Source organism: Triticum aestivum, chromosome 1D (assembly GCF_018294505.1).
Source record: "Triticum aestivum cultivar Chinese Spring chromosome 1D, IWGSC CS RefSeq v2.1, whole genome shotgun sequence".
Classification (NCBI taxonomy): domain Eukaryota; kingdom Viridiplantae; phylum Streptophyta; class Magnoliopsida; order Poales; family Poaceae; genus Triticum; species Triticum aestivum.
In genome coordinates this window covers 261,782,221-261,854,309 of record NC_057796.1, presented here as the reverse complement: position 1 = coordinate 261,854,309, position 72,089 = coordinate 261,782,221, and positions in this window count along the sequence as shown.

Below are 72,089 nucleotides of genomic sequence, written 5' to 3'. Positions count from 1 at the left end.
AGGATCAATGGAAGAAACACCAATCATTTTAAGATCTTCATCACTTTTATCTTCTAACGAGATTGGTTTAGCGGCCATTTGATTTACTAGGGTAGCTTGTGCAGCGGATATTTTTCCTAGAAAACTTTCAGCAAAAGCATACTTAGATTGGAGATTGCAAACTTCTCTACTAATATCATCATGTTGTTTTGTTATAGCATTTAGCACAACGGAGTGCTCCTTAAGTTCTTCGGTAAAATATTTATTGCGCTCAAATTGTGTAGTCATATATTCCTTGGTACTTTTCTCAGTTTCAAGCAAAATATTGGGGTAAGGAACATCATAATATTTTCTTTGATGCATCATTACTATGCAAACAAGAAAGCACGCAAAAACAGATCTGAAGAAAACGGCGAACGAAAAAGAGGGCGAATAAAACGGCAAATTTTTGTGAAGTGGGGGAGAGGAAAACGAGTGGCAAATGGCAAATAATGTAAATTGCAAGGAGATGAGATTTGTGATTAGGAACCTGGTAGACGTTGATGATGTCTCCCCGGCAACGGCACCAGAAATTCCTTTTGATGTTTGCTTGGACAACGTCGGTATTTCCCCAAAGAGGAAGAGATGATGCAGCACAGCAACAGTAGGTATTTCCCTCAGTGATGAGACCAAGGTTATCGAGCCAGTAGGAGAACCAAGCAACACTACGTAAAAAACACCTGCACACAAATAACAAATACTCGCAACCCGATGTGTTAAAGGGGTTGTCAATCCCTTTCGGGTAACGGCGCCAAAAGTTGGCAAGTAGGCGGGATAAAAATATGATAGATTGGATAAATAGATCTCAAATAAAATAAAGTGCAGCAAGGTATTTTCGTATTTTTGGTTTAATAGATCTTAAAATAAAAGCAAATAAAAATAGACGTGAAGGCAAATATAATAAAGAAGAGACCGGGGGGCGTAGGTTTCACTAGTGGCTTCTCTCGAGAAAAATGGCAAACGGTGGGTAAGCGAATTACTGTTGGGCAATTATAGAACTTCAAATAATCATGACGATATCCAGGCAATGATCATTATATAGGCATCACATCCAAGATTAGTAGACCGACTCCTGCCTGCATCTACTACTATTACTCCACACATCGACCGCTATCCAGCATGCATCTAGTGTATTAAGTTCATGGAGAAATGGAGTAATGCAATAATAACGATGACATGATGTAGACAAAATCTTTTTATGTAGAAATAGACCCCATCTTGTTATCCTTAATAGCGACGATACATACGTGTCGGTTCCTGAAAGTGCTAGTTATCGACTAGAGGGGGGTGAATAGGCGATTTTTATGAAAGTCTTCAAAACATGAGTGTTTCGAAGACAAACAATAGAAATGAACCTATTGATATGCAGCGGAAGGTAGACTACACTAAGCAGGCCATAGTTAAGTATTCAATGAAGTGAAAGCACGAAGACTAATAGCAGCTAGGTAGTAAAGATCAGGACGGAAGATAGTATGAAGCCAAACAACGATAGTAGTCACACAGTAAAGTCAAACAGGTGGTGCAAGCAGGCAATGACTTCACGAAGACAAACTGTAAGTAAAGAGAGGGAGAGTGTTGAGGATATTACCACTGGCCGTAAACCGGCCAGGAGAGGCCGGGTTAACCCCATAAGTAGTTCATCTGTATCTGAAGCCCATGAAGACAGACGGTGACGCTTCATGAAGGCCCAGGGCCCAAAGCCGGTTTAAGGCCTGTAGACAAAAACCGGCATTGATATGTAAACTTGTGTTGTAAGATAGAAGTAGCAGAGACCGAGCCGGACACAATTATGAGGCAGCCTCGGAGTCTGTAAACCGACGGGCGTCAACCCATGTATATAAGGGGACGACCCGGCGGCGGTTCAGGGACAACAGACAACAACTCGAGACCCAGGCAAAGCGTATTCGCTCCCTGGTCATCGAAACCCCATCAATTCCATCACAACTAGACGTAGGCTTTTACCTTCATCGTAAGGGGCCGAACTAGTATAAAACTCTCTTGCGTCCCTTGTCCGCTTTAACCCCTTTAAGCTAACCCGTAGCGATGGCTCCATGACTAAGTCCTTTCTCTAGGACATCTGCCGTGACAAAACCACGACAGTTGGCGCCCACCGTGGGGCTATCGCACGATGTTTTCAAGTTCTTGGAGGGCAACTTCGAAGGACTCAAGGGTTACGCTGTGGGCCGGATGACCAAGAGTCGTCGCGGCAAGCTCTACATCGATGATGCAGGCTGGGGCCCCGAGGGCGGCTCAATCGAGTACGGGTACCGGGTCCCCTTTGGTGGCATACACATTTTCATTGGCAAGATCGGTGAACCGAGCCCTGAGCCGGACATCTGCACCGACCTCGTCGAAACGGCTCAGCGTGCGAGATCTGCCCGGGTCAAGCCTGTGATGAAGCGTGCCTTCGTGGCAGTTATCCATGGAGGGGAATCTGAGGATAGATCAGAATTTGGTGGTGAGACCATCGTTTATTCCGGCGACGAGTCATCGACCGGAGAGACCGAGTCGTTATATCAGTTACAAGATGGCCGGATTGGGGACTGTTCCGATGGCGACAGTATTCCGGACCCCTTTCATCTGCCAAACCGGGTTGCGATCTTCATGGCCGGCACGCAACCGGCGCTCCACTCTTCGACCGCAGCGGCAATGATTTTCGGATCGGCAGCGGCGGCAGCGGCCGGGGCAGGAGGCCCTGTGCGACCGCCAGCTCAGGTTCTATCTGATTTGTTTGACGCGTTGGCAATGCTGATGGCGGAGGTTAACCCGGCGGATCAGGATGCACACAATGCGGAAATCGCGAAAGTGAAAGATGAGATCACCCAGGCCAAAGCCGACTTAGCAGCTGAGGATACCAGGATAGCCGTGGAGCGGGCTGCTTTGGATGCACAAGCTTACTTGATTATACTGGATCAGAGTGCACCGAACAAAGTCCTGAAGAGGAGGCACCGATCTCGCTTGCCGCCGGTTTATGACGCTAGAAATCTCTTTAACACCCTAGGAGCAGGGACCAGTAATCCGCCGGTGGTAAACCGGGCGAAGGCACCGGGGGCAGGGGCGCCGGTTCAGCCACGTTTGGTGGATCCGCCTCGTCAGAACAACATTGTGGCACTGCATGTCCCCACGTCACCGGGTCATTATTCTAACCCGATGGACAACATTGTCGATGCCGCTTCACGGCTGGCGGCCATCCCGATCGAAGGCGATTCTCCGGCGGCGGTCGAGATGCGTCGGGTTAAGGAGCTTCTTCAGGCAGCCTTGGTTCAACAGGAGGCTTATTCGTATAGTCGCGATCGGATTCATTCCACTCCCAATCCAAGCCGGAGTTACAGCAGGCGTATGGATGAACCGGCAGTATCAAGCAATGCGCGGAACCGTGATCCGCCCCGTGGCAATAACCCGACGGGTGGTGCTGGTGATGCTCAGGAGGTGGTGGACCGGGCTCGGGCACGCAAAGAGGCCGAGTTAGCAGCGTAGCATGAGGCCCGTCAGCTTACTCTGGTTCGTCCAACCACATCGGTGGAACCAGGAGTTACCTCTAGTTCTTTGGGAGTGCCATGTCTTGTCCCAGCATTGCACAATGTGCGCCTGCCCAAGGATTTCAAGGGCCCGTGCAAGGTGCCGAATTACACCGCCGATTTATCCCCTGAAACATGGGTCGAAAGCTATGAGATGACCATGGAGATGCTGGATGTGGATGATGCGGCATGTGCGAAATACTTCACCATGATGTTAGAATGGACGGCCCGCACTTGGCTAAAGAGCTTACCGGCTAATTCTATCAAGTCATGGGCCGAGTTGAGAGCCCGGTTTATTCAGAATTTCAAGGATACATGCAAGCAGCCCATGTCGATTGTGGACTTAGCTGCCTGTGTCCAGGAGGAAGGAGAGTTAACAACCCATTGGGTGCACCGGGTTTCGGAGATTTTGCATTCATCAGACCGCATCAACGCTGACACTGCAGTTTTAACATTGGAAGGCAATTGCCAGTTTGAACCCCTGAAGTTGAAGTTGGGACGGCTCAAATGTCATTGTAATGACATGGGAACCCTCATTGCTGCACTGGTGAAGTATGCCGACTCTGATAGTACCAAGGATCCCGAGTCTGACGATGATAAGACAGGGAAGGGAAAGAAGAGTGGCAACGCAAAGGGGCAGCACCACAACCCGGTGGGTCATGGAAACGGCGGCAAGCGTAAAGCGGACCACGGTTTAGACTTTGTGGCTAACACTAATACACATGACAAGGGCCAGCGGCGTAAGGGTAAACCGCCCCAGCGCGGTGGAAGGCCAAGTCCTAATCCGGACCGTTTGTCTTATGTTTTGAACCAGCCCTGTCCAAAGCATGGGACGAAGGAGGACCCGTCCACGCACCTCTGGAAAGATTGTTACATCATACAAGAGATCAAAAGTTATGATTCTTTCCGGTATGATCATGGACCAGGAGGCGGTTCAGGCCCCGGCTCTCATGGGCTGTAACACCCCGGACGTAACTTGCCATATTTGTAACTCCGACTCTTGCCATTTTCGGCTATGTGATATGTTATTCCCTCCGTGGTCGGGTTTTTGTCTTTTGTTTTGCATTTTGTCATGTCATGCATTTTCATATCATGTCATCATGTGCATTGTATTTGCATACGTGTTCGTCTCATGCATCCGAGCATTTTCCCCGTTGTCCGTTTTGCAATCCGGTGCTCCTATCTCCTCCGGCGCATCCCTCTTGTTTTCTTTCGTGAGCGGGTGTCAAACTTTCTCGAAATGGACCGAGGCTTGTCAAGTGGCCTTCATGTACCACCCGGAGACCACCGGTCAAGTTTCGTTCCATTTGGAGGTCGTTTGATACTCCAACGGTTCACCGGGCATCCGCAAAGTCCATTTGTGTATCCAGCAAAAAATCCCTCTAAAACCAGCCCCAAACCCACCAAACTCCCTTCCATGCTCTAGGTCGTTCGATCACGATCGTGTGGGCGAAAACCGCACCTCATTTGGAGCCTCCTAGCTCCCTCTACCTATAAATATGTGGGCATCCCGAAATACCATTCTCAGTCCAAACCCTAGCTTCGTCCCTCCGCGCGCCGGACGAAATTCCCGCGAGTCCGCCGCCGCCACGTGTCGCCGTCGCCCGCGCCGTACTCCGCGGCCTGCCCGGCCCGCAGCTGGCCCGCGCGGCCCGCGCGCCCGCCGCCGCCCTCCTCCTCGCGCCCGAGGCCGCGCGCCTCCGGTCGCCGCCGCCGCGCTCTCCGCCGTCGTGCTCGCCCGCCGGCCCCGCCGCACCGCCGCACCAGTGCCCGCCGCCGTCGCCGTGCCCCGTCCGCCGCCGACCGCGCCGCCCTCCACCTCTCCGGCCTCCTCCTCCTCTCCACGGCGCTGCCCCGCCGCCGTCTCCTCCTCCTCTCCTCGCCGGCGGGCAGGACCTCGACGAGTCCGGCCAGATCCGATCGACAAGACACTGTAGAGGTTGACTTCCCGAACCCTTTTTTTTCTCCAAGTCACTGATTTTTCACAGCATTTGCCCTTGTTCACAGCTCCATAACTCCTTGCATGTAGCTCCGATTCGCGCGTGTAATATGTCAAATTGTTCGTCTCGTGATGCTCTACATTTTGTTAAATTGCACCATGTTCATTAGAGGTCATCTTGATGCCCAAATCTCTGTTGGAAGAGGGCTAGTTGCTGTTATCTGCTGGTTCTTAGCAGAACTTGGAGATTTGTCATTTTTGTATCATTTAATCTGTGCATCTTATGGGCCTGAGCTCTACATGTGTTTTGAAGTATGCCATGCCATCTTTCCAGTGCTGTAGTCCATGTATTTTTGTGATCTCTGTGGTGACTAGCACAAGCATGCAAAGTAGGCCCCGTAATATTTCTGATTTCTGGGACTTGGTGATTTCTCTAAGTCCTTGTCTGCTGTTATTTTGTTGCCATGTAAACTTGATGCTACAGAGAGATCCATGCATATTTTGGAGATGTTCAGTAAGGATGTTTTGTAGATATAGTTGTAATTGATCCATTCCTGCCCTTGTTTGAAATTATGGAGTACCATAGCATGACTCAATCTTGCTCTACTTTTGCTATAAAATATTTCTGGCAGATTCTTAACATGATATGCAATTTTGCCAAGCTTATTGTAGTTGATCCATACATGCTATGCTTTTGTTCTTGCCATGGATAGCTTCACAAGCATGCCAGCGTGCTGTAGGTGTGCTTGGTTTGTCATGCATTGCTCTGTAGTGAGTGCATCAAGCTCACAAAGGGGCCTACATATTATTGTTTCTGCCATGCTCTGTTTTCTGCTAAGTCTGAAACCTGATAACGAAATTTGCTATGTTTACATGCTTTCCATCATATCTACTGGTCCTTTTTGGCTTATTGTCAGTAAGGGACTTTTGTCATATGCATTTAGTAGAACATTGCCATGCCTTGTTTTGCTATGTTAAGTTCCTGTAGCATGTTGATTTCGTGCTCTGAACATTGCTACCTGATGCTGTTTTCTGCCATGTCCAGTTTTTCACTAAGTCTGTGATCCTGTCATCTTTTGCACTTTTGCCATGCTTGTTTGAGCTTGATATGTTGTGATCTAGCCGTATCTCAGTGTTCATCTTTTGTCAAGCATCTCATGTAGATTACTGCCATGTGCTTTTTTGCTATGTTGGAGTGCTGTAGCATTGTTGTTTGTTGCATTTTAAGTGCTATCATGCTATTAATCGCAGATTCGCGTCATTCTTGTTTTGCTTGCCATTTGCAAACCGTGCATCCGTTTCCGGTGATCTTTATATCGATTTCGACCGAAATCATCTCATCTTTCCAGTGGCATGCTTGGTTTGCCAAGTTACTTCCATGTTCATCATTTTCCTTCCGGAGCACGCATATGCATCGCATATCATATCTTGCATATCATACATGTTTTGCATCATGTTGCTTGTGCATTTCTCGTGGTTGATTGTGGTTCCGTTTGTTTGTGTTCTTGTCTTGGGTAGAGCCGGGAGACGAGTTCGTGAACGAGGAACCTGTTGAGTACGCTTACGAGGATCAAGCTTTCGACAACTCTGAGAACCTTGCAGGCAAGATGACCACCCCTCGAAATCACTTCTATCTTTGCTTTGCTAGTTGTTCGCTCTATTGCCATGCTCCGCTACCTATCACTTGATATATCATGTCTCCCATTTTGCCATGTCAGCCTCTAACCATCCTTTCCTAGCAAACCGTTGATTGGCTAAGTTACCGCTTTTGCTCAGCCCCTCTTATAGTGTTGCTAGTTGCAGGTGAAGTTGAAGTTTGTTCCATGTCGGAACATGGATATGTTGGGATATCACAATATCTCTTATTTAATTAATGCATCTATATATTTTGGTAAAGGGTGGAAGGCTCGGCCTTATGCCTGGTGTTTTGTTCCACTCTTGCCGCCCTAGTTTCTGTTATACCGGGATTATGTTCCTTGAGTTTGCGTTCCTTACGCGGTCGGGTGATTTATGGGACCCCCTTGACAGTTCGCCTTGAATAAAACTCCTCCAGAAAGCCCAACCTTGGTTTTACCATTTGCCACCTAAGCCTTTTTCCCCTGGGTTTTCTAGAGCCCGAGGGTCATCTTTATTTTAAACCCCGGGCCAGTGTTCCTCTGAGTGCTGGTCCAAACTAGAGCCCTTTGCAGCGCCACCTTGGGGAAACTCGAGGATTGGTTTTAGTTGTATGGACTGCTCATCCGGTGTGCCCTGAGAACGAGATATGTGCAGCTCCTATCGGGATTTGTCGGCACATTCGGGCGGCTTTGCTGGTCTTGTTTTACCATTGTCGAAATGTCTTGTAAACCGGGATTCCGAGACTGATCGGGTCTTTCCGGGAGAAGGTTTATCCTTCGTTGGCCGTGAGAGCTTATGATGGGCTAAGTTGGGACACCCCTGCAGGGTATTATCTTCGAAAGCCGTGCCCGCGGTTATGAGGCAGATGGGAATTTGTTAATGTCCGGTTGTAGAGAACTTGTCACTTGACCCAATCAAAATACATCAACTGCGTGTGTTGCCGTGATGGTCTCTTCTCAGCGGAGTCCGGGAAGTGAACACGGTCTGAGTTATGTATGACGTAAGTAGGAGTTCAGGATCACTTCTTGGTCATTGCTAGTTGACGACCGCTCCGTTGCTTCTCTTCTCGCTCTCTTTCGCGTATGTTAGCCACCATATATGCTTATTGCCGCTGCAGCTCTACCTTATTACACCTTCCATTCCTACAAGCTTAAATAGTCTTGATCTCGCGGGTGTGAGATTGCTGAGTCCCCGTGACTCACAGATTCTACCAAAATAGTTGCAGGTGCCGACGATGCCAGTGCAGATGATGGGGTCGATCTCAAGTGGGAGTTCGACGAGGAACGTGGTCGTTACTATGTGTCTTTTCCTGATGATCAGTAGTGGAGCCCAGTTGGGACGATCAGGGATCTAGCATTTGGGGTTGTCTTATTTTCATCTGGATTTTGACCGTAGTCGGTCTATATGTTTGTATTTTGGATGATGTATGATTTATACTCATGTATTGTGTCAAGTGGCGATTGTAAGCCAACTCTTTATCCTATTCTTGTTCATTACATGGGATTGTGTGAAGATGACCCTTCTTGCGACAAAACCACTATGCGGTTATGCCTCTAAGTCGTGCCTCGACACGTGGGAGATATAGCCGCATCGTGGGCGTTACATGGGCCGGGTTATGGCGGAGGAAATTCCGGTTCAGGCTTCCACGGTAATCAGGGTGGACATAACAATCAAGGTAATCGGGGTAACCAAGGTGGCTATAATCATCAGGGCAATCAACAGCAACAGCAGTCGGGTTACCAGAGCAACCCGAAGCAGTTGAATAGCGGATAGTATCATGTCTTCACCACTAGCTTGGACAAGTGCGATCAGAAACTTCATAAAAGGGCGGTGAATGTCGTTGAACCGGCAATGCCCCGTTATTTGCGTTGGTCCAAGCAGCCGATTGTATGGAGTAGAGAAGATCATCCACCCCGGGTTGACAATCCGGGTCATCTTGCTCTGGTGGTGGCACCTCAGGTGGGAGGTTATAAGTTCACTAAGGTACTCATGGATGGAGGGAGTAGTATCAATATCCTTTATTATGAAACTTTCCATCGCATGGGGTTAACAGATAAAAATCTTAAACCGTCCAATACGGTATTCCATGGTGTGGTGCCTGGTAAGTCGGCATATCCTGTTGGTAAGATAGCTCTGGAGGTGGCCTTTGGAGATGAGCATGACTCGAGATCAGAAACCTTGACCTTTGAAGTGGTGAAAATCAGCAGCCCGTATCATGCCTTATTTGGACGGCCAGCTTATGCTAAGTTTATGGCACGGCCTTGTTATGTCTATCTGCAGCTCAAGATGCCGGGTCACAAGGGAACTATAACCGTGCATGGGAGCCGCAGGATTGCACTGGAGTGTGAAGAAGGTGATGCGGCTTATGCTGAGTCGGTTTGTGCAATAGAAGAGTTGAAGTTTTACAAGGATAATGTTGATCCGGCAGATAAGACTTCGTTGAAGAAGCCAACTACAGAGCATGATCCAGCCCTGAAGTTTAACTCGGCTGATGAGACTAAGCTTGTTGACTTCGTGCCTGGCGATTCGTCCAAGCAGTTTAGCATTAGCGCTAACTTGGATCAGAAATAGGAAAGCGCACTCATCGAGTTCATCAGTGAGAATCGGGACATCTTTCCATGGAAGCCTTCTGACATGCCAGGTGTACCGAGAGAACTTGCTGAGCACACTCTCAATGTTGATCCCAAGTATAAACCGGTCAAGCAGTTTCTCCGCCGGTTCAATGAAGAAAGACGCAAAGCTATTGGAGAAGAAGTAGCCAGGCTCTTGGCGGCTGGATTTATCGTTGAAGTATTCCATCCTGAGTGGTTGGCTAATCCGGTGCTGGTCCTCAAGAAGAATGGCACTTGGCGTATGTGTGTGGACTACACATATCTCAACAAAGCTTGTCCAGCAGATCCTTTTGCCCTTCCTCGTATTGATCAAATTATTGATGCTACGGTGGGTTGCAAGCGTTTAAGCTTTTTGGATGCATACTCTGGTTATCATCAGATCAAAATGGCAGTTAAGGACCAGGAGAAGACAGCCTTCATAACTCCCTTTGGAGCCTTCTGCTATGTGTCCATGCCCTTTGGGCTCAAGAGTGCCCAGGCAACTTATCAAAGGTGTGTCCAGAATTGTCTGCATAAACAGATCGGCCGCAATGTTCACGCCTATGTGGATGATATTGTGGTAAAATCAAGGAAGAAGGAGACATTGATTGATGACTTGAAGGAAACCTTTGATAACCTGCGGGTTTATAAAATGATGCTTAATCCGGCCAAGTGTGTCTTTGGTGTACCTGCAGGCAAGCTCTTGGGTTTTTTGGTGTCTAACAGGGGCATTGAAGCTAATCCAGAAAAATCAAAGCCATCACCTCCTTGGCTAAACCGAAGTGTATCAATGATGTTCAACGCCTGGCAGGCCGGATTGCCGCATTGAGCCGGTTTGTCGGTCGCCTTGGCGAGAAGGCCATCCCTTTATATCAAATGCTGAAGAAAAACAGATAACTTCGTCTGGAGTGACGCTGCTAATGAAGCATTTGAGGACTTAAAAGCGGCAGCTGGCTAATCCGCTGATTCTCGCTGCTCCAGTGGACAAAGAACCATTGTTGCTATATGTGGCAGCTAATGCTTCGGCTGTTAGTGTAGCTATTGTGGTAGAGCGCAAGGAGGCAGGGAAGGAATATCCGGTTCAGCGGCCGGTTTACTATATGAGTGAGGTACTTATTGAGTCCAAGCAGAGGTACCCGCATTGGCAAAAATTGGTGTATGGGGTTTTCATGGCAAGCTGGAAGCTTAAGCAGTATTTCCAAGGTCATCCCATCACGGTGGTCAGCTCTGCTCCTTTGGGGGATATAATCCAGAACAGGGAAGCAACTGGTCGGATTGCTAAGTGGGCTATCGAGCTCGGGCCTCACGGGTTGAAATACATACCCCGAACGGCGATCAAATCTCAGGCACTTGTGGATTTCATCAATGATTGGACAGAATTACAAGTGCCAGAGGAGAAGCCGGATCACACTTATTGGACTATTCATTTTGATGGGTCCAGGCAATTGGAGGGCTCGGGGGCTGGAGTCATATTAACTTCCCCACGAGGTGATAAGTTTTGTTATGTTCTCCGTTTAATGTTCCCTTGCACTAACAATGCAGCTGAATATGAGGCTTTACTCCATGGTCTTCGGATGGCTAAGGAGATGAACCCCAGCCGAGTTAAGTGCTTCGGTGACTCGGATCTGGTGGCTCAACAAGTGTCTGGCACTTGGGATTCCAAGGACCCACTAATGGCAGCATATCGTCATGAGGTGGATATTGTTGCAGGTCACTTTAAAGGTTATCAGGTGGATCATGTGGACCGGCGGAAGAATGAAGCGGCGGACGCTTTAAGCCGCCTGGGTTCCCAACGTAAACCGGTTCCACCTAATGTCTTCCAGGATGTTTTGCGTAATCCGTCCGTCAAGCTCCCTGGTGAAGAGGATTTGGTTGTTCCTGATCCGGAGGCTCGGTTGGTGGCGGCTCTTCATGTTATCCCGGATTGGACGGTTCCATATCTGGCATATATGAACCGGGGCGAGTTACCAGAGGATGAAACTTTGGCCAGGTAGATAACCCGGCGGTCCAAGTCTATGACTATTATCAATGGAGAGTTACATCATTGCAGTGTGACAGGGGCGTTTCAACGCTGTGTGTCTCCTGAGGAAGGCCGTAAAATTTTGCGTGAGATCCACGAAGGAGATTGTGGTCACCACGCCAGTTAAAAATCTTTGGTGGCCAAGGCATTTTGTCACGGTTTCTATTGGTTGACAGCTCATGCTGATGCCGAGGACTTGGTCAAAAGATGTGATGGCTGTCAGAAATTCTCAAGGCGCGCTCATGTACCGGCTCAAGAATTGAGGATGATTCCAATCACCTGGCCGTTTGCAACTTGGGGGCTGGATATGCTTGGGCCTTTCAAGAGGTCCAAGGACAAGAAGACCCACCTTTTGGTGGCGGTTGATAAGTTCACGAAGTGGGTGGAGGCAGAGCCAGTTAGTAAGTGTGATGCAGCCACGGCGGTTCAATTCATCAAAAAGGTGATCTTCTGGTTTGGCTTTCCACACAGCATTATAACAGACAATGGTACCAATCTGTCAAAGGGTGCCATGAAGGAGTTCTGTCAACGTGAGCACATCCGGCTTGACGTGACATTAGTGGCTCACCCCCAGTCCAATGGTCAAGCGGAGAGGGCCAATCAAGAGATCTTGAGAGGCATCAAACCCCGGCTTATGGTTCCTTTGCAACGGACGCCGGGTTGTTGGGTTGAGGAGCTACCTTCAGTGTTATGGAGCATCAATACCACACCCAACAGATCGACAGGATACACACCATTCTTCATGGTTTATGGAGCGGAAGCGGTTCTTCCTAGTGACATCCATCATGACTCACCTCGTGTAGCGGCATACGTTGAAGCTGACAACGAGAAGGCACGACAGTTAGATGAGGAGCATGACATGGCGGCAGCCCGTTCGGCGATTTATTAGCAAGATCTGCGTCGTTATCATAGCCGCTGGGTTAGAACCAGAACCTTTCAAGAAGGAGATTTGGTGCTTCGACTCATCCAGGATCAGACGGATATGCACAAGCTATCCCCCCTTGGGAAGGACCTTTTGTGGTCAGCAAGAATCTGCACAACGGGTCATACTACCTAATCGATGTTTGAGAGCGCAAAGACTCACGTAAATCGGAGGAGGAGACCAACCGGCCGTGGAATATTGCTCATCTTCGGCCCTACTATACTTGAGCTACAGGCTCTGCTTATGTACATATTATGACATTGTATATATTATGATCAATATAATAAACCGGAACCTCAGCTAAAGCGGGGTATCTGTTGTTTTCTTACATCATGTGTGGTTACATGGAGCTTACAAAGCGGCGTCCGGTTTACCCCTTGATTTAGCTTCTCAAAGCTTGATATTAGATCACTTGGGGGCTTGGTCGTATCCGAACCATAGCTACACCTCTTGATCTGCGCAATGCCACAACATCACTTGGGGGCTTGGTCGTATCCGAACCATAGCTACACCTCTTGATCGGCGCAATGCCACAGCATCACTTGGGGGCTTGGTCATATCCGAACCATAGCTACACCTCTTGATCAGCGCAATGCCACAGCATCACTTGGGGGCTTGGTCGAACCCGAACCATAGCTACACCTCTTGATCAAATTTGGGGCCTGGCAGCCCGTGAAAAGCCTCGACTACAACGGTTTTTATTTGCCTTTCGCTGAGTTTTCTTTGTTTTCATAAGATTTGTGACATTTTAAACCGGTGTTTATCAGCGCGGCTAGGCTGTCAACTACAAGTTGACAGTATACAATCACATTATAATCCGGAGACTATCAGCCCGGTCTAGTTTTGACTCAAAGTCACCTGTATGGAATAAACTGGAGTTTATCACAACCCGAAACGGTTTTCTGATAAACCGGCATCATATAACAGGAGTTACTTCTACTCCGGATTAGGGTTATTACCCTCATTACCAAGTTGGTCAGCCAACACTATGCCTAAAGGTCACAGGTACCATATATTTCCATATTTGGTTATCTTTTACCTTGATTATAAACCTTGGTCATATATATATTTGGGTATCATGACCCGCCCGGTGGTAAACCGCCAGGGCGCTTTAAGCTTCTTATCTGCAGGAACAAGTTGAATAAATAGCTATGGATTATGAACATCATATCTTAAGCATGGCGGATTAACACGCATTAGTTGCAAATAGATATACACGAAGGCATAACAGACCAAGTGTTTTAACTAGCCTGCTACAAGGCGTTTCAGTGCCCAAAGGGATAATTGTTTCTCAATAAGCATTGCAGCAAGTGGAAGACTACGGCCCCCGGATTATGATTGCTTATCAACTTGACCTGACGGCTGCGGATCATCTTGCACCGGTTCATCTTCGTCCCTACCCAGCGGCTAGAAGTCAACAGTTGTCCAGTCGATCCCAGTTAAAGCTTGGAACACAGCTTCGTCGCTTATAAGGGCGGACGGTTCAATGTCAGGGGCATAAGTGTGCTTACGGATTGGAGGGGATCATGTTTTGAGCCTCAGGAGTTGGTGCAACAACCCGCTTGTTATTGGTATCATAACTTGCTTGGTAAAATGAAAGATCAGCCTCTTCAGCAAGTTGACAAGCTAGTGGACGTACTTCCCGGTTTATGGCGCGGAGATCTTCAGTGCAAAATTCTGATCCGTCTTCTTTTAAGCTTGGATAGCCTTTAGCCATGTCCGTCGGATCAAGATCAGGCACCCATGCTTTTTCCCAGGTTAGTGCGGTCAGAGCGCCAGCCCTTGCAGCAGACCTCTTTAGCTCTTCTACCCGGGCAGGCAGCATAGATAGCTTGTCTAAGGTATCCTTGATTAACGTCGGGGGCGGCTTATTGTGAGAAGCGGTGCAGATAATTCGTTGTGCGCCGGTATACAGTTGTTCTATCAGCATGTAGGCAGCCTTCAGCTTCTTCTGAACATCAGAGCCCAGATGACTAATGCGAGTTCCTACATCATTGCAAACATCAGCAAACCGGCAACGCATGGGAAGATATGTTGAAAGTATAAAGCAAGGATGCTTACCGAACACAGCAGCAGTCATGGCATGTATCTGCCGCTTTACACCAGTCAGCTCGTCTACCACCGGTTTGAGAGCTGCTTCTGCGTCTTCAGCTCTTTTCCGCAAAGCGGATTTCTCTGTTTTCCAATCCGCCCGCTCCTTGGCGAAGCTCTCCTTTAGCTTTTCCATAGCGGCTAAGGCACTCGTCAGCTCATATTTTGCTTTGGAAGTTTCGGCCTATTGGGACTTGATGTTCTCTTGCAGATCAGCGGTTTGGCTTTCCTTCTTGTTAAGTTCAGCCTATAAAGAGACAGATACATAATGAGTTGACAGTACATATTTGAAGTACCAAGCACATAACAAGTTATGCCCTTGAAAGAACCAGTCACTTGGTGAGGACAAAGGATTTGTTGGACCAGTTCCAGTTGCTGTGACAGCTGTATGTCTGGTTAGGGAGGCTGAGATTTAACTCGGAAGACCGTGTCTTCACCTTATTCCCCTTGAGCTAAGGACACCCAGTCCTCACCCAATCACTCTGGTAAGTCTTCAAGGTAGACTTCCAAACCTTCACAGACTTCGTTCACCGGCGATCCACAATGACTCTTGGATGCTCAGAACGCGACGCCTAACCGGCTGGAGGATTCACAGTCCTCAAGTGTAACAAGTCTTCAGGTCACGCGGACAGAAAGACTTCAGTGATGCCTAACACTCTTTGGCTCTGGGTGTTTGGGCTTTGTCCTTGCAAGGATTTCTCTCTCTCTCAAAAGCTTCGGAGGTGGGTTGCCCTCAAACGACAAAAGTTGTGCACTAACTCTGAGCAGCCACCAATTTATGGTGTAGGGGGTGGGCTATTTATAGCCACTAGGCAACCCGACCTGATTTGTCCGAAATGACCCTGGGTCACTAAGGAACTGACACGTGTTCCAACGGTCAAATTTCAAACACACGCGGCAGCTTGACTTGGGCTACAAGTAAAGCTGACTTATCCGGCTCTGGATAAGATTTGCTCTCATTGTCTTCGCTCGAAGACATAGGATTTGGTTGAGCATCACTTCAGTCACTCTGACTTTGTTCACTGGGACCCCACTTAACAGTACGGTGGTTCCTATGACTCAACAAAGAAGAAAAGGAAACAACGAAACAACTAAGTCTTCGCGCTCCATACTCTTCACGCGATGTCTTCTCATGTCATAGTCTTCAATGTGAATATCCTCACATACCACCATTGTCTTCAATGTCTTCATACATTTTTAGGGGTCATCTCCGGTAGGTAAACTGAATCAATGAGGGACTACTACCTGTGTTATCCTGCAATTCTCACAAACACATTAGTCCCTCAACCAGGTTTGTCGTCAATACTCCAAAACCAACTAGGGGTGGCACTAGATGCACTTACAATCTCCCCCTTTTTGGTGATTGATGACAAACTGGTTGAAGTTTTCAACGGGGATAAAAGTATGTGAGATTGTAAAGGATAAAGGTATTGTCTTCATAAGTAGCAAAAGGCTCCCCCTGAAGATGTGCATATAAGTAATTTGCTTTTGGAATGCAAATGCACATGGCAGGTTGTACTTGTGGAGATCCTCTTCAACTTATGAAGACAATTCATCATGCATGATTTGATATAACGAAGATAATGACATGCATAATGAAAAATGGACGTCTGCAATATGACTAAGTGCGGGATCTATCATCGCACATGCGGAATTTATCATCGCATCACAGAATAGCAGAAAACGTAGCAGACGACCATCAAGTTTAAGTGTTACAACTCAAAGAACCAAATGTATCAAAAGCGAGAGTTGTAAACACTAGGCAAAATATAAAACAACCGCCCATATGGACCCGCTTGAAGACTATCAACTCATATGCTTCTCCCCCCTTTGTCAGTAAGGGCCAATAAGGTTTGAAGACACAGAGTCTCTACTCGTTCCCAGAAGGAGTAGGTGAAGCTGCAGGGTCGGCGTCGGGGTTTGGCGGTGCAGAAGAACTTGGTGCAGTGTCGGCATGCGCTGAGGTTGGAGGTGAAGAAGTAGCATCATCTTGAAGATCAGCTTCAGCACTCAGCAATGTCAAACTCTTCCAGGACCTCCGACAGGTTTCATGTGTGACAAAGGCATTCTTGGTGGCAAGGTTGCGAATGCGATTGATGTCCACCAAGAGGCTTTGCATCTGCCGCTTCAGCCAGTAGTGATGCTTATCCTGTTTCTGATGAAGGGCAACGAGAAGCTCTCGGTCATTGAGAACACGAGATCGCTTCCGAGCCCTTTGAGCAATTGTGCTTGCAGTGGCTTTAGTTTGAGCACGATGAGGTAAGCGTGTATTGCCAGCCAAAGGATAAACACGAGTGACGGCCTGGAATCCTTCAATGGGCTGGGTGAAGCTTTGGTGATCAGCATTGTGAAGACAAACAGGCTCCTTGGCAGGCTCGGGGTATATGGCTTCAACTGACATATCAACCTTTGGCAAAAAGATCAGATGATTGCGAGCAGAAGGCTGATAGTTGACAGCTGAATGAAGCTTGATAAGGCGCATAACCCATGGAGCGTAGAACTTCAGTCCAAAGAGATCAGATCCTGATGCAGCCAATTGCCTGATAAAGAAGTCTTGAGCGTTGAAGCTGATGCCATTGAAGATGTAAAAGACCAATGTCTTCATCGCTCCTTCAAGCTTTGCTGCAGAAGAATGTCCTTTGACAAGCCAGAGAGTTCGCCTTATGATGTGATAAATAGTGCGGGGCAGATACTCTAGGTCTTCAACATAGAATTCTCGTGGATATTCAGCGTCGTGTGGCAGAGGCTTCATCATGCTCAGCATTTGGCTCATATTGGGCTCTGGCTTCTGAAAGATGCTCTCCAAAGCATTGCGGTGAAGCTGACAACCAGGCTCGAAGAGTTCTCCTGGAGTGGGCAGGCCAGTTAGCTCAATGATGTCAAGAGCTTTTGCTTCATGATGGACATTTCCTGTCATCCACTCAAGGACCCAAGTCTTCGGATCCCTGTTGTAGCCGCGAATGTGGAGGGTAGCATAAAATTGTAGCAGAAGCTCTTCATTCCAATGCTCCTTATCAGTCACAAAGTTTAGCAATCCAGCATCACGGAAGCAGTCAAGGGCTTCTTCAAGGCATGGCAATCCAGTAATGGCTTCATAGTCTAGACGCATATGTGGAAAGATGCGCCCTTGGTCATAAAGAACACAAGAATAATAACTGCACTGCTGATAGCTCGAGAACCGATCTGATGAAATCCTTGGCTTGGAATAGGGGTTCTTGGCACTATCAAAGAAAGTGTTGTGCGCAATGAAGCCATTTGCATTAAAGGACCCTGGTGAAGTGGCAGTACCTGGAAACCTGGGCAGTCTTGGCTTAGGCTTCTGGACCTGAGGCCTGTGCTCGACGTGATAATCAAATTGCGGACCAGCAGCAGGTGGGGGAACCAGAATGGGCCATCTGACAGTGACCACCTGACCATAATTGTATGCTTGCTCGATAGTGTGTGGCCTAGGAGGCGGTACAGGAGCAGTGGCATTGACTTCGGGCTGCAGATTTGCCTCATGTGTAGCATTGGCTTCAGGTGCAACTACTACTCGCACCACATTAACTTCAGGCGCCACAGTAGCTTCAGCCATGACAACGTCATTGGCTTCAGTTGAGTTGTTTGTGGCTGCCTCATTATTGTTAACCTCAACTTGAGTAGCTGGAGGGTCGGACACGTTCTCCTCGAGAACAACTTCAGGGTTGGACGGGGGTGTAGCAACACGTTCTTCTTCCAATCTTGGCTCTTCTTATTCATCGGCTGATGCAGCCGGAATATCTTCAGCCACTTTGGCTTTAGATTCGGAGTTGTTCACAGTTGGAGAGGCTTCAGGAAATACTTGGCGAGATACTGATTGGCGCTCTTCTCCTTCTGGAACACTCGAAAGAGTGACTTGTGGCCTTGGACCTTTGCGAAGCCTGCGGAACGCTGACGACGCTTGAGGAGATGGAGTAGGTTGGGCCTCAAAGTCATCATCTTCAAGCACCGGAGTGGTGACTTGAGTTGGGGGAGTAGTTGGTGATTCTTCTTCACGGGGAGAGTCTTGAGGGTGATCAGCCCATGAATCATCCTGAGCAATTGGCGTCAAAGGACGACCAATGCTGATGAGTTCGCTGTTCATGAGAACAGGCAATGATACCACATTGTGCTCGATCTGAGGAAGGACTTCATCATCTTCTACATTGTCTTGGGGACCAATGTCTTCAGCTGCGGTGGGGTTGACAGCTGGAATGTCTTCAGCTTCAGGAGCCTCTGGGGAAGCAGGCTCATGAACTATCAAACGACGTTCTTGTTGTGCAGATGCAGGACGAGCAATAGAAATTGGCTCGACGACAAGGGGCTCTGTGGAAGCAGCCCGATCTTTCTTCTTGGTTTTACGCTTCTTAGTGGGTGGAGCATCGTCAGTGGTGTTCTTGGTCTTGTGCTTTCTGGCTTTGGCTTCAGCTGCCCTTGTTTTCTGAAGCTCTGAAGCCACTATGGGAACCTTGGGCTTCACGCCTGTCATACTAGCGGGGAAGACAATGCGAGGTTCTTCCCGCCTAGATGTATCAGCTTGGTTCACAGCAGGCTTCATCTGCTTGGCAGCCATCTTGGGGTCGATGCCAGGATGCCCAAGTGCCTTGCGCTTCTCAGCTTCATTGTAAGCTTGAACACACTTGCAGCCAGATGCTTCATTCTCTCTCGAGAACCTTTGGCTTCGTCACGTTTCTTGTGAAACGCCTCCTTGAGCTCATGCAGCATTGTCTTGAAGTTTTGGACGTCTGTCACACTGAGCTTGGCCATATGCTTCTTGAACTGAGCCTTTTCATAGTCGATCTTGTGCTTCAGTTCAACAATTCTCTGAGCTAGAGCCAGCTCAGGAGCAATGGCTCCATGGAAGGAGACGCTGAGGCCAATGGGGAGCTGAAGATCATCAAAACTGAGGTTTGGGCTATCAAACCACTCATCAATGAACTTGTTCAGGATCTCCACATCAAAGAGGGGAAGATCATTGAAGATTTCCGCCTCTTGTTTGCTCTTTATCAGCAGCTCAAGAGCATCATCAGCAAGATCGTCGTCACTCGATAGATCAATGGCATCGTTCTCATTCCTCAGCACGGCAGCAGGGGTTAGAGCTGGACCAGGAGTGTGCATGGGCTTCTTCTTCTTCTTCTTCTCAGACTTGGAAATGCGTGAGAGATCTTCAGACTGCACACTTGATGGAGGAGGAGCAGTGGCCAGAGGTTTCATTCGCGAAGCTTTTGGTGTAGTGGAAGGCTTCGAAGCCTTGGGTTTCTTCAGCTTCTTCGGCTTCGGTGGTGCTGGCGCTTCGTCAGAATCAGCGTCATCTGCAGAGTGATCCACGGCAGCCCCTTGAACCATAATGTGAGTGATGAGACCTTCTAGGTTATCGAAGGGCCCAACAAGATTTGGTTCAGCTTCGCGTGTGCCATCGACACGAGGAGCAGAAGGACCTGGGTTGAAGTCTAAGCCTCGCGACTTCTTGTTCTCTTTGGCTGAGTTCTTGGCAAACTGGAAGTTGCACTTGAACAGACTGTCTTCATGACACCAGAGCAATGAAGACGGGTCGGCATCAGCAGGCTGCGGTCCACGGACCATGCAAGGGTAGAAGCCTTGTTCAATGGCTTCAGCTCTGGACCTGGGTGGAAGATTTCTGTACAAGATGTCTCCCCAGGGTCGCTTGATGGCATTCTTTTCAGCATATTCCTGGGTCACGAACCTGTACTTGTACCATTGTTCTGCCCAATATCTTCGAATCCACTGGATTCGCGTTTTGCGTTGATTGTAGTCCTCTTCTGGATCTATCTTGTACAGCTCATAGAGGTCTGGTGGCAAATCCTTCGATGTTTTCCCACGGTGCTGTCTGCCTCCCTTCCTTGCTGACTTATCTGTTGCCACGAAGTTCAGACTGAATGGCTTCAACACTGTCAAAGGCTTCCGTCTACTGGACAGACAGGAACTGGCTTCGGGAGAGTTGATATGATGCTGTAAGAATTCTGCAAATGAATGCAGACTATGAGAACCAAGGGATTCTCCAACGGACATGTACCTGTGACAGCATTATAGATGCGAGGGAAGGGGAAGAGGTCATATGCATTCTCAGAAGATTTTGAAGATAAATCAGTTTAGAAGACATTGACCTCATAGCGCGAAAACATTCACTTATATGTTGAGAGTTGGTTCCAGATTTGTACGAATCCAAGAATAACTACAAGTGAGGAATCTAACTGCGTGTGAAGCATAAGTGAATATACTAGGCATCATATGAGATGCAGAACAGGATAGATCCAAATTTGTGGAGGCAGAAACTACTTTTGGTAGAGAGGATGAATCTTTCGGATCAAAAAGATGGTAAAAAGAGAGTTTTAATTTACCACACGATGAACTTCTAGACGGAGTAGAAGATGAGGCCGAGCAGTTCGATCTTTCGTGCCCTAACTTGGCGACGGAGGACACCTACGGCGGCGGCGGAGAAGACGATGTCCGCGGTCGGCGTGAAGACGGCGTCGATGAAGTCGCGGCAGCTAAGCGCTTCATCGCCGGCGTCGTCGAGAGCTAGTGGTGGCGCTAGGGTTTGTCGAGGTGGAGAGGTGGAAGAAAGATTTTGACCGCGATTGGATGTGCATTTATAGGGAAAGGGACGGCACAGCGCAATTATGCAGGTGCCCCTGGCGGTTCACATCTAAGGGACACGTGGCGAACATGCAACACATTGGGAGTTGTTCCATGTTCCCACGCACGCCTGGACTGTCGGGTGGTCGTTCCGGCTTCTCCGGGTTTCAGGCAATAAGAATTGAGCATTTAAAATAGATTTAATGTTTGTCTCTGTGTCTTCTGCTGACAAGGACGCAGAGAAGACATTTGATGGTTTCAATAGAATGCATATGATTTGGATAGATAGAGTTTGAGGTAGAAGCATAGAGAGGTTAGGGTCCGATCACATTCACTTAGTTCAAAAGATTCAAACGAGAAGACATAACAATAAGTGAATGTTGTAGAGGACAGAACACTAATATGAGTATATATCACAATAAGACCAAATCAACAATGTGAAGATAAACATGAAGTCATTTTGATACTGAAGACAAATCAAATGCGAAGCCATAGCAAATGTAACACCATGAGAAAACACTTCAAAAAGAAGAATTTGGTGGTGGCGTTACCCATCGTATAGGAAGTATTAGACCCAGACACGGCACACAATTATCGTGGCGCTCCGAAGTCAAATTCCGCATTAGTGTATTCACACTCAGAGTGTAAGTCTTCATTGATTGAAGCCATACATTACTTCGTGTGTTGCACATCTAAGTCATCAACATGCATAAGTGTTAGGATGTGTGCCTGATTACAGGACATTTGAGGATTCCAAGATATTTAGCTCACACCGCAACTTGCAAAACCTTTTCTCATCCAAGGGCTTTGTGAAGATATCTGCCAATTGCTCTTCAGTGTTGACATGTATGATATCAATATCTTCCTTCATGACATGATCTCTGAGAAAGTGATGACGAATTTCAATGTGTTTTGTCTTCGAGTGCTGAACTGGGTTGTTGGCAATCTTGATGGCGCTTTTGTTGTCGCAGTAGCGTGGTACTTGTTTCAGATGGATGCCATAGTCCTTGAGTGTTTGCTTCATCCACAGAAGCTGAGCGCAGCAAGATCCAGCAGCAATGTATTCAGATTCAGCAGTGAAGAGTGATACACAATTCTGCTTATTTGAAGACCAACAGACAAGTGATCGTCCCAAAAAGTGACACGTGCCTGATGTAGACTTGCGATCCACCTTGTCACCAGCATAGTCAGCATCCGAGAATCCAACCAGATCAAACTCTGAGCCCTTTGGATACCATAATCCTAGTGTTGGGGTGTAAGCCAAATATCAAAGAATTCGCTTTACAGCTAAGTGATGCGATTCCTTTGGTGCCGCTTGGAATCGAGCACACATGCAAACACTAAGCATGATATCTGGCCTAGATGCACATAAATAAAGTAAGGAACCAATCATGGAGCGGTATACCTTTTGATCGAACTCTTTACCATTGGCGTCAGGACCCAGATGACTCTTGGTTGGCATTGGCGTCGTGTAACCTTTGCAGTCTTGCATTCCAAACTTCTTTAGGCAATCTTTGAGATATTTCTCTTGAGATATGAAGATGCCATTGCTTTGCTGACGAATTTGAAGACCAAGGAAGAACCTCAGCTGACCCATCATGGACATCTGATATTGCTCTTGCATAATGTGTCCAAACTCATCACTGTATTACTGGTCGGTGCAGCCGAAGATAATGTCATCCACATATATTTGGCACACAAACAGTTCACCATCATATGTCTTCGTGAAGAGTGTGGGATCCAGGGAACCAGGTTTGAAGCTTTTGCTCTTCAGGAAGTCTTTGAGTGTGTCATCCCAAGTGCGAGGGGCTTGTTTGAGGCCATACAGTGCCTTGATTAGCTTGTACACCATATCAGGATGTTTTGGATCTTCAAAGACAGGAGGTTGTGCAACATACACTTCTTCTTCAATCTTTCCGTTGAGAAATGCACTCTTCACATCCATTTGATACAGCAGGATGTTGTGATGATTTGCATAGGCTGGTAATATGCGAATAGCTTCAAGCCTAGCCACAGGAGCAAATGTTTCATCGAAGTCAATCCCTTCAACTTGAGTGTATCCTTGAGCAACGAGACGAGCCTTGTTTCTGACAACTTGACCATGCTCATTTTGCTTGTTGGAATATATCCATTTTGTGCCTATTATGTTGTGCTTGCGGGGGTCAGGACGCTTGACAAGTTCCCAGACATTGTTCAGCTTGAACTGTTGAAGCTCTTCTTGCATAGCTTGAATCCATTCAGGTTCCATGAAGGCTTCAGCAACTTTCTTGGGTTCAGATATTGAGACAAATGCAAAGTGCCCACAGAAATTTGCTAGTTGTGTTGCTCTTGAACGAGTGAGTGGACCAGGCGCATTGATGCTATCAATTATCTTCTCAATCTGTACTTCATTTGCAACACGAGGGTGAACCGGTCTAAGATTTTGCTCTTGCTGATCATTGTCATCGTTAGGAGGATTGTCTTCGGGCTGAGCACTGTCTTCAGGTTGATTGGGTGCAGAAATGATAAGTTCCTCTTCCGGTTGTGCTTCATTTGGTATGATTTCTCCAGTTCCCATGAGCTTGATGGATTCACTAGGTGGAACTTCATCTAGCACATTTGGCAGGTGCTCTCTTTGCGAGCCGTTAGTCTCATCGAACCGCACATCCAGAGTTTCAACCACTTTATAGTGAAAGAGGTTGAAAACTCTGTAGGAGTGCGAATCCTTTCCGTAACCAAGCATAAGACCTTCATGTGCTTTCGGTGCAAATTTTGAAGTGTGATGTGGATCCTTGATCCAGCACCTAGCACCAAATACTCTGAAGTAACTAACATTTGGCTTCTTAACAGTGAGGAGTTCATAGGACGTCTTCTTTATAAGCTTGTGAAGATAAACACGGTTGATGACGTGGCATGCAGTATCAGTGGCTTCAGGCCAGAACTTTCTTGGAGTCTTGTATTCATCGAGCATCGTCCGAGCCATCTCAATGAGTGTTCTGTTCTTGCGCTCCACGATGCCATTCTGCTGAGGTGTGTATGGAGCGGAGAACTCATGAGTGATTCCCAATGTATCCAAGTAAAGGTCGAGGCCGGTGTTCTTGAACTCAGTGCCGTTGTCACTTCTGATATGCTTGATCTTGACGCCATAGTTGTTCATGGCACGGTTGGCGAAGCGTCTGAAGACATCCTGCACTTCAGTCTTGTAGAGAATTATGTGCACCCATGTATATCTTGAATAATCATCAACAATGACGAAGCCATAGAGACAAGCAGTAGTAGTGAGAGTAGAGTAGTAAGTAGGGCCAAATAAGTCCATGTGTAGCAGCTCGAAGGGTTGAGAAGTCATCATGATTGTCTTCGAGGGATGCTTGGCGCTTGTCATCTTTCCAGCTTCGCAGGCACCGCACAGATGATCTTTCTTGAACTTGACACCCTCGATGCCTATGACGTGCTTCTTCTTTGCGAGAGTGTGCAGGTTCCTCATGCCAGCATGCCCTAACCTTCAATGCCAGAGCCAGCACTCTGAAGCTTTTGCTAGAAGACATACGGCAAGCTGTGGTCCTGCTGAGAAATCTACCATGTACAGATCATCTTTCCGGTACCCTTCAAAGACTAGAGACTTGTCAGATTCCATTAGTACAAGGCAATGATATTTTTCGAATATCACAATCATGTTCAAGTCACAAAGCATTGAGACAGACATTAAGTTGAAACCAAGGGATTCAACAAGCATCACTTTATCCATGTGCTGATCCTTTGAGATTGCAACTCTACCTAGACCCAATACCTTGCTTTTACCAGTGTCAGCAAATGTGATGTGATTTTTGTCAGATGGACGTAAAGTTGAGTCCATGAGAAGACTTCGATCACCAGTCATATGATTAGTGCATCCGCTGTCCATAATCCATTCTGAAGCATGAAGTGTCATACCCTAAAGTACAGTTAGGGGGATAGGCTTCACCAAGAGTATTGTGAAGCATAAACATTTAACGGACAAGAGGATTATCAAAGCTCAGATCAAGATTAGGACTGATAGGATGATTGGCAAGCGATTCAGGAACAAAATACATAGTGAGACTATTTGGGCATTTGATCTTGTGCCCTACAAGTTGTTTTAGGTCCCCAGCATTAGCATCAGACGCCTTTGATTTCCGGCTGGAGACCTTTCCCTGCAAAAGAAAGTTAATTCTTCTTAACCACCCACATCTTCAGGGGTGGCTTAGAAGCAATGGTCTAAGTGCAGCATCTGAGAACTTTGGCTTTGAAGCCCTAGAAAATAGCCTTGCAGGAGGTGAATAGTACTCATATGAATAAGCAGAAAAGTTCTTAGTTTTATGAACATAGCGTTTTGAAGAAACACGCTCATATTCATAAGTCTGAGTATGATTTCCCTGCAAAACATTGGCGTTAGGGTGACTCAGGTGAGTCCTCTGTCTGTATGAAGCCTTTGGACCATATGAAGCCTTTGGTCTGGGATTTGTCTTCTTCCCAGGCGGTGTCATGATGACATTCACAGGAAGATTCTCAAGACAACTTTTGGGAACCCAGATCTTCTTCATAGGTGGCCCATTCCTGCAGTTAGTACCAATATACCTGGCAAACACTTCACCATTCTGATTCTTAAACAGTTTATAGTTTGCATCAAAGGATTCATCAATGATAATGGGGTTAGCACAAGTGAAGCTAGATAAGGTGGATGGATCCACTGAAGGTCCCTTTGCAGCAACCCATGTGGTTTTGGGGTACTGCTCGGGATTCCAGTAGGAGCCATCAACATTCATTTTCCTCTCGAACCCAACACCCTCTTTCCTAGGGTTTCGGTTTAGAATCTGCTTTTTGAGGACATCGCACAGTGTCTGATGCCCTTTGAGACTTTTGTACATCCCTGTTTCAAGCAGTGTCTTCAACATAGCATTTTCATCAGCAATAGTAGTGGTATCCTCAGCAGAGGGGTTAGTTACCACATCAACAGTTGAAGATATTGCAACAGTAGCAGCAGTAGAACATTCAGCAACAGAAGTAGCGTTATCACGCTCAAGGCATTTTAGACATGGTGGTTCAAATCCTTCCTGAGCAGGGCTGATCTGTTGAGCGCGAAGTGACTCATTCTCTTTTTGAAGATCTTCATGAGCCGCTCTCAATTTCTCAAGCTCTTGCTTCCTTTGAAGATAATCATAGGAAAGCTTTTCGTGAGTGGTTGAGAGCGTTTCATGACGACTTTCAAGTTCCTGGTACTTAACATGAAGATTTTTATGTCTTCAATTAAGGACTGAGAATGGGTCATTTCCGCGTCCAACAAGTCATCGCTTTTGTCTAACAGTTTTTGAGTATGTTCTATAGCTTTCTGTTGTTCAGTTGCAATTTTAGCAAGTGTTTTGTAGCTGGGTTTGGATTCACAATCAGAGTCATCTTCACTTGATGTTTGAAAGAAAGCATCGCGTGATTTTACCTTGGCACCACGTTCCATGAAGCAGTAGGTGGGAGCAGAGTCGTCCTTGTCATTAGCATCGGCGTTGGTGACGGGGCCATTGTCTTCAATGTTGAAGTTAGACTTGGCAACGTAGGCTGTAGCTAGAGCCAGACTTGCAATGCCAGGGTCGGACTCCTCCTCAGACTCCACCTCCGCCTCCTCAGAAGCAGACTCCTCCTATGAATCCATCTCCTTGCCAACAAAAGCACGAGCCTTGCCAGATGAGCTCTTCTTATGAGATGAAGACTTGGATGAGGACTTGGAAGAAGACTTTGAGGATTTCTTCTTCTTCTTGTCATCAGAGTCATATTCCTTGCTCTTCTTCTTCTTGTTGTTCTCATTGTCCCACTGTGGACACTCAGAGATGTAGTGTCCAGGTTTCTTGCACTTGTGACATGTTCTCTTCTTGTAATCATGAGTGGAAGCTTCATCATTTCTTGAGTTGGATCGTGAAGACTTTTTGAAGCCCTTCTTCTTAGTGAACTTCTGGAACTTCTTCACAAGCATAGCAAGATCCTTTCCAATGTCTTCAGGATCACCAGAACTGCAGTCAGATTCTTCTTCAGATGAGGAAACAGCTTTTGCCTTCAAAGCACGAGTTCGGCCATAGTTGGGACCATAGATATCTCTTTTCTCAGATAGCTGGAACTCATGTGTGTTGAGCCTCTCAAGTATGTCAGACGGATCGAGTGTCTTGAAATCAGGGCGTTCTTGTATCATCAGGGCAAGGGTGTCGAACGAGCTGTCAAGTGATCTCAGCAGCGTCTTGACGATTTCATGCTTGGTGATCTCAGTGGCGCCAAGAGCACGAAGCTCATTTGTGATGTCAGTGAGGCGATCAAACGTGAGCTGGACATTCTAATTGTCGTTTCTCTTGAAGCGGTTGAAGAGGTTGCGAAGAACACTGATCCTTTAATCTCTCTGGGTTGAGACGCCTCCGTTGACCTTGGAGAGCCAGTCCCAGACTAGCTTTGACGTTTCCAAAGCACTCACACAGCCATACTGTCCTTTGGTCAGATGACCACAGATGATGGTCTTGGCAGTAGAATCCAGTTGAATGAACTTCTTGACATCAGCAGGGGTGACACCTTCACCAGTCTTGGGGACGCCATTCTTGACGACATATCAGAGGTCGACATCAATGGCTTCACATGCGCATCTTATTCTTCCAGTAGGGATATTCAGTTCCATCGAAGACGGGGCACGCAGCGGAGACTTTGATTATCCCTGAAGTCGACATAGCTAAAACTCCAGGTGGTTAAACCGAATCACACAGAACAAGGGAGTACCTTGCTCTGATACCAATTGGAAGTGCTAGTTATCGACTAGAGGGGGGGTGAATAGACGATTTTTATGAAAGTCTTCAAAACATGAGAGTTTCAAAGACAAACAATAGAAATGAACCTATTGATATGCAGCGGAAGGTAGACTACACTAAGCAGGCCATAGTCAAGTATTCAATGAAGTGAAAGCACGAAGAGTAATAGCAGCTAGGTAGTAAAGATCAGGACGGAAGATAGTATGAAGCCAAACAACGATAGTAGTCACATAGTAAAGTCAAACAGGTGGTGCAAGCAGGCAATGACTTCATGAAGACAAACTGTAAGTATAGAGAGGGAGAGGATAGAACCAGTCACTTGGTGAGGACAAAGGATTTGTTGGACCAGTTCCAGTTGCTGTGACAACTGTACGTCTGGTTAGGGAGGCTGAGATTTAACTCAGAAGACCGTGTCTGCACCTTATTCCCCTTGAGCTAAGGACACCCAGTCCTCGCCCAATCACTCTGGTAAGTCTTCAAGGTAGACTTCCAAACCTTCACAGACTTCGTTCACCGGTGATCCACAATGACTCTTGGATGCTCAAAACGCGACGCCAAACTGGCTGGAGGATTCACAGTCCTCAAGTGTAACAAGTCTTCAGGTCACGCGGACAGAAAGACTTCAGTGATGCCTAACACTCTTTGGCTCTGGGTGTTTGGGCTTTGTCCTCGCAAGGATTTCTCTCTCTCAAAAGCTTCGGAGGTGGGTTGCTCTCAAACGACAAAAGCCGTGCACTAACTCTGAGCAGCCACCAATTTATGGTGTAGGGGGTGGGCTATTTATAGCGACTAGGCAACCTGACCTGATTTGTCCGAAATGACCCTGGGTCACTAAGGAACTGACACGTGTTCCAACGGTCAGATTTCAGACACACGCGGCAGCTTGACTTGGGCTACAAGTAAAGCTGACTTATCCGGCTCTGGATAAGATTTGCTCTCATTGTCTTTGCTCGAAGACATAGGATTTGGTTGAGCATCACTTCAGTCACTCTGACTTTGTTCACTGGGACCCCACTTAACAGTACGGTGGTTCCTATGACTCAACAAAGAACAAAAGGAAACAACGAAACAACTAAGTCTTCGCGCTCCATAGTCTTCACGCGATGTCTTCTCATGTCATAGTCTTCAATGTGAATATCCTCACATACCACCATTGTCTTCATACATTTTTAGGGGTCATCTCCGGTAGGTAAACTGAATCAATGAGGGACTACTACCTGTGTTATCCTGCAATTCTCACAAACACATTAGTCCCTCAACCAGGTTTGTCGTCAATACTCCAAAACCAACTAGGGGTGGCACTAGATGCACTTACAGTTCCCCTTCTATCACTGGGATCAAGCACCGTAAGATCGAACCCATCACAAAGCACCTCTTCCCCATTGCAAGATAAATAGATCAAGTTGGCCAGACAAAACCCAAATATCGGAGAAGAAATACGAGGCTATAAGCAATCATGCATATAAGAGATCAAAGAAGACTCAAATAACTTTCATGGATAAAAAGATAGGTCTGATCATAAACTCAAAGTTCATCGGATCCCAACAAATACACCGCAAAAAGAGTTGCATCATATGGATCTCCAATAGACCATTGTATTGAGAATCAAAAGAGAGAGAGAGGAAGCCATCTAGCTACTAACTACGGACCGGTAGGTCTACAGTGAACTACTCACGCATCACCGGAGAGGCACCAATGAGGATGCTGAACCCCTCTGTGATGGTGTCTTGATTGGATTTGGTGGTTCTGAACTTGCGGCGGCTAGAATTGATTTTTGTCTACTCCCCTAGGGTTTCTGGAATATTGGGGTATTTATAGAGCAAAGAGGCGGTGCGGGAGGCCACCGAGGTGGGCACAACCCACCAGGGCGCGCCTGGGCCTCCAGGCGCGCCCTGGTGTCTTGTGCTCACCTCGGGCTCCCTCTTCGGTACTTCTTTGGCCCACTGGATGTCTTCTGGTCCAAAAAAATCCACAAAAAGTTTTGCTGCGTTTGGACTCCATTTGGTATTGATTTCCTGCGATGTAAAAAACATGCAGAAAACAGTAACTAGCACTGGGCACTATGTCAATAGGTTAGTACCAAAAAATGATTGTAAAATGATTGTAAAACATCCAAGAATGATAATATAACAGCATGGAACAATAAGAAATTATAGATACGTTGGATACGTATCATCCACCATGTAGACATCGTAGGTGGACATGGCAGCCGGTGATGCAGGGAGCAGCATCGGTGTTAATCGTGGCCCCACTACTCTCGTCCATGTATTCGGTGTCTTCCGAAGTGTAGTCCAACGTGTCGGTTAAGTCTTCGACTGTTGCTACTAGGTGGGTGGTGGGTGGTCCATGAAATTCCCTGTAATTCAGGTCAAGGGGCTGCTAAATGCAAGCTGAGGGTGGATCCTCCCGAATAGCCATCATCTGGATTCGGTCCAGCACATCATTTAATAAGGCGAGGGTCGCTGGACTGGTACGCGGTGGCCGCCGAGGGCCGGTCTCCGACGTGGCAGGGCAAGGAATGATCTGGGCCCGGGCTGGATCCTGGTCTTCAAGGGCCGAGTTGACCTCGACGCCCGGGGTCGGACAGTCATAAGAGACTGAGGACAAGACCTGGTCTTCGGACGTTGTTTCTGTATTGGGGCTCAAAGCCAAGTTGATGCGGGGGAGTTTAACCATGGATGATTCCTGGCTCCTGAACATTGACCCATCGCTGGGGCTCAAGGCCGGAGGCGTCTCATGAGGAGAGGGTTCGGTCGAGAGTGACTCTTGATGTCCGAACACTGATCCCATGTTGAGACCCGAAGCTGGGTCTTCGGCGGGCATCACTAGCATGGTCGAAGGGGATTCCTGGCCTCTAGTCAGGGTGGAGCCGTCCGAGCTCGAGGCCGGCTGAAGCGTTGAGGCCAATCTGTAGATCGGATCGGGAGAAAGCTCCAGAGCGGGCACAATGGGGCCCATAGGGGCACAAGGAGAGGCTGCCAATCCAGCAAATACCAGATCGCCTCGGGCATCCGCAACGTACTCCAATTTGCCGAATCTAATCTGGTGCTCAGGGGCGAAATTGTTGATTTGGTCTAGATTACTAGTTGGGTTGGCGTGCAACACGATGCTACCAAACGCGAAGAGCTGGCCGGGGACAAAGAGGTCCCCAAAGCTGACGCCCTCTCCATGATCAGGCGAGCCATTGATCCTTCAGCGACACAACAACGGAACTCTCAATGAAAGCACCAATGTCGGTGTCAAAACTGGCAGATCTCTGGTAGGCGGTCCCGAGCTGTGGATTTAGGATCAATGGGGAACAAGGGACAATGAACACGGTGTTTAACCAGGTTTGGGCCCTCTCGAAGAGGTAAAACCCTACGTCTTGCTTGATTGTATTTGATGTATATGATATGGTTACAGAGTAGACCTACCTCGAGATCAGGCGAGCTAAACCCTAGGTTGATGGGGCGATGGATGTTGCTCTAGCCCTAAAGACTAAAACCCCATGGTTTATATAAACACCAGTAGGGTTAGGGTTACATGCGATCAGTTACACTGAAGGAAAGACCATGCTAACCCTTGACTTGGAGGGCACACCACAACTCCGAAGATCTCCTGTCCGGCCATGGATCTATGCTCTACCTTAGCCCCATCGTGGCCCATCAGTCCGGCCCATAAGCAATGGGCCGGCGGCCCGAGGACCCCTTAATCCAGGACTCCCTCACACGGTCGTGCCTCTTGCGAAAGCCAATCCATGCCTCTCGTGGAAGAAAAACCGTGTCTCTCGTAGAAAATAAAGAGGAGAAAACGTGTTTTCTTATTTCCGAGAGACACAATCGTGCCTCTTGCAGAAGCAAAACCATGCCTCTCACAAAAGAAAAAGAAAGAAAGAGAAGACACGTTTCCTTTTTCGTTTCTGAGAGGCACGGCCGCGTCTCCACGGAAGCAAAAACGTGCCTCTCATGAAAAAAAGAGAAGACGCATTTTTCGTTTCCGAGAGGCACGACCGTGCCTCTCACGGAAGAAAAAAAAGTGAAAACGTTTTTTTCCCGTTTCCGAGAGGCACAACTGTGCCTCTCGCGGAAGAAAAAAAAGTGAAAACGACTTTTTCCCATTTCCGACAGGCACAACCGTGCCTCTCGCGGAAGCAAAACCATGCCTCTCGTGAAAGCAAAACCTTGCCTCTTAAGGAAGAAAAAACGCGTATTTCACGCAGAAAAATTGTTTTTGAATTCGAAAAGCTAAGAAAGACCGGTGGAAAACCGAAAAGTTGAAAAAAGACCCAAAAAACCGTCTAAAAAGCCGAAAACGCGTGCGGAGAAATAAAAAAATAAAATCCAAAGGAAGCGCCCAGGGCGTGACAAGTGGCAGCGGTTGAGAACAGGCCAAGTGGCATGCTCTCAACCCACCACAAGTGATCGTTGCGAGCTCGAAGAAGCGTTCGTCAACTAGTTGCTCTAGGTCTCTGTGGATGCGGGACTCTTAGCATAGAGTCTCCATCGGGAACCTGTACTGGGCCGTGATACGTCTCCAACGTATCTACTTTTCCAAACACTTTTGCCCTTGTTTTGGACTCTAACTTGAATGATTTGAATGGAACTAACCCGGACTGGCGCTGTTTTCAGCAGAATTGCCATGGTGTTATTTTTGTGTAGAAATAAAAGTTCTTGGAATGACCTGAAATCCCACGGAGACACGTTTTGGAATTAATAAAAAATACTGGCGAAAGAATCGGCATTAGGGGGCCCACACCCTGTCCACGAGGGTGCAGGGTGCCCCCTGGGGAGCGCCCCTGCCTCGTGAGCCCCCTGGGACTCCACCGACCTCAACCCCAACTCCATATATTCACTTTCGGGGAGAAAAAAATCAAGGAGAAGGATTCATCATGTTTTACGATACGGAGCCGCCGCCAAGCCCTAATCTTCCTTGGGAGGGCTGATCTGGAGTCTGTTCGGGGCTCCGGAAAGGGGAATCTGTCGCCGTCGTCATCATCAACCATCCTCCATCACCAATTTCATGATGCCCACCGCCGTGCGTGAGAAATCCCATCGTAGGCTTGCTGGACGGTGATGGGTTGGATGAGATTTACCATGTAATCGAGTTAGTTTTGTTAGGGTTTGATCCCTAGTATCCATTATGTTCTAAGATTGATGTTTCTATGACTTTGCTATGCTTAATGCTTGTCACTAGGGCCCGAGTGCCATTATTTCAGATCTGAACCTATTATGTTTTCATGAATATATGTGAGTTCTTGATCCTATTTTGCAAGTCAATAGTCACCTACTGTGTGTTATGATCCGGCAACCCCGAAGTGACAATAATCAGGACCACTCCCGGTGATGACCGTAGTTTGAGGAGTTCGTGTATTCGCTAAGTGTTAATGCTTTGGTCCGGTACTCTATTAAAAGGAGGCCTTAATATCCCTTAGTTTCCAATAGGACCCCGTTGCCATGGGAGGGTAGGACAAAAGATGTCATGCAAGTTCTTTTCCATAAGCACGTATGACTATATTCGGAATACATGACTACATTACATTGATGAACTGGAGCTAGTTCTGTCTCACCCTATGTTATACCTGTTGCATGATGAATCACATCCGACATAATTATCAATCATTGATCCATTGCCTACGAGCTTTTCACATATTGATCTTTGCTTAGTTACTTTTGCGTTGCCACTGTTACAATTACTAAAAAAACTGCTAATGTTACTTTTGCCATCGTTACCGTTACTTCCATACTACTTTGCTACTAAACACTTTGTTGCAGATATTAAGTCTTTCAGGTGTGGTTGAATTGACAACTCAGCTGCTAATACTTGAGAATATTCTTTGGCTCCCCTTGTGTCGAATCAATAAATTTGGGTTGAATACTCTACCCTCGAAAACTGTTGCAATCCCCTATACTTGTGGGTTATCAAGACTATTTTCTGGTGCCGTTGGCGGGGAGCATAGCTCTACTCTTTAAGTCACTTGGGATTTATATCTGCTGATCACTATGAGGAACTTGAAAGACGAAAGAACTAAGATTTTTCCCTCAACTACGAGGGGAGGTAAGGAGCTGCCATCTAGCTCTGCACTTGATTCTCCTTCTGTTTTGAGTAAACTTGCGACACCTACTCCTGCTATTAATTCTGATATGTCGCATGTTATTGATGATGCCACTTCTGCTATGCATGATGCTTATGATGAAACTACTTCTATGCTTGATAATACCATGCCATTAGGTGAATTTCTTGATGAACAACTTGCTAGGGTTAGAGAGAATGAAATTATTGAAACAGATTATATTGATGAAAGTGATGATGAAGATTCTCCCCCTAGATATGAATTGCCTGATGTGCCTGAGAGTTATGCTATGGATGAAGAAACTGCTAGAGACCTTTTTGCTTGCAAAGATAGGTATGATCTTAAGAAACTGTTAGTTAAGCTGAAAGAAAAGTCTTTGAATGCTAGAATGAAATATGACCCTGCTTTTTCTACTTCACCTATCTGTATTTCTGATAAGGATTATGATTTCTCTGTTGATCCTGAGTTAATTACTTTGGTCGAATCTGATCCTTTTTATGGCTATGAATCTAAAACTGTTGTGGCACATCTTACTAAATTGAATGATATAGCCACCCTATTCACTCACGAGGAAAAAATTCGTTACTACTATATCCTTAAGTTATTTCCGTTCTCATTAAAGGGTGATGCTAAAACATGGTTTAATTCTCTTGCTCCTGGTTGTGTGCGTAGTCCCCAGGATATGATTTATTACTTCTCTGCTAAATATTTCCCCGCTCATAAGAAACAAGCTGCCTTAAGGGAAATATATAATTTTGTGCAAATGAAGAAGAGAGTCTCCCACAAGCTTGGGGGAGGCTTCTCCAATTACTTAATGCTTTGCCTGATCATCCTCTCAAGAAAAATGAAATACTTGATATCTTTTATAATGGATTAACCGATGCTTCCAGAGACCACCTGGATAGTTGTGCTGGTTGTGTTTTCAAGGAAAGAACGGTTGAGCAAGCTGAATTGCTATTGAACAACATCTTGAGTAATGATAATGATTGGACACTTCCTGAACCAACTCCTAAGCCAACTCCGAAGAAAAGGGGTATTCTATTTCTCAGTCCTGAAGATATGCAAGAGGCAAAGAAATCTATGAAAGAAAAGGGTATTAAAGCTGAAGATGTTAAGAATTTACCACTTATTGAAGAAATACATGGTCTTGATAACCCGACACAGGTAGTAAAGGTAAATTCTCTCTATCGATTTGATGAAGGTGATATTCCTTGTAATAAGTCTGCTAGCCAATGCTTGGATGAGTTTGGTAATTTTATTGTCAAACAAGAAAACTTCAATGCTTATGTTGGTAGACAATTGAAATGTAATGCTTATATGGTTGAACACTTGAGTGATTATATGTCTAGAGTTAAAGGTGACCGTAAACTTATTAGTAAACATGCTTCTATGGTCACCACTCAGGTAGAACAAGTGCTTAAAGCACAAGATGATTTGCTCAATGAATTAAATAATAAGAAAAATGATACTGTTATTAGAATTATGACTAGAGGGGGTAAAATGACTCAGGAACCTTTGTATCCTGAGGGCCACCCTAAGAGAGTTGAGCAAGATTCTCAGAGAACTAATGTTGATGCACCTAGTCCTTCTAAGAAAAAGAAAAAGAAAAATGATAGGACTTTGCATGCTTCTAGTGAACCGGTTGTTGACACACCTGAGAATCCCATTGATATTTCTATTTCTGATGCTGAAACACAATCTGGTGATGAACATGAACCTAGTGATAATGTTAATGATGATGTTCGTATTGATGCTCAACCTAGCAATAACAATGACGTAGAGATTTAACCTGTTGTTGATCTTGATAACCCACAATCAAAGAATCAACATTATGATAAGAGAGACTTTGTTGCTAGGAAGCACGGTAAAGAAAGAGAACCATGGGTTCAGAAACCCATGCCTTTTCCTCCTAAACCATCCAAGAAAAAGGATGATGAGGATTTTGAGCGCTTTGCTGAAATGATTAGACCTATCATTTTGCGTATGCGTTTGACTGATATGCTTAAAATGAATCCTTATGCTAAGTATATGAAAGATATTGTTACAAATAAAAGAAAGATACCGGAAGCTGAAATTTCCACCATGCTTGCCAATTATACTTTTAAAGGTGGAATACCAAAGAAACTAGGAGATCCAGGAGTACCAACTATACCATGCTCCATTAAAAGAAACTATGTTAAAACTGCTTTATGTGATCTTGGAGCCGGTGTTAGTGTTATGCCTCTCTCTTTATATCGTAGACTTGATTTGAATAAGTTGACACCTACTGAAATATCTTTGCAAATGGCCGATAAATCAACTGCTATACATGTCGGTATTTGTGAGGATGTGCCTGTTGTGGTTGCAAACGTTACTATTTTAACGGACTTTGTTATTCTTGATATTCCCGAGGATGATAGTATGTCTATTATCCTTGGTAGACCCTTTTTGAATACTGCAGGGGCTGTTATTGATTGCAATAAAGGCAATGTCACTTTTCATGTTAATGGTAATGAGCATACGGTACATTTTCCGAGGAAACAACCTCAAGTCCACAGTATCAATTCTATTGGAAAAACTACAACGATTATTATTGGAGGTTTTGAATTTCCTCTTCCTACTGTCAAAAAGAAATATGATATTCTTATTATTGGGGACATGCATATCCCCGTTGAGGTAACCTAGTGTTATTCGAAAATTCTCCGGTTTCATGTTATTCGGAAAGATTTTGTTAACAAGACTTGATCAACCTTGTTAGTGGATTCCTTTTGCTGAGCATGAGATGGATGAAGTTAGAAAGCACAACTCTCTGTGCCCTCCTTTTACTTTCTGTTAGTTAGATTAAAATAAAGCAAAAATAGTATTTTCTATCTGTTTTCTGAATTATCCTTGCAATAAAAAATACCCCGAAAATAAAAGTTCTCCAAACGTCCTGAAAATGAAGTCTGATTTTTTGTAGAATATTTAAGAATTACTGGCACTAAGAACACACCAGGGGGCCCCACCATTTGTCCACGAGGGCACAGGACGCGCCCCCCTGCCTCGTGGGCCCCACGTGGACCCCTCCACTTATTCCAGCACCCACTCACTTCGTCTTCCTCCAGAAAAAATCCTCCCATAGCTCAAACTCGTGTTCTAGCTCATCTTGCTGCCATTTTCGATCTCCTTGCTCAAAGCTCCATTCACAAAACTGTTTGGGGAGATTGTTCTTCGATATGTGACTCCTCCAATGATCCAATTAGTTTTTGTTCTAGTGATTTATTTATTGCAAATTTTTGCTGCTAAGGTGACCCTGTTCTTGAGCTTGCATGTCAAATTTATATGGTCCAAAGTAGTTTTAATGCATGATATAGTCTCTGGAAACTTGTGGGAGTAGTTGCTATTAATCTTGTTGAGTTTGGTCACTTTTTATTTTGAGTCACTAAAAATTTCAGAAATTTTTCAAAAAAAGAAAAATGCTTAGGAACATGTACCAAGGTGGTTCCTCCAGGAAGCAAGGACCAAGGCTCGCGATACGTGAGCCAGACGATGAACCACCGAGGGAAGCTCAAGTGCGGCCTTGTGAATGGCCGTCGGAAGAGTTTATGGTCCGGGCAGGCATCAAGGGTGAATTTGACGCGTATGTGCGTAATGCTGATCTTGAGGGCTTCGTGTCAGATAAGTGCCCACAATACTACTACCTAACTGATTCCTTTGTGAGAAGGTTTAAATTTACATCCTCGCGCAATTCTCGCACTATTTTATTTGATCTTTAAGATAAATCATATACCATGGACCTAGAAGATTTTAATACTGCTTGTAAACTCCCGCAGTGGGGCAATGTTAGCGAACCTCGCAAATCTGAATATAAAGACTTTCTTGCTAGTATCACTGTGGGGGAATCTAGAGAAATCACACAAGCTACCATAGGGAGCATTCATTTTCCTTCCATACATTATTTTGCTCTGTTTATAGGTAGATGCATTAACGGTAAGATGAGGCTTGTCACATGTGCGTTCCAGATCTTAGTGTCCTCAAGAGTGCGGTATTAGGTGATAAATAACATAACTTGGGAGCCATTGTTGCATGAAGGTTGCATCTTAATGGTACAAGTGGAGATTTGTTTGGTGGAATTTATGCAACTCGTGTAGCTAATTATCTTGATGTACCCATACATGAAAATGATATGGAGTTACCTCCTGCTTATCTAGATTATAATGCTATGGTTCACCATCAGTTTCTTGAGAGGAATGAACAGCCCCTCCAGTATCGACTAATCTTTGACTGACAGCGCACTGTCCATGTAGCCCTGCCTGCTCCTACTTTCTTTAACTTTCAGGCAAAGAGGAGATATGTTATTACCAAGGAGGAGGTGAACAAGTACGAGAGGAGGACGGAGGCAGCTCGCCTCCAAGCTGCAACTCTTTAGGCAGTAGCTGCTGCATCTCAATACAACCCCAACTACGACTTTGGATATCCGCCAGGCCAGCAGTGGCCATAGACCAACTTAGGCCAAAAGCCTAAGCTTGGGGGAGTATGTATTTCTCACCGACATTACATTCATATTCACACACTCATGCTAGTTGTTGGTGCTCATACTTTTTCATTGTACTATCCATGCTAGTTTATTTTCTTTTCTAAGCCTTCTTCTTGTGTGTTTGAAAAACCTTAAGAAAAACCAAAAAAAATTAGTTGTAGCTTTTAGCTAGTTTACTTTCCATGCATGTAGTAGTAGTAATTAAAAGAAAACCCAAAAATATTTCTCGTTCTTCTTTTGCTTGTTGGGAGCTTTCCCGTGTAAATAGTTTTATTTCTTTTCTTATTCTTTGGGGGTCGAGAGGCGAAGACCATGATGAAAATGTTGAGTGGCTCTCATATGCATTATTGTTGATTTAACCAGGAGCCCATATTGCCTTGTCTTCTCCCTTGTATTAAATGCTTGCAGATTCCAGCTTAGTCCAATGCACGTGCACTATTACTATTATCCACACCGTTCGGTCGTGCAAGTGAAAGGCAATAATGACGATATATGATGGACTGATTGAGATGAGAGAAGCTGGTATGAACTCGACCTATCTTGTTTTTGTAAATATGATTAGTTCATCGTTCCTGATTCGGCCTATTATGAATGAAACATGTTTGCAATGACAATTATAGATTATAGTTGCTCATGCCATGCTTAATTTGCTAGGAGTTTATAATGGTTTACCTTGCGTGCCAACATGCTATTAAAATGGTTGTGATTTGGTATGATAGGGTGGTATCCTCCTTTGAACGATTCGAGTGGCTTGACTTGGCACATGTTCACGCATGTAGTTGAAACAAAATCAACATAGCCTCCACGATGTTTATGTTCATAGCGATTTATATCCTACTCATGCTTCCACTCATTGTTGATTAATCTTAATGCATGTTCATGACTATTGTCGCTCTCTAGTTGGTCGCTTCTGAGTCTCTTTCTAGCCTTCACTTGTACTAAGCGGGAATACTGCTTGTGCATCCACTTCCATAAAAACCCCAAAGTTATTCCATATGAGTCCACCATACCTTCCTATATGCGGTATTTACCTGCCGTTCCAAGTAAATTTGTATGTCCCAAACTCTAAACCTTCAAATGAAATTTTGTTTTGTATGCTCGAATAGCTCATGTATCAACTAGGATGTTTGTATCTTCCATGCTAGGTGGGTTATTCTCACGATGAGTGGACTCCGCTCATCACTCACGAGAAAATGGCCGGTAACCGGGATGCCTAGTCCCATGCTCAAATCAAAATAATTGCAAACAAAACTCCCCCAGGACTGTTGTTAGTTGGAGGCACCCGTTGTTTCGGGCAAGCCATGGATTGATGCTTGTTGGTGGTGGGGGAGTATAAACTTTACCATTCTGTTTGGGAACCGCCTATAATGTGTGTAGCATGGAAGATATCGAGATCTCTTGGTTGTTATGTTGACAATGAAAGTATGCCACTGAAATATTATTTATCTCTGTTTCAAAACTCGAGCTCTGGCACCTCTGCAAATCCCTGCTCCCCTTTGCGAAGGGCCTATCTATTTACTTTTATGTTGAGTCATCATCCTCTTATTAAAAAGCACCAGTTGGAGAGCACCAATGTCATTCGCATGCATTGCTATTAATTTACATTGAGTATGACTGTGACTGGATCTCTTTTACCATGAATCACAATGTCTAGTCAGTCCTTGATCTTCAAGGGTGCTCTGCATTTATGTTTTGCGGTCTTAGAAAGGGCTAGCGAGATACCATCTTGTTATATCATGTTATGATTGTTTTGAGAAAGTGTTGTCATCCGAGATTTATTATTATTGCTCGCTAGTTGATTATGCCATTGATATGAGTAAACATGAGACCTAAATGTTATTGTGAATATGGTTAGTTCATAATCTTTGCTGAAAATTTGAATGCTGGCTTTACATATTTGCAACAACAAGATCAAACAGAGTTTGTAAAAGTTTTTCTTTATCACTTTCAGTTTGTCAACTGAATTGCTTGAGGACAAGCAAAGGTTTAAGCTTGGGGGAGTTGATACGTCTCCAACGTATCTACTTTTCCAAACACTTTTGCCCTTGTTTTGGACTCTAACTTGCATGATTTGAATGGAACTAACCCGGACTGACGCTGTTTTTAGCAGAACTGCCATGGTGTTATTTTTGTGCAGAAATAAAAGTTCTCGGAATGACCTGAAAATCCACGGAGACACGTTTTGGAATTAATAAAAAAACTGGCGAAAGAATCAGCATCAGGGGGCCCACACCCTGTCCACGAGGGTGCAGGGCGCCCCCCTGGGGCGCGCCCCCTGCCTCGTGGGCCCCCTGGGACTCCACCGACCTCAACCCCAACTCCATATATTCACGTTCGGGGAGAAAAAAATCAGAGAGAAGGATTCATCGCGTTTTACGATACGGAGCCGCCGCCAAGCCCTAATCTTCCTCGGGAGGGCTGATCTGGAGTCCGTTCGGGGCTCCGGAGAGGGGAATCCGTCGCCGTCGTCATCATCAACCATCCTCCATCACCAATTTCATGATGCTCACCGCCGTGCGTGAGTAATCCCATCGTAGGCTTGCTGGACGGTGATGGGTTGGATGAGATTTACCATGTAATCGAGTTAGTTTTGTTAGGGTTTGATCCCTAGTATCCATTATGTTCTAAGATTGATGTTGCTATGACTTTGCTATGCTTAATGCTTGTCACTAGGGCCCGAGTGCCATGATTTCAGATCTGAACCTATTATGTTTTCATGAATATATGTGAGTTCTTGATCCTATCTTGCAAGTCAATAGTCACCTACTATGTGTTATGATCCGGCAACCCCGAAGTGACAATAATCGGGACCACTCCCGATGATGACCGTAGTTGGAGGAGTTCGTGTATTCACTAAGTGTTAATGCTTTGGTCCAGTACTCTGTTAAAAGGAGGCCTTAATATCCCTTAGTTTCCAATAGGACCCCGTTGCCACGGGAGGGTAGGACAAAAGATGTCTTGCAAGTTCTTTTCCACAAGCACGTATGACTATATTCGGAATACATGCCTACTTTACATTGATGAACTGGAGCTAGTTCTGTGTCACCCTATGTTATAACTGTTGCATGATGAATCGCATCCGACATAATTATCTATCGTTGATCCATTGCCTACGAGCTTTTCAGATATTGATCTTTGCTTAGTTACTTTTCCGTTGCCACTGTTACGATTACTACAAAAACTCCTACTGTTACTTTTGCTACCGTTACCGTTACTTCCATACTACTTTGCTACTAAACACCTTGCTGCAGATATTAAGTCTTTCAGGTGTGGTTGAATTGACAACTCAGCTGCTAATACTTGAGAATATTCTTTGGCTCCCCTTGTGTCGAATCAATAAATTTGGGTTGAATACTCTACCCTCGAAAACTGTTGCGATCCCCTATACTTGTGGGTTATCAGTCCGGCCCATTTACCTCGTTAAAACATCATGTCGAAGTCATGCACTTTTTCATTCTTTTTTTAATGTTTTGCTTTCGTGTTTTGCTTAATTTTTTTACTATTGTTTATGTTTCTGAAAAAAGGGAATCATGGATTTGAAAAATGTCAAACAGTGTAAACAAAGATGTTTTTGATGTATTAGAAAAATTGTACAATGTTAGTGAAAAGAACAAGAAAGATTTAATCATGTGTACTAAAAATGTTCGTGATACTGAAAAATTACACACGTTTAGAAAATGTGCTGATAGTTAAAAATGCTTATGAAATGTAAATAAAAGTATTTGTGTAATTTTAAAAAAATGTTTGAACATTTGTAAAAATCTACATTACATGAAAAAAGGTTCGCGAGTTTCAAAAATGTGTTCATGCCATTTTCAAATAATATTTGCATAATGTTAAAAATTTGTGTGACACTTTAAAGAAATATTCACACGTTGCCCAAAAATGTTATTGACATTTTTTTAAATGTAAAGAAAAGTTTATGTAGGTAAAAAAATATTTTCAACTACAAAAATAAAGATATTTTTAAATAAATATTCACGAGTTTAAAAAATGTTCATGTAATTTCCAAAATATGTCTTTATACTTTTAAGAATATTTATTGCTATTAAAAAATGTATAGTGTATATTCTGAAAATGCCACCATGAATTTGAAAGAGTGTTCAAAATATGTATTTTTTAAGAATTGTAGATCATGCATTTAAAATATGTCCAATATGTATTAGACAATATTTATCATGTGCGATAAAAATGTATATTGTATACTGAGAAAAATTAGACTTGTATTCAAAAAATATAAATTGACAAAGAAACAAAAAATTCAAAGAAATCCGAGAATACGAAGAAAATCAAGAATGAAACAAATGAAAACCAAAGTATACGGAGAGAAAAAGGAGACCGGAGAAAACTATTGAAAAAATATCAAATAAAAAACAAACCCAAAGAAAATCGATGAAAAAACGAAAATAAACTAAAGAAATAGCAATAGAAAACGAAAAAGAAAAAAAGAAAACAAAGCAGAGTGAACGAATCTACAGCGTCACCGGTGCAGTAGTAAGCGATTGTGATAATGGGCTGGTCCATTAGGGCATGTACAATGGTTCTATCTTAGCAATGCCACGTAGGATAAATGATGAGGTGGGGGAGAGAGAAATCATAAGACAAGGCTTGTCTTCTCTCATTTAAGAGAAGACAAGAGATGATCTCTTAGCATAATATGTCTCACCACGTTTTTAGGAATAGCTTGTTATTGAAGATAAGGCTAAGAGATGACCCATTGTAGAGATGTTTTTTGTCATCTCTAAATTACATGCAAAATATAAGATAAGACTATCTTATCAACCATTGTACATGCCCTTAGTTTTCCGTCTCTGGTCCTATGCACTGGGCCAGCACATTAACTTTGACCAAATCAATGCCCTTGAAGAAACTGTGATCGAACCCCCATACTGAAAAGCCACAAACCATATATGTCGTCATCCTGGGACCGAGGGTACCCAGACTTGCCTGCCTGCGGCCCACGGCGTGGCTCCATCGGCGGCCTGGCACGGCCCAGCTTCAGCAACAACAACTCAAGACCCTCGCGAGGGGCCAAGCCTCGCGAAGCGGACGACGCCAAGACCTCCCTGGGGGCGGCCTCCCTAGGCTGGCTCCCGAGGAGCGGAGATATCTATGCAGGGTGCACATTGCAAGGTTCACATGACGTGAGTCGTGACAACCAAGGCCAGGAGGGCGCTGATGACCCACAAGTATAGGGGATCAATTGTAGCTCTTTTTGATAAGTAAGAGTGTCGAACCCAACGAGGAGCAGAAGGAAATGACAAGTAGTTTTCAGGAAGGTAATGTCTGCAAGTGCTGAAATTGTAAGTAGCGAGTATTTTGGTAGCAAGATAATTTGTAACAAGCAAGTAATGATAGTAGCAATAAGTATGCAGCAAGGTAGCCCAATCCTTTTGAGGCAAAGGACAGGACAAAATGATCTCTTATGATAAGCAAAGTGTTCTTGAGGGTACACGGGAATTTCATCTAGTCACTTTAATCATGTTGGTTTAATTCATGTTCGCCACTTTGATAATTTGATATGTGGATGGACCGGTGCTTAGGTGTTGTTCTTACTTGAACAAACCTCCTACTTATGATTAACCCTCCCGCAAGCATCCGCAACTACGAGAAAAGTATTAAGAATAAATTCTAACGATAGCATTAAACTTATGGATCCAATCAGTCCCTTACGGAATAGTGCATAAACTGGGGTTTAAGCTTCCGTCACTCTCGCAACCCACCATCTATTTACTACTCCACAATGCATTCCCTTAGGCCCAAATATGGTGAATGTCATGTAGTCGACGTTCACATGACACCACTAAGGGAATCACAACATACATACCATCAAAATATCGAACACATATCAAATTCACATGATTACTTGCAACATGATTTATCCCGTGACCTCAAGAATAAAAGTAACTACTCACAAATAATAAACATGCTCATGATCAGAGGAGTATTAAATAGCATAATGGATCTGAACATATAATCTTCCACCAAATAAACCATATAGTAATCAACTACAAGATGTAATCAACACTACTAGTCACCACTAGCACAAATCTATAGTTTCGGTAACAAGATTGAATACAAGAGATGAAATAGGATTTGAGATGAGATGGTGCTGGTGAAGATGTTGATGGAGATTGCCCTCCCCAAGATGGGAGAGTTGTTGGTGATGATGATGACGATGATTTCCCCCTCCGGGAGGGAAGTTCCCCCGGCAGAATCGCTCCGCCGGAGGGGCAAAAGTGCTCCTGCCCAAGTTCCGCCTCGAGACGACAGCGCTCCGCCCCGTAAGTATTCTCCTTTATTTTTTTTAGGTCAAAATGACTTATATACCGGATGATGGGCACCGGAGGTGGGCCGAGGAGGCCACAACCCACCAGGGCGCGCCCAGGTGGGTTGTGCCCACCTGGTGGCCCCCCTCTGGTGGTTATTGGCTCCAATATTTCTTAAATAATCCATAAAAAATCTTCGTGAAGTTTCAGCTCATTTGGAGTTGTGCAGAATAGGTGGCCTGACGTAGCTTTTTCGGGTCCAGATTTCCAGCTGCTGGAATTCTCCCTCTTGGTGTGTACCTTGCAAATTATGAGAGCAAATGCATTAGAATTACTCCAACAAGCATTATTATGGATAAAAACATTATAAATAACAGTAAGAAAACATGATGCAAAATGGACGTATCAACCCCCCAAGCTTAGACCTCGCTTGTCCTCAAGCAAAAACCGAAATCAAAAAACATGTCCACTTGCTTTGAGAGAGAGGTGTCGATAAAAACAAAATATGGACATAGAAGCATCATGTTGATTATTATACAACAACAAATTTAAACATAGAACTTGCATCATATACTTCCCATGAATAAGTAACAGTTCATCACATAATTGAAGTATACTTCACAGTCAACTTTGCAACTACAATTCATCATCTTTTCAGGAAGGGTCACGTGTCGGAGCCTTTAGGCAAGTCCACATACTCAACCATCATATAGTATTCTATGATTGCTAACACTCACCGAGTACACATGAGCAAAACGATTCAACTGGACACATAGAAAGATAGGGCTTATAATTTCGCCTCCCAACACACTCACCTCAAGGGTGATGTCAACAATAATAACTCATGCTATCTATATTCAACTGGACATATGTGCCTAGATCTTTCCTCACCACATGATGCTTGCCAAAGGAGAAAAATAAAAAGGAATAGAAGGAAAACTTTGACTCTTTGCGTAAAAGTAAATACATAAAAGTAAAAGATAGGCCCTTCGTAAAGGGAAGCAGAGGTTGCCATTGTTTGTATGCTCAATCCCTTAGTGCAAAAGAACGTCACGTTACATTGCCCCTTAAGATAACAACCTTTATTATGCAGTCTGTCGCTTTTATTCTTTGTCATCCAAGTTCGTGCAACGCTCAATTTTCTCTTACACTAAACAATCTCACACATTTAGAAGCAACTTTTATTGCCTTTTTGCACCGATGACAACTTACTTGAGGGATCTTGCTCAATCCCCAGGTAGGTATGGTGGACACTTGAAAAAGATTTGGGTTTAAGGGTTTTTGGATGCACAAGTAGTATCTCTACATAGTGCGGAAATTTTTGGCTAGCAAAGATAGGGGGCAAGCACCACATGTTAAAGGATCTATGACAATATGACTTCTATGTGAATATAAACAAACATAAACCATTACATTGTCTTCCTTGTCCAACGTCAACAATTTTGGCATATAATATTTTGATGAGGGCTCACAATCACAAAAGATTTCTAGGATCGTATATTTATATGTGAATCTTCACTTCCCTTATTAATTCTTTCATGAGTTTCATCACGGACTAATTCTATGTTTGTCAATCTCTAATAAAATTTCCTACTTATACTTTTCCTTATGTGGTGCTATCACCTACCATAGGATTAGTATATGATCTTATTGATTTATTTCCTTTCTTTTATTTGCATCCTTTCTCTTTTCTTTCTTTCTTACTTCTTTTCTTTATTTGCAACATGAAAGTAAAGAAAGTAAAAACTCAAACTAAACTTTATTATATAAATTGCACACGATTACAATGATAGATAACTAAGCAAACTCTCAAAGAAGAAATGATCAAACTAAACTTTATTTTATCTAAATCAAAATGATCGAACTAAGATAAGTAAAAGCAAAAAGATAGTGGGATGATACGATACCGGGGCACCTCCCCCAAGCTTGGCGAAAGCCAAGGGGAGTGCCCATACCCGACACTTAGTTCTCCTCTGGTGGTGAAGAAGATGGTGGTGGTAATAATTGTGCCTTCAACTTTTTCATATTGTAGTTGAGGAGAGCAATCTCCTCCTTTAAATCATCGACCTCCAACTCCAGCTTCAAGATTTTGTCACATAAATACCCTTTGCTTTTCTGCCTAAAACAAAGAGGAATAGATCGGTTAGCCCTTTTAGGGACCCTGGACTTCTTGAACTTCATGTGCATATCCCCTGGTTGAGGTAGAGGGACATCCTCCTCCTCCGAGCTTGAATCATCGATCCTCATCAAGTGAGCATCCTCCTCGTCATTAGTAGTTCGATCATAAGGAGATAGGTTCCCATAGGTCTTTGGGTCAGCAATAAGATGTGAGACATAGCTCTCTCCATCAGAGTCTTGGGAGGACATATTTTTAGATCTACGCAGAAAACAACAAGAAAAGAGAACAGAGGATTTCTACGCGATACGGTGGTTAACAAGTTCGAGAAGTATATATAGATTTTTTATCTTGGAGGACAAGTACATGGAAGAAAAATGGAGTACGGAAGGTTTCCCAGGTGGGCACAACCCACCTGGGCACGCCCTGGTGTCTTGTGCCCACCAGGGGACGCTTCCTGGTAGTTTCTTTATTTCCAAAATTTTAAAATATTCCAAAACCGATAAGAAATATTTTTGCGGATTTTTTGGAGTCAGTTTACTTACCGTATCACGTACCTCCTTATTTTCACGATTCTGGTGTGTTCTGGAAGGACTCTTTTATGTGTTCTTCCGGTGTCAAAGTTTGGATAATATTGCTTTCAACATTAATAGGCGTACCTGAGATATAATGCTTTATTCGTTACCCATTGACAACCTTCGGGTTAGTACCTTCGGAATTATTTATTTTGATGGCTCCAGACCGGTAAACCTCCTCGATGACATATGGGCCTTCCCATTTTGAGAGGAGCTTCCCTGCAAAGAACCTAAAACAAGAGTTGTACAAAAGAACATATTCTCCAACTTTAAACTCACGCTTTTGGATTCTTTTGTCATGCCATCTTTTGACTTTTTCTTTGAATAGTTTTGCATTTTCATAAGCTTGGGTTCTCCATTCATCTAATGAGCTAATATCAAATAACCTCTTTTCACCAGCAAGTTTGAAATCATAGTTGAGTTCTTTAACTGCCCAAAATGCTTTATATTCTAACTCAAGAGGCAAATGACAAGCTTTTCCATAAACCATTTTATAAGGAGACATACCCATACAATTTTATATGCTGTTCTGTAAGCCCAAAGTGCATCATCTAATTTCATAGACCAATTCTTCCTGGACCTATTAACAGTCTTTTGCAAAATTAATTTTATTTCTCTATTGCTAAGTTCAACTTGACCACTAGACTGAGGATGATAGGGTGATGCAATTCTATGGTTAACATCATACTTAGCAAGCATTTTACGGAAAGCACCATGAATAAAGTGTGAACCACCATCAGTCATTAAATATCTAGGGACTCCAAACCTTGGGAAAATAACTTCCTTAAGCATTTTAATAGAGGTGTTGTGATCAGCACTACTGGTTGGAATAGCTTCTACCCATTTAGTAACATAATCAACAACAACCAAAATATGTGTATACCCATTAGAGGAAGGAAAAGGTCCCATGTAATCAAATCCCCAAACATCAAATGGTTCAACAACAAGTGAATAATTCATAGGCATTTCTTGACGCTTACCGATATTACCTATTCTTTGGCATTCATCACAAGATGAGACATACTTACGAGCATCCTTGAAGAGAGTAGGCCAATAAAATCCAGATTGCAATACCTTATGAGTGGTTCTATCTCCAGCATGATGCCCTCCATACGGTTCGGAGTGACATTTCCGTAGAATTTGTCCCTGTTGATGCTCAGGTACACAATGTCTAATAATACCATCTACTCCTTCTTTATAAAGATGTGGGTCATCCCAAAAGTAATGTCTTAAATCATAGAAGAATTTTTTCTTTTGTTGGTAAGTAAAGCTAGGTGGTAAATATTTAGCAACAATGTAATTAGCATAGTCAGCATACCAAGGAGTACTATTAGCAACATTTATTGCAGCTAAATGCTCATCAGGAAAACTATCATCAATAGGTAGTGGGTCATCAAGCACATTTTCAAGCCTAGACAAGTTATCAGCTACGGGGTTCTCAGCTCCTTTTCTATCAATAATATGTAGATCAAATTCTTGTAACAAGAGAACCCAACGAATAAGTCTAGGTTTAGCATCTTTCTTTTCCATAAGATATTTAATAGAAGCATAGTATGTGTGAATAGTTACTTTGGAATCAACAATATAAGGTCTAAACTTATCACAAGCAAACACCACTGCTAAGAATTCTTTTTCAGTTGTAGCATAATTTCTTTGAGCATTGTCTAGAGTTTTGCTAGCATGATGAATAACATTCAATTTCTTATCAACTCTTTGTCCTAAAATAGCACCCACAGCATAATCACTAGCATCACACATAATTTCAAAAGGAAAGTTCCAATCAGGTGGTTGAACAATAGGTGCAGAGATTAAAGCTTTCTTGAGTGTTTCAAAGGCTTCAAGACAATCATCATCAAAAACAAAAGGAATATCCTTTTGCAAAATATTAGTAAGAGGCCTAGAAATTTTAGAAAAGTCTTTGATAAATCTCCTATAGAAACCAGCATGACCTAGGAAACTATGAATACCTTTTATGTCCTTGGGACATGGCATTTTCTCAATTGCGTCAACCTTAGCTTGGTCCACTTCAATACCTCTTTCAGAAATTTTATGACCCAAGACAATGCCTTCATTAACCATAAAGTGGCACTTCTCCCAATTCAAGACAAGATTTGTTTGTTCCCATCTCTGCAAAACTCAATCAAGATTGCTTAAACAATCATCAAAAGACTTCCCATAGACAGAGAAGTCATCCATGAAAGCCTCAACAATCTTTTCACAAAAGTCAGAGAATATAGCCATCATACATCTTTGAAAGGTAGCAGGTGCATTACATAAACCAAAAGGCATACGTCTATAAGCATAGGTTCCAAACGGACAAGTAAAAGTGGTCTTTTCTTGATCAGGTTGAGATACAGGTATTTGTGAAAAGCCAGAATATCCATCAAGGAAGCAAAAGTGTGTGTGCTTAGATAATCTTTCAAGAATTTGATCAATAAAAGGCAAAAGGGTAAAGATCTTTTCTAGTAGCTTTATTTAATTTTCTAAAATCAATTACCATTCTATAGCATGTAACAATTCTTTGTGGAATAAGTTCATTCTTATCATTAGGAACAACATTAATACCGCCCTTCTTGGGGACACAATGAACAGAACTTACCCATCTACTATCAGCTATAGGATAGATTATACCTGCTTCCAGAAGTTTTAATATTTCTGTTCTTACCACCTCTTTCATCTTCGGATTTAACCGACGTTGGTGATCAACAACTGGCTTAGCACCAGGTTCCATATTAATTTTGTGCTGACATAGAGTGGGACTAATGCCCTTTAAATCATCAAGAGTATATCCAATAGCAGCTCGGTGCTTCCTTAGAATGTTCAGTAATCTTTCTTCTTCATGTTCTAAAAGGTTAGCACTGATAATAACAGGATATATCTTCTTTTCATCAAGATAAGCATATTTCAAAGTGTCTAGCAATTGTTTTAATTCAAACACAGGATCACCTTTAGGTGGAGGAGGACCTCCGAGAGTTTCAATACGCAAATTGTGTTTAAGCAGAGGACGTTGTTCAAAGAAAATCTTATCTATTTCATTTCTTTCATGCATATGTAAATCATTTTCATGGTCTAGCAAGTATTGTTCTAAAGGATCAGTACGTGGCACAGCAATAGAAGCAAGACCAATTAATTCATCTTTACTAGGTAATTCTTTTTCATGATGATTTCTACTAAACTTGGAAAAAATAAACTCATGAGACTCATCACCAAAGCTAACACCAACAGTTTGTTTCTTGCAATCTATCTTACCATTAACTGTGTTCAAGAAAGGTCTACCAAAGATAATGGGACAGAAGCCATCTTGTGGGGAACCAAGAACAAGAAAATCAGTAGGATATTTTATTTTCCCACACAAGACTTCAACATCTCTAATAATCCCACAAGGTGATATGTTGTCTCTATTAGCAAGTTTAATAGTAACATCTATGTCTTGTATCTCTGCAGGTGCTATGTCTTTCTTAATTTCTTGATATAAAGTGTAAGGAATAGCACTCACACTAGCACCCATGTCACATAAACCATGATAACAATGATCTCCTATTTTAACTGAAATGATAGGCATGCCAACAACTGGTCTACGTTTATCCTTTTTATCGGGTTTAGCAATTCTAGCAGCTTCTGCACAGAAGTAAATAGCATGCCCATCTATATCTTCTTCTAAGAGATCTTTAACCATAGCCACATTAGGTTCCACTCTAATTTGTTCATCTGGTTTAGGTGTTCTAACATAGCTTTTGTTAACCACAGTTGAAACTTTAGCATGTTCCTTTATACTAACAAGAAAAGGGGGTTTCTTAATATAAGCAGTAGGAACAACTGGATCAACATTATAGAGTATAGTTTCTTCTTTAACTGGTACCGGTTCTTTAATTTCTTCTTTAATAGGTGGGTAATATTTAAACCACTTCTCTTTAGGGATTTCAACATGAGTAGCAAATGATTCACAAAAGGAGGCTACTATCTCACAGTCAAGTCCATATTTAGTGCTAAACTTTTGAAAAGCATCGGTATCCATAAAAGATTTAACACAATCATAGTTAAGTTTAATACCTGACTCTTTACCTTTGTCGAGTTCCCAATCTTCAGAGTTGTGTTTAATTCTTTCCAAAAGATCCCACCGGAATTCAATAGTTTTATTCAAAAAAGAACCAGCACAAGAAGTATCCAACATGGTTTGATCATTACGAGAAAGTCGAGCATAAAAGTTCTGAATAATAATTTCTCTTGAGAGCTCGTGATTGGGGCATGAATATAACATTGACTTCAGCCTCCCCCAAGCTAGAGTGATACTTTCTCCTTCATGAGGCCAAAAATTATATATATATAATTCTGATCATGATGAACTAGATGCATAGGACAAAATTTCTGGTGGAACTCCAATTTTAACCGATTCCAATTCCATGATCCAATATCATCGCATAGCCTATACCATGCCAATGCGTTTCCCTTAAAATATAAAGGGAAAACCTTTTTCATCACCTCATCTCTGGGTAAACCTGCAAGATTCAACAATCCACAAATTTGTTCTACATATATCAAGTGCATATCAGGATGTTCGGTTCCATCTCCTGCATAAGGATTAGCTAGCAGTTGTTCTATCATACCCGAAGGAATTTCATATTCAATATTTTTAGTAGTTGCAGTAGGTTGAGGGGTAGCTAATTGTGGTTCCGGACGAGGTGAAGATACCCCGAACAAACCCCTCAAAGGATTGTTTTCCATAGTAACAAGTGACAATAAATTTCAGCACACTATATAAATATTTCCTTACCAAAGGCGCTTCACTCCCCGGCAACGGTGCCAGAAAATAGCCTTGATGACTCACAAGTATAGGGGATCAATTGTAGCTCTTTTTGATAACTGAGAGTGTCGAACCCAACGAGGAGCAGAAGGAAATGACAAGTAGTTTTCAGTAAGGTAATGTCTGCAAGTGCTGAAATTGTAAGTAGCGAGTATTTTGGTAGAAAGATAATTTGTAACAAGCAAGTAACGATAGTAGCAATAAGTATGCAGCAAAGGTAGCCCAATCCTTTTGAGGCAAAGGACATGCCAAAACGATCTCTTATGATAAGCAAAGTGTTCTTGAGGTACACGGGAATTTCATCTAGTCACTTTCATCATGTTGGTTTAATTCGTGTTCGCTACTTCGATAATTTGATATGTGGGTGGACCGGTGCTTAGGTGCTTTTCTTACTTGAACAAACCTCCTACTTATGATTAACCCTCCCGCAAGCATCTGCAACTATGAGAAAAGTAATAAGAATAAATTCTAACTATAGCATTAAACTTATGGATCCAATCAGTCCCTTATGGAATAGTGCATAAACTGGGGTTTAAGCTTCTGTCACTCTCGCAACCCACCATGTATTTACTACTCCACAATGCATTCCCTTAGGCCCAAATATGGTGAAGTGTCATGTAGTCGACGTTCACATGACACCACTAAGGGAATCACAACATACATACCATCAAAATATCGAACACATATCAAATTCACATGATTACTTGCAACATGATTTATCCCGTGACCTCAAGAACAAAAGTAACTACTCACAAATAATAAACATGCTCATGATCAGAGGAGTATTAAATAGCATAATGGATCTGAACATATAATCTTCCACCAAATAAACCATATAGTAATCAACTACAAGATGTAATCAACACTACTAGTCACCCCCTAGCACCAATCTATAGTTCCGGTAACAAGATTGAATACAAGAGATGAACTAGGATTTGAGATGAGATGGTGCTGGTGAAGATGTTGATGGAGATTACCCTCCCCAAGATGGGAGAGTTGGTGATGATGATGACGATGATTTCCCCCTCCGGGAGGGAAGTTCCCCCGGCAGAATCGCTTCGCGGGAGGGCAAAAGTGCTCATGCCCAAGTTCCGCCTCGAGACGGCGGCGCTCCGCCCCGAAAGTCTTCTCCTTTATTTTTTCTAGGTCAAAATGACTTATATACCAGAAGATGGGCACCGAAGGTGGGCCGAGGAGGCGATAACCCACCAGGGCGTGCCAGGGGTGCCTGGCACACCCAGGTGGGTTGTGCCCACCTTATTGGCTCCAATATTTCTTATATGATCCATAAAAAGTCTCCGTGAAGTTTCAACTCATTTGGAGTTGTGCAGAATAAGTGGCCTGACGTAGCTTTTTCAGGTCCAGATTTCCAGCTGCCGGAATTCTCCCTCTTGGTGTGTACCTTGTAAATTATGATAGAAAAGGCATTAGAATTACTCCAGCAAGCATTATTATGGATAAAAAGATTATAAATAACAATAAGAAAACATGATGCAAAATAGATGTATCAGGCGCCAGCGGGCGCAGTGTACCAATTTCCTCTTTGGTGCTAAGGAGGCAAGCGCAGGTGCGGCGTCCCGAGGAATCAAGCAAAGGTTTCCATATCAGTGCAACAAGACCAAGACCGCCAGGACGGCAGGCCGGAGGTCATCGCAGAGCCCACCGCAGCGTCACCACTAGAGCTTTTTGCAGGCGAAGGCTACTTTTGTTATGATGTCTTGTACTAGTTGTTTCCCTTCAAATTTGGCCGTTGTGGGATCCCTTCCCGCCTACATTTGGAAAGAGGACCAAGGCCACTATAAATAGGACTTCGCCACCACCGTAGAGAGGGACCGAAGGGAGAACGAATCCATTCCACCCTGATCGATCTACCAGCTCATCGAGCTCAAGAACACCTCACCTCCTGAGGCTGTTCCACCGCTGTACTAGTTCATCCTCAGCCCCTCGAGGCAATCCACCACAAAGCTGGAGTAGGGTATTACACCGCAAGGTGGCCCGAACCAGGATAAATCCCTGTGTCCCTTGTTCTTTGGGTTCGTCAAGCTAGGCCGTGGGATCGTTGAGCAGGCAGACTGGGGAGAGAGAGTGCTTTGCACGCACACCAGAGTTTGAACCTCTCAAGGCTCTGGGGAACCCCGAATCCGACATTGGCGCGCCAGGTAGGGGTGCGTCGAGGCATGTCTTCCCTCGGTTGACCCGCCACCGCTCCATCGCCTCCATGGCTGATGACCGTCGAGCCCGTGCTGAGTGTTGGTCCGCCCTCGCCGCCCGCGTCGCCCAGACGGCACCCGTTGACGGGCCTCCCCGTCGCTCTCCATCGCCTGCCGCCAACGCCTCCACCGGCCCGGCAGGCCACGAGCAGCAAGCTTCATCGCTGCACCCCTCCGTGCGGCGTGATGGGCACACCGCCACCCCATCGCTGACTCCGGCTGGTTCGTCATCTCACGCTCGTCGCGGGCCGGCAGACGCGCAGGCTGCTCTGCTCATGGCATGCGAGCTCCTGCGCTACCGCCCCATCGACGACCTCCACGAAGACTGGCTGGACCGCATCACCGAGCTCGTCAGCGCCGTTGGGGGCTCTCCTGCACCGTCCCTCTCGTTGCCTCGCCCGCCTCCCGCCGCGGCCGACGTAGCCCATGGAGCGCCTCCACCACCTCCCCGTCAAGATTTCATCCTCGGACCGAGGCGCGTGGCCCCACGGCGTGACCCGCCGTGTAGGGCGCCCGCGCGTGAAGAAGAAAGCTGCCAAGAGGTCCAGCGACCGCAAGAAGATGCTCCTGCACTCCCAGCACCACCACGTCAAGATCACGCACCACCTGCGGTGTTGGTGCGTGGGTACCAAGACCAGGCTCCACCTCCACGAGGGGCTCCAGTGACCACCGCGGGCTGCCGAGCCTTCACTCCCGAGCTACGCAGCGTCGTTTGGCCGGGGAAGTTCAAGCCCGACCTGCCTCCTCGCTACGACGGCAACGCCGGCCTCCCTCTACTGCCACCACCACCAAGAAGGAACGACGACCACCACCAGGACGAGGGGCTGGGGGCTTCTAGGAGCCTCGTGCCATCGCCTGCATCTTGGGCGGCGCTCAGGCCCCAGCCTCCCAGCGCGTCTTCAAGCAGTTCGCTCGTGAGGTGAATACGGCCCTCCCCAGGCTCGGGGCCACGCGCCCGCTCAGGTGGTCCAAGTGCATCATCACCTTCAACTCGTCAGACCAGCTCAAGTGCGCGGCAACTGCCGGCGCCCTCCTGATGCTTTGCTCTCCTGTCATCAGCAACGTTGTCGTCACCAAGACCCTCATAGATGGTGGTGCAGGGCTCAATGACCTTTCCATCGAGACGTTCAACCGCCTCTAAGTGCCCTATGATCAGCTGCAGCCCACCAAGCCCTTCTCAGGAGTGACCGACGGCTCCACCACCCCGATAGGACAGATCTGCCTCCCTGTCACTTTCGGCCAGCGCGACAACTACCACACCGAGCTCATTGACTTCGACGTCGCCCACATCTGCCTTCCGTACAACGCCATCCTTTGATATCCAGCCCTGGCCAAATTCATGGCGGTGACTCATCATGGTTACAATGTCCTGAAGATGCCAGGGAATCGCGACATCATCATGATCGCCTGTGAGGAAAAGGTGAAAGATCGTAGATGTCGCCTAGAGGGGGGGTGAATAGGGGCTTTAAAATAATTACGGTTTAGGCTTGAACAAATGCGGAATAAACCTAGCGGTTAATTTGTCAAGCACAAAACCTACAACAACTAGGCTCACCTATGTGCACCAACAACTTATGCTGAGCAAGATAAACTACTAGGTGATAGCAAGATATATGACAAGAAACAATATGGCTATCACAAAGTAAAGTGCATAAGTAAAGAGCTCGGGTAAGAGATAACCGAGGCACGCGGAGACGATGATGTATCCCGAAGTTCACACCCTTGCGGATGATAATCTCCGTTTGGAGCGGTGTTGAGGCACAATTCTCCCCAAGAAGCTACTAGGGCCACCGTAATCTCCTCACGCCCTCGCACAATGCAAGATGCCGTGATTCCACTAAGGGACCCTTGAGGGCGGTCACTGAACCCGTACAAATGGCAACCCTTGGGGGCGGTCACTGAACACGTACACTTTGGCAACCCTTGGCGGCGGTCACCGGTACCCGTCAAATTGCTCGGGGCGATCTCCACAGCCTAATTGGAGACCCCGACGCTTGCCCGGAGCTTTACACCACAATGATTGAGCTCCGAACACCACCAACCGTCTAGGGCACCCAAGCACCCAAGAGGAACAAGCTCAAGGGTACCAAGTACCCAAGAGTAATAAGCTTCTCAACTTGTAACTTCCACGTATCACCGTGGAGAACTCAAACCGATGCACCAAATGCAATGGCAAGGGCACACGGAGTGCCCAAGTCCTTCTCTCTCAAATCCCACCAAAGAAACTAATGCTATGGAGGAAAATGGGAGGAAGAACAAGAAGGAGAACACCAAGAACTCCAAGATCTATATCCAAGGGGTTCCCCTCACATAGGGGAGAAAGTGATTGGTGGAAATGTGGATCTAGATCTCCTCTCTCTTTTCCCTCAAAAACTAGCAAGAATCCATGGAGGGATTGAGAGTTAGCAAGCTCGAAGAAGGTCAACAATGGGGGAAGAACACGAGCTCTAAAGATTAGGTTCATTGGGGAAGAAGACCCCCTTTTATAGGAGGGGGAAAATCCAACCGTTATGCTCACAGCCCGCACAGAGCGGTACTACCGCTCCTACGAGCGGTACTACCGCTAGGATGGCAGAAGCCCAATGAAACAACACTGCAAAGGGGCAACAGGGCGGTACTACTGCAGGAGCGGTACTACCGCCTGCCCTTGCGGTACTACCGCGCGACCACGGATGTAAAAAATAACTGCTACGCCTACAACCGCTGGAGCTAGCTACGAGAAAAAGTCAGCACAGTACTACCGTTCACTGGGAGCGGTACTACCGCGTAAGGGCGGATGTAAAAAATTACATCCGCGCCTACTACCGCACGCAACAGCGCCTGGAGACGAGGCAGCGGTACTACCGCTCACCAGGAGCGGTACTACCGCGTAGGGCGCGGAAGTAAATAATTACATCCGCACCTACTTCCGTGCGCCAGCGTTCTGGGCTAGAGGCAGCGGTACTACCGCTCACCAGGAGCGGTACTACCGCTGGCACCTGCGGTACTACCGCTCCCTTGAGCAGTACTACCGCACGCCACAGAGGCTTTAGCACTTGTATGCCTTCAAAACGCAGCTAAAGACAACAGACGGATCTAATAAAACCAGAACTGCCATAACTTCTGCAAATGAGCTCCGAATTGAGAAAACTCAAGCTTGTTGGATACAAGACAATGAGTAGCATCAATATAGTAAGAAGAGGCAGGGGAGGTATGCCTAACAAAAAGAGGAGGGAAACCTCTAATAGAGAAGAACCGGGAGAACCTCCAACATCGAAAACATCATAGAAGATGCATGTGAACTCCGTTTTCGATGAACTCAAGCTTGTCATCAAGATGACCATAAGCTCCAAAACTCACAAAGAGAACCAAACAAGAACCAAGAAAGATGATGCAAGGATGCAATGGTTTGATCTCTCTACGAACAATACGATCAAGCTACTCATCGAGAGCCCCCCTTGATAGTACGACAATCGATCCTATAACCCGGTCTCCCAACTACCACCATGAGATCGGTAAAATAGAAAACCTATCAAGGGAAAACCTTTGCCTTGCACATGGTCCACTTGAGCTAGATGATGATGATCTTGACTCCCTCAAGTTGGACCAACTTCTTGATTGCGTTGGCTCGATGAAGACTAGTTGATTGCTCCCCCATACTCCACTATGGGTGAGCCACCCTTCCACACATCTTCACAAGTCCATTGTCACCATAATGGATGGCAAGCTTCAAGCATTTGATCTCTTCGTGATGCTTCACTAGAACTTGCACACCGCAACCCAACCCCACAAATAACTCTCACGAAGACCATGGGTTAGTACACAAAGCGTAATTGACAATGCTTACCATACCATGGGATCGCTTGATCCCTCTCGGTACATCTTCTATGCTTTGTGTGTTGATCAACTTGATTCACTCTTTGACTTAGTCTTGATCAACCTCTCACAAGACCAATCTTTAGGTAATTCCTTCAATAGCACCTTGGTCGACACAAACTCTCCTTGAAACCAACACATGTATTCCAAGAAAAGCCTATGGACAAAACCTTCAAATATAACTCAAGGCAACCATTAGTCCATAGACATTGTCATCAATTACCAAAACCAAACATGGGGGCACTGCATGTTCTTTCAAAAGGACGCGGTGCGCTCCCTTGAGCGTGCCTTGAAGGAAATGTGCCCTAGAGGCAATAATAAAGTTGTTATTTACATTTCCTTATATCATGATAAATGTTTATTATTCATGCTAGAATTGTATTAACCAGAAACTTAGTACATGTGTGAATACATAGACAAACAGAGTGTCCCTAGTGTGCCTCTACTTGACTAGCTTGTTTATCAAAGATGGTTATGTTTCCTAGCCATAGAAATGTGTTATCATTTGATGAACGGGATCACATCATTAGAGAATGATGTGATGGACAAGACCCATCCGTTAGCTTAGCACTATGATCGTTTAGTTTGTTGCTATTGCTTTCATTATGACTTATACATGTTCCTCTGACTATGAGATTATGCAACTCCCGAATACCGGAGGAACACTTAGTGTGCTATCAAACGTCACAACGTAACTGGGTGATTATAAAGATGCTCTATAGGTGTCTCCGATGGTGTTTGTTGAGTTGGCATATATCGAGATTAGGATTTGTCACTCCGATTGTCGGAGAGGTATCTTTGGGCCCTCTCGGTAATGCACATCACTATAAGCCTTGCAAGCAATGTAACTAATGAGTTAGTTACGGGATGATGCATTACGGAACGAGTAAAGAGACTTGCCGGTAACGAGATTGAACTAGGTATTGTGATACCGACGATCGAATCTCGGGCAAGTAACATACCGATGACAAAGGGAACAACGTATGTTGTTATGCGGTTTGACCGATAAAGATCTTCGTAGAATATGTAGGAACCAATATGAGCATCCAGGTTCCGCTATTGGTTACTGACCGGAGAAGTGTCTCGGTCATGTCTACATAGTTCTTGAACCCGTAGGGTCCGCATGCTTAACGTTCGATGACGATTGGTATTACGAGTTTATGTGATTTGATGTACCGAAGATTGTTCGGAGTCCCAGATGAGATCATGGACATGACGAGGAGTCTCGAAATGGTCTAGACATAAAGATTGACATATTGGACCATGATGTTCGGACACTGGAAGTGTTCGGGAGAGTTACGGATAAAACCAGAGTGCTGGAGGGTTACCGGAACCCCCCCCCCCCCCCGCCCCCGGGGGGGAGTTAATGGGCCACCATGGGCCTTAGAGGAGAGAGGGTTGTCCAGGAGGTGGCGCGCGCCCCCCAGTCCGAATTGGAAAAGGGGTGGGGGCGGCGCCCCCTCCTTCCTTCTCTCCCCTTCCTCCTTCATTCCCCTCCTTCCTTCTCTCCCCTTCCTCCTTCATTCCCCTCCTTGTTGGACTAGGAAAGGGGGGAACCTACTCCTAGTAGGAGTAGGATTCCCCCCCTTGGGCGCGCCCCTTGAGGCCGGCCGGCCCCCTACTCCCCTCCTTTATATACGGGGGAGGGGGCACCCCATAGACACACAAGTTGATTTCTTAACCGTGTGCGGTGCCCCCTCCACAGTTTTCCACCTCGGTCATATTGTCATAGTGCTTAGGCGAAGCCCTGCATCGGTAACTTCATCATCACTGCCACCACGCCGTCGTCTGACGAAACTCTCCCTCGGCCTCAGCTGGATCTAGAGTTCGAGGGACGTCACCGAGCTGAACGTGTGCAGATCGCGGAGGTGCCGTGCGTTCAGTACTTGATCGGTTGGATTGCGAAGACGTTCGACTACATCAACCGCGTTACTAAATGCTTCCGCTTTCGGTCTACGAGGGTACGTGGACACACTCTCCCCGCTCGTTGCTATGCTTCTCCTAGATAGATCTTGCGTGATCGTAGGATTTTTTTTAAATACTACGTTCCCCAACAGTGCCATCCGAGCCAGGTCTATGCGGAGATGTTATATGCACGAGTAGAACACAAAGAGTTGTGGGCGATAATAGTCATAATGCTTACCAGCATGTCATACTTTGATTCGGCGGTATTGTTGGATAAAGCGGCCTAGACCGACATTACATGACCGCGTTCATGAGACTGGTTGTACCGCCATGCTTCGCACACAGGTGGCTAGTGGGTGTATGTTTCTCCAACTTTTGTTGAATCGAGTGTGACTACGCCCGGTCCTTGTTGAAGGTTAAAACAACACACTTGACGAAAAATCATTGTGGTTTTGATGGGTAGGTAAGAACGGTTCTTGCTAGAAGCCCGTAGCAGCCACGTAAAACTTGGAACAACAAATAAGAGGACATCTAACTTGTTTTTGCAGGGCTTGCTGTGATGTGATATGGTCAAGACGTGATGATATATAAATTGTTGTATGAGATGATCATGTTTTGTAATAGTTATCGGCAACTGGCAGGAGCCATATGGTTGTCGCTTTATTGTATGAAATGCAATCGCCATGTAACTGCTTTACTTTATCACTAAGTGGTAGCGATATTCGTAGAAGCAATAGTTGGCGAGACGACAACGATGCTTCGATGGAGATCAAGGTGTCAAGCCGATGACGATGGTGATCATGATGATGCTTTGGAGATGGAGATCAAAGGCACAAGATGATGATGGCCATATCATATCACTTATATTGATTGCATGTGATGTTTATCCTTTATGCATCTTATTTTGCTTAGTACGACGGTAGCATTATAAGATGATCTCTCACTAAATTTCAAGGTACAAGTGTTCTCCCTGAGTATGCACCGTTGCTACAGTTCATCGTGCCGAGACACCACGTGATGATCGGGTGTGATAAGCTCTACGTTCACATACAAAGGGTGCAAGACAGTTTTGCACACGCAGAATACTCAGGTTAAACTTGATGAGCCTAGCATACACACATATGGCCTCGAAACACTGAGACCGAAAGGTCGAGCGTGAATCATATAGTAGATATGATCAACATAGTGATGTTCACCATTGAAAACTACTCCATCTCACGTGATGATCGGACATGGTTTAGTTGATTTGGATCACGTGATCACTTAGATGATTAGAGGGATGTCTATCTAAGTGGGAGTTCTTAAGTAATATGATTAATTGAACTTTAATTTATCATGAACTTAGTACCCGATAGTATTTTGCATGTCTATGTTTGCTGTAGATAAATGGCCCGTGCTACTGTTCCATTGAATTTTAATGCGTTCCTAGAGAAAGCTAAGTTGAAAGACGATGGTAGCAACTACATAGACTGGGTCCATAACTTGAGGATTATCCTCATTGTTGCACAGAAGAATTACATCCTGAAAGCACCGCTAGGTACAAGACCCGCTGCAGGAGCAACGCCGGACGTTGTGAACGCCTGGCAGAGCAAAGCTGATGACTACTCGATAGTTCAGTGTGCCATGCTTTGCGGCTTAGAACCGGGACTTTAGCGACGTTTTGAACGTCATGGAGCATATGAGATGTTCCAGGAGTTGAAGTTAATATTTCAAGCAAATGCCCGGATTGAGAGATATGAAGTCTCCAATAAGTTCTACAGCTGCAAAATGGAGGAGAATAGTTCTGTCAGTGAACATATACTCAAAATGTCTGGGTATCATAATCACTTGACTCAACTGGGAGTTAATCTTCTGGTTGATAGTGTCATTGACAGAGTTCTTCAATCACTGCCACCAAGCTACAAAAGCTTCGTGATGAACTATAATATGCAAGGGATGGATAAGACAATTCCCGAGCTCTTCGCAATGCTAAAGGCTGCGGAGGTAGAAATCAAGAAGGAGCATCAAGTGTTGATGGTCAACAAGACCACTAGTTTCAAGAAAAAAGGGTAAAGGGAAGAAGGGTAACTTCAAGAAGAACGGCAAGCAAGTTGCTGCTCAAGTGAAGAAACCCAAGTCTGGACCTAAGCTTGAGACTGAGTGCTTCTACTCCAAAGGGACTGGTCACTGGAAGCGGAACTGCCCCAAGTATTCGGCGGATATGAAGGATGGCAAAGTGAAAGGTATATTTGATATACATGTTATTGATGTGTGCCTTACTAATGCTCGCAGTAGTGCCTGGGTATTTGATACTGGTTCTGTTGCTCATATTTGCAACTCGAAACAGGGGCTATGGATTAAGCGAAGATTGGCTAAGGATGAGGTGAAGATGCGCGTGAGAAATGGTTCCAAAGTCGATGTGATCGCCGTCGGCACGCTACCTCTACATCTACCTTCGGGATTAGTTTTAGACCTGAATAATTGTTATTTGGCGCCAGCGTTAAGCATGAGCATTATATCTAGATCTTGTTTGCTGCGAGACGGTTATTCATTGAAATCAGAGAATAATGGTTGTTCAACTTATATGAGTAATATCTTTTATGGTCATGCACCCTTGATGAGTGATCTATTTTTACTGAATCTCGATAGTAGTGATACACATATTCATAGTGTTGAAGCCAAAAGATATAAGTTTAATAATGATAGTGCAACTTATTTGTGGCACTGTCTTTTAGGTCATATTGGTGTAAAGCGCATGAAGAAACTCCATGCTGATGGGCTTTTGGAATCACTTGATTATGAATCACTTGATGCTTGCGAACCATGCCTCATGGGCAAGATGACTAAGACTCCGTTCTCTGGAATAATGGAGCGAGCAACAGACTTGTTGGAAATCATACATACTGATGTATGTGGTCCGATGAGTGTTGAGGCTCGCGGCGGGTATCGTTATTTTCTGACCTTCACAGATGATTTGAGCAGATATGGGTATATCTACTTGATGAAGCATAAGTCTGAAACATTTGAAAAGTTCAAAGAATTTCAGAGTGAAGTGGAAAATCATCATAACAAGAAAATAAATTCTACGATCTCATCGTGGAGGTGAATATTTGAGTTACGAGTTTGGTCTTCATTTGAAACAATGCAGGATAGTTTCGCAACTCACGCCACCCGGAACACCACAGCGTAATGGTGTGTCGGAACGTCGTAACCGCGCTTTATTAGATATGGTGCAATCTATGATGTCTCTTACTGATTTACCGCTATCATCTTGGTGTTATGCTTTAGAGACGGTTGCATTCACATTAAATAGGGCACCATCTAAATCTGTTGAGACGACACCATAGGAACTGCGGTTTGGCAAGAAACCCAAGTTGTCGTTTCTTAAAGTTTGGGGCTGCGATGCTTATGTGAAAAAGCTTCAACCTGATAAGCTTGAACCCAAATCGGAGAAATGTGTCTTCATAGGATACCCAAAGGAAACTGTTGGGTACACCTTCTATCATAGATCCGAAGGCAAGATTTTTGTTGCTAAGAATGGATCCTTTCTAGAGAAGGAGTTTCTCTCAAAAGAAGTGAGTGGGAGGAAAGTAGAACTTGATGAGGTAATTCCACCTACTCCCTCATTGGAAAGTAGTTCATCACACAAATCAGTTCCAGTGATTCCTACACCAATTAGTGAGGAAGCTAATGATGATGATCATGAAGCTTATGATCAAGTTACTACCGAACCTCGTAGGTCAACCAGAGTAAGATCCGCACTAGAGTGGTACGGTAATCCGGTTCTGCACGTCATGTTACTTGACCATGACGAACCTACGAACTATGAGGAAGTGATGATGAGCCCAGATTCCACGAAATGGCTTCACGCCATGAAATCTGAGATGGGATCCATGTATGAGAACAAAGTGTGGACTTTGGTTGACTTGCCCGATGATCGGCAAGCCATAGAGAATAAATGGATCTTCAAGAAGAAGATTGACGCTGACGGTAATGTTGTTGTCTACAAAGCTCGACTTGTTGCAAAAGGTTTTCGACAAGTTCAAGGAGTTGACTACGATGAGACTTTCTCACCCGTAGCGATGGTTAAGTCTGTCCGGACATGTTAGCAGTTGCCGCATTTTATGATTATGAAATTTGGCAAATGGATGTCAAAACTGCATTCCTGAATGGATTTCTGGAAGAAGAGTTGTATATGATGCAACCAGAAGGTTTTGTTGATCCAAAGGGTGCTTACAAAGTGTGGAAGCTCCAGCGATCCATTTATGGACTGGTGCAAGCCTCTCGGAGTTGGAATAAACGTTTTGATAGTGTGATCAAAGCATATGGTTTTAAACGGACTTTTGGAGAAGCCTGTATTTACAAGAAAGTGAGTGGGAGCTCTGTAGCATTTCTAATATTATATGTGGATGACATATTGCTGATTAGAAATGATATAGAATTTCTGGATAGCATAAAAGGATACTTGAATAAGAGTTTTTTATGAAACACCTCGGTGAAGCTGCTTACATATTGGGCATCAAGATCTATAGAGATAGATCAAGACGTTTAATTGGACTTTCACAAAGCACATACCTTGATAAGATTTTGAAGAAGTTCAAAATGGATCAGTCAAAGAAAGGGTTCTTGCCTGTATTACAAGGTGTGAAGTTGAGTGAGACTCAACGCCCGACCACTTCAAAAGATAGAGAGAAAATGAAAGTCATTCCCTATGCCTCAGCCGTAGGTTCTATCATGTATGCAATGCTGTGTACCAGACCTGATGTGTGCCTTGCTCTAAGTATAGTAGGGAGGTTCCAAACTAATCCAGGAGTGGATCACTGGATAGTGGTCAAGAACATCCTGAAATACCTGAAAAGGACTAAGGATATGTTTCTCGTTTATGGAGGTGACAAAGAGCTTGTTGTAAATGGTTACGTCGATGCAAGCTTTGACACTGATCCGGATGACTCTAAGTCTCAAACCGGATACGTATTTATATTGAATGGTGGAGCTGTCAGTTGGTGCAGTTCCAAACAGATCGTCGTGGCGGGATCTACGTATGAAGCGGAGTACATAGCTGCTTCGGAAGCAGCAAATGAAGGAGTCTGGATGAAGGGGTTCATATCCAATCTAGGTGTCATACCTAGTGCATCGGGTCCAATGAAAATCTTTTGTGACAATACTGGTGCAATTGCCTTGGCAAAGGAATCCAGATTTCACAAGAAGACCAAGCACATCAAGAGACGCTTCAATTCCATCTGTCATCAAGTGTTGGAAGGGGACATAGAGATTTGCAAGATACATATGGATTTGAATGTGGCAGACCCGTTGACTAAGCCTCTCTCACGAGCAAAACATGATCAGCACCAAGACTCCATGGGTGTTAGAATCATTACTTTGTAATCTAGATTATTGACTCTAGTGCAAGTGGTAGACTAAAGGAAATGTGCCCTAGAGGAAATAATAAAGTTGTTATTTACATTTCCTTATATCATGATAAATGTTTATTCTTCATGCTAGATATGTATTAACCGAAAACTTAGTACATGTGTGAATACATAGACAAACAGACTGTCCCTAGTATGCCTCTACTTGACTAGCTTGTTTATCAAAGATGGTTATGTTTCCTAGCCATAGACATGAGTTGTCATTTGATGAATGGGATCACATCATTAGAGAATGATGTGATGGACAAGACCCATCAGTTAGCTTAGCACTATGATCAATTAGTTTGTTGGTATTGCTTTCATCATGACTTATACATGTTCCTCTGACTATGAGATTATGCAACTCCCGAATACCGGAGCAACACTTAGTGTGCTATCAAACGTCACAACGTAACTGGGTGATTATAAAGATGCTATACAGGTGTCTCGGATGGTGTTTGTTGAGTTGACATATATCGGATTAGGATTTGTCACTCCGTTGTCGGAGAGGTATCTCTGGGCCCTCTCGGTAATGCACATCACTATAAGCCTTGCAAGCAATGTAACTAATGAGTTAGTTACGAGATGATGCATTACGGGACGAGTAAAGAGACTTGCCGGTAATGAGATTGAACTAGGTATAGTGATACCGACGATCGAATCTCGGGCAAGTAACATACCGATGACAAAGGGAACAATGTATGTTGTTATGCGGTTTGAACGATAAAGATCTTCGTAGAATATGTAGGAACTAAAATGAGCATCCAGGTTCCGTTGTTGGTTATTGACCGGAGAAGTGTCTCGGTCATGTCTACATAGTTCTCGAACCCGTAGGGTCCGTACGCTTAACGTTCGACGACGATTGCCGGAGGGTTACCGGACCCCCCCAGAAGTTAATGGGCCACCATGGGCCTTAGAGGAGAGAGGGCCGGCGAGGAGGTGGCGCACCCAGTCCGAATTGGACAAGGGGTGGGGGCGGCGCCCCCTCCTTCCTTCTCTCCCCTTCCTCCTTCATTCCCCTCCTTGTTGGAGTAGGAAAGGGGGGAACCTACTCCTAGTAGGAGTAGGATTCCACCCCCCCCCCTTGGGCACGCCCCTTGAGGCCGGCCGGCCCCCTCCTCCCCTCCTTTATATATGGGGGAGAGGGGCACCCCATAGACACACAAGTTGATTTCTTAGCTGTGTGCGGTGCCCCCCTCCATAGTTTTCCACCTCAGTCATATTGCCGTAGTGCTTAGGCGAAGCCCTGCGTCGGTAACTTCATCATCACCGTCACCATGCCGTCATGCTGACGAAACTCTCCCTCGGCCTCAGCTAGATCTAGAGTTCGAGGGACGTCACCGAGCTGAACGTGTGCAGATCGCGGAGGTGCCGTGCGTTCAGTACTTGATCGGTTGGATCGCGAAGACGTTCAACTACATCAACCGCATTACTAAACGCTTCCGCTTTCAGTCTACGAGGGTACGTGGACACACTCTCCCCGCTCGTTGCTATGCTTCTCCTAGATAGATCTTGCATGATCGTAGGAATTTTTTGAAATACTACGTTCACCAACACGCCTACCAGGTTGCGACCGTCGAGGACCCAGACAACGAAGGCACCATCTGCCCTCCTGAGGTTGTCCCCAAGAAGAAGAAGTTGCTGCTCTGCCAAGAGCCTCAGGAGAGCGGTGTCTCCAGCGGCACCACCTCAGGACCTGCGCCCACGGATGGGGCGCCTCCCTCTCTCACATATGAAGGCGCCCCCGCGCCCTCCTCCGGCTGGGCTCGGGGGCTCTCTTCTGGAGGGCCTCTGACTTAGCCAATGTCATGAGCGAGGCGCTCGGGCACCACATGGAGGCATGCTTCATCGCACGCTTCCCTCATGAGGGCGCAAGGCACGAGGTGCCTGGCGCTCAGGAGTTCATCACCAAGGCGACCGAGGAGCTTCAAGAGGCGAGAGCCATGCGCGGCGACCGCCGCCCACCACCCGGCGCGGCTCCTTGTCCTGGCGAGGACGATGAGCTGCGCGTCTGCGTCAACATTCCAGGGCTCAATAGGGCCGCATCTCAGGAGCGCTTCTGGCCATCGCACATTGGTCGGTGCGAGGGCCCCCTCACAGCTACGTTCACATGCCTTTTGGCCTGCCGAGTGCGGCTGTCAACTTCCAACGCCACCTGCGGAGCGTTCTGGCGGCTCAGGAGGCCAGGCACCAGGCGGTCCTAGCGGAGATGGTGACGGTTCTCCGTGAGCCTCCTTAGCCCCCGGAGCCTCCCGAGGTTCTGGACATAGGCGTCTCGTGAGGAGCAACCTCTCCAGCACGCGTCTTCAGCTACTTCAACATCTCTTCAGCAACGGTGCCAGGTGGCATTTTCCGGTTTATTCAGTTGGGGGCGCCCCTCGGGCTGCATTATCCCTAGATCGCATGGGCTTGTCCCTGCGACGTGTATCCTTTTGCATCTTTGATTCGCTCTATTGGGGGCGCCCGTCGGGCTGCATCATCCCCAGGTCGCGTGGGTCCGTCCCTGTGACATGTATCATTCTTGCATCCATCAGAACTAGCATTACTTCCTTCTATAAAATGATTTATGTTATCACCTACTTGCCTGTTTCCCTTCGCGGCCTCCCGCGTTGCTGACCAGCCTCCTGCTCATCCCGCAACGGGGGCTACACATGCTGGCATGGCGCTTGTGCTCGGGTCCGTCCCTGCAACGCTGACAAACCTGAGAGATCGAGCTCTGGCTCGCGGCCCGCCCCGCTCACGTCACCTCACCAGATCCTCAGTGCCTTCATCTTCTTGCGGAAAGATCAGCGGCAGGACAGCAAGCGCGATTGTGAATTGTGTTCCCCTCTCGGACTAACCCGCAGGAGTTTCCAGAGCTTAACTACGGGTGGCCCCGCCAGCTGCCCCTTTTTCACCCGATTTGCTTGCGCGTTAAAGGGGGGGCTCCTGAGCATCGCGCCTCAGGAGTTCCTACCGACTCTCCAGCCCTCACCCCCTAGCCTTGACCATGGCATCGCGACCTGGCATACCAGCGGCGGCTGAGCCTCGCTCGAGATTCGGGACCCGAGGACGCAGAGCATTCTGATGAGCGGGAAAAGGGGAAGCCGGCGTAAGCCCTACCTAGTAGCACTGCTGCTGAAGCGCGAAGTGGCGCCGCACAAGGAATCACCTTAGGCTCGTTAAGATAATTCACCTATTCGTGTTAGCGCAACGCCACTTTTTGGAATTTTCGACTCTCGCAGCCTTGCTCCGGCAATGCCACCTTCCTTTTTGGCCTTCGGGAAGCTGCTTGCATGCCAAAGGGGACCTCTTGAGCATCGCGCCTCAGGGGATCTTGTCGAACCTTGGGCCGCTCACCTCCTGGCCTTGACCACGGCATCGCGACCTGGCATACCAGCGACGGCCGAAGCTTGCCTCGGGACTGGGACCTGCCGGCGCAGAGCGCTAAGCTACCGCGAGGATGAAAAGGGGGAACAATGCCGAAGCAAGATACGTAACCGCAATCTTATAATAGGAATAATAAACATTGGAGCAAAAGCATTACAAGTCTTTACATGCCCCCACGGGGTTGTCTTGATTCCTTGCAGGGAACAAAAGAAGAAAAACCTCAAGAAGCCCTAGCTACGGACACCGGCGTCGACGCCATCATCAACAGTGGGCCCCGAGAGGCCGACGCCGACTCCATCCAGATCATGGACGACGTCGGGCGGATGTCGCTGCCACGCTCCAGGCACGGCGAGAGCTCGGTGGCGCGTAGCTGTCGTCGCTCGTCTCTGGAGACTCGCTAGGATCGGGAGAGTCGCTGGACTCCCAGGTGTGACAGCCTGGATTTTGCCTTCTCTCTTTTTACCGGACTTGCCTTCTCTCTCTTTCCGGACTTGGTTTTCATCGTGGTTTTTGCCCTGATTTGATTTTGATTTTTGGATCAATTCAAATGGACTTGTCACTTGGGCATATCCTTGGCTTTCCCCCAAGTGACCTATCTACCTTATTCCTCCCACAAATTCCCAAAATAATAAAATGAATATTTTCCCTAAAAGGAAAATATTCATTTTTCTCTCTTAAGCTCATTACAGAACATTGTGCTCCAAAGCAACCTCAATTTTCTTGCTCAGAAAAATCTGAGATAATTCCTAAATATTCTTAGGAAATATTGCATCACTTTTTGTAATATTTTTGCTGTAGAAAATCTTTTCACTTCTAGACCAGAAATGCACCTTGTACAGCAAGTGCATTTTTCCTTGAGCTTTTGGCCTTGAGATTTCTTGAGCTTAAAGACCTTCCTAAGAAACCCTAAACCCCAAAAGATTAGCCCTAATGGTCTTCTAGAAGGTAGCCAAACTTGGCGACCAAGTTTCTGACCAGAAACTTGCCAGCTTGGTAGAGTCGCGTCTGGTCGGCCTGGGTATGATCCATCACCTCTCCTAGACGTAGCACTGCACGGTCGAGCTCGTAGACAAGGTTTGGCCGCTCCTGGCCGTCGTTTTGGCCATGCCAGCTTGGTGACCACGCGAGGACACGGCGCCTGGCAGCGTCTCGACGTGCTCTGGCTGGCGCTTTGTGTTCTGTTTCGCGTGTGTGCATGCAAGCGCTCGCCTCCGACTGCCGCAATGTGCCACAATCCTCGACCCATCACCCATGACCCCTCCCTGGCGCTCGCCGACGCCGGAGCCGCCGCAGCAAGCCCGGTCAAGTCGCGGCCAAAACGGCACAGTGCGCGCGTGTGCTTGTCCCCATCTCAAACCGCCTCCTGTGCTCGTCCGCGAGCGTGGGCAAGCGCTGGCGTTGACGCTGCACCCTGTCCCCTCGCGTTGGAGCCTCTCGTCGATGTTCGCCGCGTGTCCAGAGCGCTCCGGTGGTGACACGTTCCCCCCCCCTCTGCTCTGGCTATATAAAGCCACCCCGCCTCCCTTGCTAGCCACGCACCACTCCACACCACCTCCACGAACACGTAGACGAGCAGAAGCCCGGTCGGGCAGGCCTCTGGCCGTCGCCCCGACCCGAGGACTCCGGCGATCCCCGCAGGCCAGCTGCCGCTCTCCAGGGGCTCTCGAGCTCAGGAAGCTGCTTGGGCAGGGCCTTGGTGGTCTGCTGGAGTTTCCTGGACCTCGCCAAGCCCTCGGAGCTGCCTCTTGCCACCGTCTTCCACCTCTTCGGCGAACCCCGTCCGCCACCGAAGCTTGCAAGCTCGACTGCGACCAGCTCCGTCCACCTTTCGGCAAGCCACGGGTACGGGCAGGTGCGTCGCGAGCCCCGCTTCCGATCTATCCCTCTAGCCTAGCCCCAAACCCCCTCGTCGCCGGCATGAGCTCCGGCGAAGCACCACCTCCCCTCTGATCTCGATCCCCTTCCCTCTCTCCTGACTGGTGGGGCCCAGTGTCAGCCTCACCACTCGCGCCCGAAGCGGTACGAGTGGAGGCGCACTCCCACTTTACGCCTTCGACGTCACCCCCACAGGATTTTCTATTTATTCAAATTTAATTCAGAAATTTGACTAAACTTTGACCAGCCACCATTTCTAAACCATAAGTCCAAATGAATTAATTCTTTTTGCATTGTCTTTGTTACAGAAAGCTCTAGCAGCACACCAAAAGGTGGATTTTTCCTTGTTGTCTAGAATTTCTGGTGATTTTCAGAATGTGTTTTGACATTTATTTTTGTGGTTTCAAAATATTTTCAGAAGGAGGATCTTGCCTTGAAGCTAACCAAGAGGAGTGTGACCCTCCTCTGCACTAAGGCAAGCCACAGCATCATCTGGATGGTGTTATTTCAATATCTATGATTTTCTACTTGAATATGAGTCTTTATTTGCATTTAAAATTTGATAAATTAATATGGTTAATTGCAAGTTGTTTTATGATGCTTGATATGCTTGTTTTAGCTTCTGGTTGAGTTCATGGAATTGTTTGGCTAAGTAGAGTAAGATTTTGCACTAGATATTTTATTATGGAAAGTTATGGTAGCTATTTTTTGCTAGTAATAGTTTTCAACTAAATGATGAACTAATAAAAATGTTGTTTGTAAATAAAATTGAGTTATAACCAGAGAAGTTTCTGATCTTAGTATTGCAAGATAGTTATGTTGCTTGTTTTGATCCATGCTTAAGAGTTGCTTGCTCTGTGTGACGAGTAGTTGCATGATTTCCGGTATGATGCCATGATTAGTAATAAAAAGTTTTTCTGAAAGTTATTACTTGATTAAGTTCAACCTGAATATGATGTTGATCACATCATGGTGCCACTGAATCGGGTTTTTAATTCAGGGCGACCACATTTACCTAATGGGAAGGTCTTGATTCGGTCCTTTGCCGTGGCTCTCACCGGTGCCTCCCGCGAGGGAAGGTTATGGGCGTGCATACCCTGGCCCGG